Source organism: Numenius arquata, chromosome W (assembly GCF_964106895.1).
Source record: "Numenius arquata chromosome W, bNumArq3.hap1.1, whole genome shotgun sequence".
Classification (NCBI taxonomy): domain Eukaryota; kingdom Metazoa; phylum Chordata; class Aves; order Charadriiformes; family Scolopacidae; genus Numenius; species Numenius arquata.
Genome location: NC_133615.1, coordinates 31,851,127 through 31,923,215, shown reverse-complemented (window position 1 = coordinate 31,923,215; position 72,089 = coordinate 31,851,127).

The window sequence follows — 72,089 nt, the reverse complement described above, 5'->3', positions numbered from 1 at the left end:
CGGCACTTGGCATTGTTTACCTGGATCTTAGTAAAGCCTTTGACACCCTTTCCCACAGCATTATTCTGGAGCAACTGGCTGCTCATGGCTTGGATGGGCATACTCTTTGCTGGGTAAAAAACTGGCTGGATGGCCGGGCGCAAAGAGTTGTGGTGAATGGAGTTAAATCCAGTTGGTGGTCGGTCACAAGTGGTATTCCCCAGGGCTCAGTATTGGGGCTGGTTCTGTTTAATATCTTAATCGATAATCTGGATGAGGGTATTGAGTGCACCCTCAGTAAGTTTGTAGATGACACCAAATTGGGCAGGAGTGTTGATCTGCTTGAGGGAAGGAAGGCTCTACAGAGGGATCTGGGCAGGCTGGATCAATGGGCCGAGGCCAACTATATGAGATTTCAGCAAGGCCAAGTGCCGGCTCTTGCACTTGGGTCACAACAACCCCATGCAACACTACAAGCTTGGGGAAAAAAAAGATCAGAGGGATGGAACACCTCTCCTATAAGGAAAGGCTGAGATGTTTGGGCTTATTCAGCCTGGAGAAGAGAAGGCTCTGGGGAGATCTTATTGCAGCCTTTCAGTACTTAAAGGGGGCTTATAAGAAAGATGGGGACTGTTACGATTGGACAAGGGGTAATGGTTTTAAACTAAAAGAGGGTAGATTTAGACTAGATATAAGGAAGAAATTTTTTTACAATGAAGGTGGTGAGACACTGGAACAGGTTACCAGAGAGGTGGTAGATGCCCCATCCCTGGAAACATTCAAGGTCAGGTTGGACGGGACTCTGAGCAACCTGATCTAGTTGAAGATGTCCCTGCTCATCGCATGGGGGGGTTGGACTAGATGACCTTTAAAGGTCCCTTCCAACCCAAACTATTCTATGGTTCTATACGTGGCTGGAAAGCTGCTCGGAGGAAAAGGATGTGGTTGTGTTGGTTGACAGCTGGCTGAACATGAGCCAGCAGTGTGCCCAGATGGCCAAGAAGGCTAACAGCATCCTGGCTTCTATCAGAAGCTTATGGAGCAGATCATCTTGAGTGTTATCACCCAATACCAACCCCTGAGGAATGCCACTCATCACTGGTCGCCACTTGGACATTGAGCCATCGACTGCAACTCTTTGAGTGTGGCCATCCAGCCAATTCCTTATCCACTGAGTGGTCCACCCGTCAAATCCATGTCTCTCCAATTTAGAGACAAAGATGTTGTGCAGGACAGTGTCAAATGCTTTGCACAAGTCCAGGTACATGATGTCAGTTGCTCTTCCCTTATCCACCAATGCTGTAACACCATCGTAGAAGGCCACCAAATTTGTCAGACATGATTTGCCCTTGGTGAAGCCATGTTGGCTGTCACCAATCACCTCCTTATTCTCCATATGCCTTAGTAGAGTTTCCAGGAGGATCTGCTCCATGATCTTCTGAAGGCTGAGGGGAAACATAACCCTGAATACCACTGGACAAAAGCTGTTTATTGAAATTTATCTATATGGCTAGTTAAAATGGAAGCTTTCTGCAATCTTTCTCTAAAAAGCTGAATCATATTTTTTTTAGCTTGCTCGATCTGGAAGTCTCTCTTTGTAAATTGTGCTTTGGCCTTTATATGCTTGGCCTTTAAAGTTACTTAGAGAACAGAAATCATGGTCTTATACTTTCTGATTAAAAACTTGGTATTTAAATTCAGTAATTCAACTTGATACACTACATATTTTGTTTCAGTTTTCTATTACTGTGGGGGGAAAAATGAAAAGGAGACTACAATGTACAGTTATGTTTACTAAACAGTGATAAAATAGTAAGAATTTGTTTTGGAAACACATTACAGAAGATGATATTCAACTTCTGACTTATCAGAGAAACAGAATTAGTTGACTCAAGAATACTTTCAGATGGAGCAAGCACGGCAGCAAAAATACGGTCACCTAAGAAAAAATTTTGTAAACAAAAGAATAAAGAATAAAATACTAGTGCCTACTACATTTTTAATCTTAATAAAAGCTTCTGCCTGGTTAACATGTTACTCAGTGAAATCTTTAAAATATATGATTTGATGATGATGTTGGCCTATATAGAAAAATAATGTTATGAGTCTGTAAGGAAAAACTATCCACCTCTTCAGATGTTATAACCAGTATTACTCATCGTATTCTTAATGTTTTCAAAAAACATTTGCAACATAATTGCAGATTTGGGTTACAAATGTTTTTGAAACTCTAAGCCATAGCCACAGTGACAGGACAAGGGGCAATGGGCACAAGCTGGAACACAGGAAATTCCATCTCAACATGAGGAAAAATTTCTTTACTTTGAGGGTGTACATCAGCTTTTGAGAGTCAATTCTTCTGTTGATGTTCAAGATCAAGAGAGGAACATTTAATATTGGCAACATTCTTAGGTATTTTTGTGAAGGACAAGGATTCAGGAGATTCCAACCTGAAAGAAAAAAAAAAAAAAGGCTTGTAATATTTTATATAGTCAGTAGTAGGATACCCTCCTCTACTAAGGCTGGCTTGTGAGCCCTCAACAAATAAACCTAACAAAGATAAAAATTGAAGCATCACAAAACCAGCCTAAAAATAATAGCTGACTCGAACAAGGAATAAGATAGGGAAAAAACCTCACAAGAATTGCTATGAAAAATTACTCTCAGCAGCATCTGATATAATTAAATTTAACTTTCTTTCTAAAAACTAAACAGTAATTACATAAAATTAACTTGTCAGTTCACCCTAGTACAGTAAAGAAAGTGAAATCAAACATCAAATCCTTCTCTAAGGATGCTAAACTACTCCTGTTCCTTACATATTTAAAAGGCCAGTGGGAGCTCCTTGGTCTCTCCCTCCCCTCCTCTCTCCAGGAACAAATAGTAAACTGGCAAAAGTAAAAAAAAGTGCAGCAGAACTTCAGACATATTGAACTCATCTTGTCAGTAGTGGCATGACTTGAATGAAAAGGCAAACAAGTTTAAATAAAACACTGTGGCTTTACATGTCTGTAGCTACTAACTTTATGGGATTTTGTTTTGTGGCAAACTTAAAAGCTCTTGGTGCTGTCACCAGATCATCCTTTGTAATGAGGCATGTCTCATTTTTTGCTTTACTTCAGAAAATAAACTTTGGGAGATAAATCCCTCAAAACTGCACCAGGGAGGAAGCTTAAAGCATTTGACTTGTATTTGCAATTGGGAGAGCACAGGGCAAACACACACACTTATTTTCCTACTTCTAAAATTTCTACCCAGACTACCAAAAGGAAACTGTCAAAATATCTTAACAATTCCATTATAAATGCTTTCATTAGGACCAACTAATGTTTATTTTTAATATGAGTCTAGCAATGATATGAAAAAGAAGAAACATTCCAGTAACTGACAGTGTAACACATATGTAAAACACCTCCTGAGAGACTGGCATTTCTGACTGCTGAAACTTAAACCACGGTTTTAGAAGAAAATAGTTTAAAGTTTTCTTATTTGAATTGGCAAACTGCTTTGTTTAACAAAAACGGGTTTTTTACCTGCAGTAAAAGTTTGGTGGGGGTTCAATGTTTCAGCTTGCCTGTTTCATAGATTCATAGATTCATAGATTCATAGATTGGTCCAGGCCGGAAGGGACCTCCAAAGGTCATCTAGTCCGACCTCCCCGCAGTCAGCAGGGACACCTCCTACTAGACCAGGTTGCCCAGGGCCTCGTCGAGCTTCACCTTGAATATCTCAAGGGAAGGGGCCTCAACCACCTCCCTGGGCAACCTGTTCCAGTGTTCCACCACCCTCACGGTAAAGAATTTTTTCCTAATATCCAATCTAAATCTCCCCTTCTCCAGCTTAAAACCATTGCCCCTCGTCCTGTCGCTGCAGGCCTTTGTAAACAGACCCTCCCCAGCCTTCCTGTAGCCCCCCTCAGGTACTGGAAGGCCGCTATGAGGTCTCCCCGGAGCCTCCTTTTCTCCAAGCTAAACAACCCCAGCTCCCTCAGCCTGTCCTCATAGGAGAGGTGCTCCAGCCCCCTGATCATTTTGGTGGCCCTCCTCTGGACCCGCTCCATCAGGTCCATGTCCTTTCTATATTGAGGGCTCCAGACCTGCACACAGTACTCCAGGTGAGGTCTCACCAGAGCAAAGTGGCAGAATCACCTCTCTGGATCTGCTGGCAACACTTCTTTTGATGCAGCCCAGGATGTGATTGGCCTTTTGGGCTGCGAGAGCACATTGCCTGCTCATGTCCAGCTTCTCGTCAATCAGCACCCCCAAGTCCCTTTCCTCAGGGCTGCTTTCTAATACCTCATCCCCCAGTCTGTATTTATACTGAGGATTGTTTCTTCCCAGGTGCAGAATCCTGCACTTGCTTTTGTTGAACCTCATGAGGTTCATCTGGGCCCACCTCTCCAGCCTGTCCAGGTCCCTCTGAATGACATCCCATCCCTGTGGTGTATTGACAACACCACACAGCTTGGTGTCATCTGCAAACTTGCTGATGGTGCTCTCAATCCCTCTGTCTATGTCTTTGATAAAAATGTTAAACAGTACTGGTCCCAGGACGGACCCTTGAGGGACACCACTAGTCACTGCTCTCCATCTGGACTTAAAGCCATTGAGTACCACCCTCTGGGTGCGACCATTCAGCCAATTCCTTATCCACCGAACCGTCCACCCATCAAATCCGTATCCCTCCAATTTGGCAAGTAGAATGTTGTGAGGAATGGGTTTATAGGAATGGGCTACTATATTATCCTTTATTTCTGTATTTAATAAACATGTCTATTGAGAAAATGTAAGAATATTCACCAAAAATTTCTTTTTCCCCTCTGAAATAATCTGGTCCTGCTACATGCAAAGATTCTGGGTTTGTTATTATCAAATATCTCCAAACATGCAAGCTTCAAAATAGCTCAAAATAATCAGGTTTATTTTTATTATTATTATTATTCTCAGCAACTCATATGTCCATTATGAATTTTATGTTTCAGATTTAGAGTTTTTTTTAATTGTTCCAGAATTATCTGGGATTAAAATAAGATACTCTGTTAAATAACATTATGGACATATTCAATTTCCTCTTTTGAAGCCTCCACACCAGAGAACCATAAAAATACTACATATTAGTGCATACAGAAGACAATCTAAAAAGATCACTGAAAGCCAGCAAATGCTATATTTATGAGGTAACTGTAGTAAAGAAATGCCTAGACTTGTTCATCTGGATGAAAATAAAACCAAAAAGCCAGACAAACCATAAGTCCCTTCAAGATATATTTTTGGGCACCAAGTTGGCTCCCAAAGTTATTTCCATCCCATCTTTTAAAGGTGAAAACTAAAACCTGCCTACTTTCCAATACTGTAATATCTACATGGTGTTGCTAGCTCTTCATACTTTGATTCATTATAGCTAAAGTTTCCATGCCTTCTGAGAATCTAGCAACTGTTTATTGATATCTTCCCTATTTTAAATCTGGCAATTCAACAGATAGTTGTTAGGACAATGAGCTTCTGGTTTCTGAAGTCCAAGTTGTCCTGACATAAAATCACTGGTTTTGCTTGCTGTAGACATGTAAGGTACTGTAGCATAGCTGAGCTGTTGCCAAAGATATGGAATTAAAAGGCTTGGCATCTATCACATACTTGACACCTAAAGAGCACAGAAGCTCTAAAATTCCTTTTCCCTGTAGGTACACTCTTAGTCTACACTAACTGATTTCTCACACTTCTAAAATGCATTGCAACACTCTATTGTGATCATTTCATCCATACAGCTCCAGCTAATGACAGAAGAACCTATCCTTTAAATGCCATTTCAATGGGCTAAAGCTCCTGCTCCAAAATGCCATTAAAACAATATAATACTTGAAAAGAACTATGCTGCACTGGGTTGAACTCTCTACTGTGTCTTCAGTGCTTTGTTCTGAGTTCAAGTTCTCATTGAAACTACCTGTGAATCAACTTTCCAAAACAAAGATGTTTTTGACAGCTAGTTTCACATTACTATCTTTTTTTTTAGTGTTCCTTACTGAATTTTGCTATATTTGCATATTAAAATATTAGTGAGGTGTTCAGCATTCACAATTCTAAATAATAAGGTGACAATGTAAAAGACTTGAGATTTGAACTGTATGGATTTGCTTTACTAAAAATTAACAACCCTGCTTCACATTTTTAAAACAGGCTGTCATCTAAAAGATGACTTCTGCCATTCTGTTTTTCTTAATATATATATAGAGGTTTTTTTTTAATAGTAACCTCTAAATATTAATTTTGAGGCATTTTGGCCTCTTCATGGAATAGGCTGAGAGGGACAAAACAACATACACTTTTTTTAAACAGCAGAAATCACATCAAATTGCTTACAAATAAAGAGGAGTTTTTGTCTTTTTTAAAACTTATATTATTTAAGAGCACTTGTCACAGTGGAAAGCCTGGTAAAGTTGTTCTGGAAAGAGTAATAAGAAATGATAGACATGTTATATGGCAGGGAGAAAAACTGAAACCTTGATCATCTTTGTAGCCCTCCACTGGATTCTCTCCAGCAGTTCCCTGTCCTTCTTGAACTGGGGGGCCCAGAACTGGACACAGTACTCCAAATGCGGCCTCACCAGGGCAGAGTAGAGGGGGAGGATGACCTCCCTTGACCTGCTGGCCACACTTCTTTTCATGCACCCCAGGATGCCATTGGCCTTCTTGGTCACAAGGGCACATTGCTGGCTCATGGTCCACCAGGACTCCCAGGTCTCTCTCTACAGAGCTGCTCTCCAGCAGGTCAGCCCCTAACCTGTACCGGTGGATGGGGTTATTCCTCCCTCGGTGCAGGACCCTACACTTGCCCTTGTTGAACTTCATTAGGTTCCTCTCTGCCCAACTCTCTAGCCTGTCATCATAGAATCATAGAATGGTTCAGGTTGGAAGGGACCTTAAAGATCATCGAGTTCCAACCCCCCCTGCCATGACCAGGGACACCTCCCACTAGACCAGGTTGCTCAAAGCCCCATCCGGCTTGGCCTTGAACACATCCAGGGATGGGGTATCCACAACTTCTCTGGGCAACCTTTTCCAGTGCCTCATCACCCTCACAGTAAAGAATTTCTTCCTGATATCTAATCTAAATCTCCCCACTTTCAATTTAAAACCATTACCACTCGTCCTATCGCTACACTCCCTGATAAAGAGTCCCTCCCCATCTCTCCTGTAGGCCTCCTTTAGGTACTGGAAGGCCACTATAGGGTCCCCCCGGAGCCTTCTCTTCTCCAGGCTGAACAACCCACACTTTCTCAGCCTGTCTTCATAGGAGAACTGCTTCACCCCTCTGATCATCTTCATGGCCCTCTGCTGGACTCGTTCCAACAGGTCCATGTCCTTCTTGTGGTGTGGACTCCAAAGCTGGACACAGTACTCCAGGTGGGGTCTCAAGAGAGCGGAGTAGAGGGGCAGAATAACCTCCCTCGACCTGCTGGCCACGCTTTTTTTGATGCAGCCCAGGATGTGGTTGGTTTTCTGGGCTGCCAGCGCACATTGCCGGCTCACGTTGAGCTTCTCATCCACCAACACCCCCAAGTCCTTCTCCTCAGGGCTGCTCTCAATCCTGTCCAGGTCTTGCTGAATGGCAGCACAGCCTTCTGGTGTGTCAGCCACTCCTCCCAGTTTTGTGTCATCAGCAAACTTGCTGAGGGAACAATCTGTCCCCTCCAGATCGTTGATGAATATATTGAACAAGACCGGACCCAGTACTGACCCCTGGGGAACACCGCTAGTTACAGGCCTCCAACTAGACTGCACTGCTGATCACAACCCTCTGAGCTCTGCCATTCAGCCAGTTTTCAATCCACCTCACTGTCCACTCATCTAACCCACACTTCCTAAGCTTACCTATGAGGATGTTATGGGAGATAGTTATAGCTCAGCTTCTTCTCACTTGTTAACCCAGTTTTCAGGCTTAGAGGTAATAGGATAAAAGTTATTTCCCCACCAAGGAAAGATTTTCTTTTGCACAAGAAGTAAGCCAATGGGCTTTATGAAGTGAATAGAACTGAGTATGTCAAAACGATACCTAAGAGATTGAGCAATTTCCCTACACTGCATGCTTCACAACACAAGAACTAGACTGCATATTAAAACTCTGGATGTGAATATCATATGCTCTCCGTGGTCCATGCCCTCACTTAACACAGGTTAACATTCCTGATTTGAGAAAGCAGCTGTGAAAGTAGTTCAAAGGTACCTAACAAACAAGCCATCAAGAACTGGGAAAGCATCTGGTTCCATTTCATCATTGATCTTCTCGAATAGAAACAGATAGTACTGAAGAGGCACCAAGCTCTCTTGCAGCATGACCAAGATGCTCAAGGATTCCCATAGGATTACTGAGATGCAGCTTTCCCTTCCAGACAAGGAAAGCTTTTCCTTTCTGACAATAAAATTATTCAACTAGAACTTCATGACTAGAAACAACTTTCAAGTCTGTACACAGAACTTTCTCAGACAGTAAGCAGTTAGGTTAGGATTTGTGTCTTGACTCTACAACTTGGATTTACTACACAAATGCAGAAAGAGACATTTTATTGAACAGAAAAGCAAGGGCTCTACAAGGAATTGTTTATTCACTATTCCTGACAGGACAAGAATTCATGATATCAACAGAAATATTTCATAACAGGGGATACTAACTTAGGTGTTCTAGAAAAAGTTCAGGTAACGGTAATATTTTATGAGAACATGAAAATACTCTCTCGTCTTTAAAAAGCAAAACTACTAAATAGCTCCAAAAATGAAGTTACTTCTTACTCCTGTTGATTACTAGACTATATCAATGGTTTACTTTTATTTTTTCTAGCAGATTAGAAACACTGCTTGCATATTTAGACTTACAAAACCAAACAAGTATTTGCATGTTGAATAACCCTTTGGAAACCAGACAAACTAAACATGACACAGTGATACTCCTTTAATTTGTTTTGATCAGTCATCATAGCAAGCTTTTAAAAAACAGTATTCTTTGATAAAAGTTGAAACACTAAGTAATGAAACAAAAAAATCACCTGCATACCCCTCAAAGAGACATATTCTTTGACCCAGTGCTCCAGACTAAAGCCTTGGAATTTTTGCACAAGAATGCTGCACAAAGGAAGCCCAGACAAAACAGACACTTGTTAGGTTGTATAACCTCAATCTCAGGTGTTCCCCCTTCCAATACCCAGCAGAGATAGCACTACCATGCACCAAAAGAAAAGGCTCTCAGAGGAAGAAATCCAAATCCTTTACCCTGTCCCTAAAAGCAAATACACCTACGTAGGGATGAGAGTGCAATAGCAGCTCATTGATACAACTATGTATCACTTAATACTAGGTTCCAGGTTACTTGCAAAATGTGCAGTTTTCTAAAATGAAAAACAAAATGATCTAAAGCTGCAATTTAGTCACATATCATAGAATCATATATCAATACTTATTGCTCTTAAAAGACAGATAAAGGTGATGGCAATTTCTTTACTTGGACTGTCAGAGTTATAGAAAGCTTCTTTATCTTGGGGAGTAACTTGTTGCCTGCAGACAATCTTACAGAAAGCTCTTCATCCGTATCCAGCAAAACGGGTTTTCTAAACAAACACAAGCTTCATCAAACTACAACTGCTTACAAAAACAAGTTGTAGCACGCAGTATAGGCTGAATTGAGCTAGGCTATTCCAATTAAAGTGGGATTTAATTGCCAGACTGTGGAGGAATGGCTGAGTGAAAAAGGGCATGACTTGATTACAATGAGCAACCCAGTCTTTGATAGGGATGAGAGCCCGGAGGAGGCTGTGAACTGTCCTTGAGAAACAGAAGTATGAAGAAGTAGCTACATGATAAGTGAGTGATAAGTGGTACTGCCTCTGGGAGATAGAGAAACATCTGCTGCGCGTGGACAAGAGGTCTGCACTAATTGTGTGAGCGCTCTAGGCGCGTGAACAGAGACTGTAAGCCAATCGTATAATTGTTGCTAGCGCGTGCTCTGCTTGTCTGTCTTTATATACTCTGTGTGAACTTGAATAAAGGGAGAACGACCATACTCATATTGAGACTCATCGTTACTCCGGGTCCGTCTCCCACTCCGACATCTGGTAGCAGAGGATGCACAGAGATCCATAGCTCAGCGGGACTGAGTTCTCCGAGTCTGCGGTAAGCAGCTAGAGGAGGGGAGTGGGAAACCACGGCTGGGAGAAGTGCTGCTCGGGCGCAAAGACGGGAGCAGACAACAGTGCGAGGTGGCCTCTCGCCTCCCAGGCGCAGTGATGCAAGTAGAAGCTGCGGCCACGCTACTCGCTGGAATCCTCTCTAAGAGAGGGAGCAAAATACCGGCGAAACTGTTGATAAGTTCCATGCTACTCACTGGAATCCTCTCTAAGAGAGATAATGAAGTACCGGCGAAACTGTTGATAAAGTTAATTAAATTAGGACAGCGATGGGGTCATTTTTCTGAGACACCTATGCTGTTTTCTGTTTCGGAATGGCAAGAATTTGGAGGGACGATGTGGCAAAAAACAATCGAGGGGGATGAAAAAGAGGAGAAAGAGATAAAAGCCGTCCGTGGGTTGTGGCATACTGTGCTAGAGACTTTAAAAGCGATGAAAGCGGAGCGGGAAGTAGCCTGTGCAGCTGCTCAAATGTTAGGTCCAGGAGCGGCCGCCTTAAAACCTGAAAGTAAGCCTGGACCTATTGCACGGTTCTTTGGGCTGCCCGCGGTAAAGGGAATGACCGGGACTGTGTGTAAAACTGTTGCTGAAATTCGAGCTAATGAGGACTCTGACCCTCCTGAGAAAAGTAAAGACTTGCCGCTGAACCCCTTGCAAAACTCGGGAAAAGCGGAAGTGACCGATGCGAAACCAGAACAGAAAAGTAATGCAAATGCGGAAGCGTCTCCTCAGAAAACTCCGATAGGGGAGGGGCCTGAAACGTCTACTGATCTCATCGATTTGGGAGGAGCAGCGTGTCGCCCTCCGCCCACAGCACCGCCTCCAGCAACTCCGCCTGCCTTGTATCCACCGCTACCCCCCTCCAGTGACTCGTCTGCTCCGCCAACTCCACCCCCAGACAAGAGTCGTAAACTGTCCACAGACAAAATGCTACAGACAGTTTTAAGGCGGCTCGACGAGTTAGATTTACGTGTGGCGAGGAAGGATGATAACATGCCTCCATGGCTAGTGAATCCCTCAACACCTCCGAGAACTGCACGCTGGAATGGCATTATTAGAGACGCTATATTAGAAGGACAGTGGGGAACAGCCGCTAGTTTGGGCGGAACTCCACCTCTCGCGTGTCCCGTTGTACATGTAAACAATACTGGCAAATGGGAGCCACATGATTGGAAAATTTTACAACAAGCTCGCACCACCATCTCAACTTATGGAGTAAAATCTGAGGCTACCCGACAAATTGTCAGCTGGATTTTTTCTGCTGATCTGATGTGTCCATATGATTGTCGTAACCTAATGAGACTGTTGCTTACTCCAACACAATATTTGTTGTGGGAGTCCTCCTGGCAACAACGAGCTATGAATGAAGCAGCTCGAAGACAAGGGGAGGGAGACCCCCTCCGTGGAGTCACGGCAGAGATGTTCGCAGGGCACGGAAAATTTAGTGACTTGGAAGTACAATTGACGTTTCCAGCAAACCTATTACAGCGATCGGCGCAACTTGCCCTAGAGGCATTTCTCAGCCTCCCAGGATCTACTGTTCCGTCATTTGGTACCATGATGCAAGGAACTACAGAAAAATATAGTAACTTTGTTGACCGACTGTGGGAAGCAATCATGAATCACCCTGATTTAGATGACAGCGGCAAACAACAGATGTTCAAAGTACTAGCTTTTGATAATGACAATAAGACCACCAAGCAAATTCTAGCCAGTCTACCAAAAGGAGCAGGCGTTGAAGAAATGTTATTGAGAGTAGAAAGGACTGAAGCTCAAAAACAAAGCACCACGGTCCATCATAGACTCCAAGATTCGACCACAAAAAACCAAGCTTGCAACTCAATTGCGCACACTGACTGATGTCCAAACCCTGCTTGGAGACATTCAATGGGTGCGGAACTGTGTTGGCATTTCCAATACCGACATTGCACCCTTAACAGAATTATTGAGAAGCAATCATCCAGCCGACGGCGTTACTCTGACAGTGATGCAGCAAGCAGCACTACAACAAATTGCACAAAAACTGCAATCGACGTGGTCATCTCGACGCATTTTAATGTTGCCAGTGTCTCTGATAATATGTAATGGGAAAGATTCACCATATTCAGTCATTTGTCAATGGCAAAACAAAAAGGGGGAACTTGCTACTCCCTTCTCCTTCTTTGGTGATGCCACTGACAAATGCGAAGGGAAGGTAACAAAAGAGAATGTGTTCAATGTCTTAGAATGGGTATTCTTAAGTGTACAACCAAAAACGAGCATTCAAACGCGAACTGAAGCAGTAGGTGAATTGATACAAAAAGGAAGATCACGAATCATAGAAATCAGTGGTAAAGAACCAGAGGATATTAGCATACCTGTTAACGCTGTAGATTTAGAATGGTGGCTGCGCAATGACGCTGCCATGCAAGAAGCCTTGTTAGGCTACAGTGGGAGAGTGCATTCACAACAGCCACAAGGGAAATTATGGCAAGTTCTAAAAAGAAATCAGTGGCTAGAAAGACCCAAGGTACGGAGAGACCCATTGTCAGATGGTATCACTGTGTATACAGATGCAGGCAAACGCTTGGGGCGTGCAGACTGTGTTTGGCAGGAAAAGGGTCAATGGTGTCAGCATATCATAGAGGGACAACCTCGAGATTCCCTTCAAACATTGGAACTAATCACAGTAGTTTGGGCCTTGAACAATTGGCTAAGCACTCCCTTGAATGTAGTAACAGACTCATTATATGTGGCTGGAACAGTGCCACGCCTGGAAGACGCTCTACTTAGAGAGACAGCTAATCCTAGGCTGGGGATTTTATTTATTCGGTTGCGATCTATACTTGACCAAAGAACAGCTGCCTGTTGTGTTATCCATATTCGTAGTCATCAGCTAGACCTTGGATTAGGCCAGGGCAATCAACTTGCTGACAGCCTGGTTAGTCCAGTGTGTCATGTGCCTCCTATGGATAAATTTCAACAAGCTAGGCAGAGTCATGAGAATTTTCACCAAAATGCAAAAGGGCTAAAAAGGCAATTTAATTTAACAGAAAATGAGGCTCGAGGCATTATCCAAGCCTGCCCGAAATGTGGGAGCCGTGGCCCAGGAATAGGGTTAGGAGTGAACCCAAAAGGATTAAAAGCGTTAGAGTTGTGGCAGATGGATGTCACACATATCCCAGCGTTTGGTCGCTTGAAGTATGTACATGTGACCATTGATACATTTTCAAAAATGATCTGGGCAACCGCATTGCCCGGAGAAAAGGCACATCATGTATGTGAACGCTTGCTTGCTTTGCTGTATTAGGAGCGCCTGAATGCATTAAAACTGATAATGGGCCTGCTTATGTTAGTCAAAAGGTTAGAAAGTTCTTGCTAAGATGGGGAGTCGATCACACGACAGGGATCCCACATTCGCCTACGGGACAAGGATTAGTGGAACGCACTCATCAAGTATTGAAGGACTATCTGGGTAAACAAAAGGGAGTAGAGACAGATGCTCAGCAAAGGCTACATTGTGTGCTCTTTACATTGAACTTTCTCTGTCTCATGGGTGATCGAGAGGAACCGCCAGTGATGATTCACCATCAAAACCTTAAGTTCAATAGTACAACAATACTCCCGCAACTCAAAGTGATGTATAAAGATCCAGTCTCTGGAATTTGGTTGGGGCCTGTTCCTGTTATATTTAATGGTCGAGGTTATATGTGTGTCTCCACAGATTGCGGTCCAGTGTGGGTGCCTAGTCGAGCTGTAAAACCTGCTCTGACTCGACATGATCCGCCTGACAACCAAGATGTTCAAGATCCTGACCCTGGGGATATTGATTCCGGCGGTAATGACCCTCCACAAGATTGAACCTAGGGAAAACATGTGGGTCACCTGGGCGAATAAGACAGGACAACAAGCCTTTTGTCTATCGCTTGCCTCTGCTACAGAGCCTTTTCGGACATGTTTGATAGGAGTACCTGGTTTTAAGGTAGAAGACTTTAGCAAGTATAGTAAGCAGAACTGCACTAATTCCCAGAGTGTTAGTAATTGTAGTGCCACGCTCCTTAATAGCCTGAATGTTACGCTGCCTTGGGACCCTCAAGAATTAGAGCTGTTAGGATCAATGAGAATTGGAAATGTCTCCCAGAACTGGACTCAAACCTGCATATTTTTTGGAGGACCTGCCTTTACTGGCGTAAATTATTATCGAACATTTAATTGGATGGGATGGACAAACGTCACTCCGAAAGCAAACTACTATGACTATAGACATAAAGGTGCATTTTGTGGCACAAATGACACATCAAAACAAGGACTGGGAGCCCTTGGGGTTGGAACAAAAGGGGAACAGCAAATTTGGAACAATGGCACCCCAAAAGCCTTGCCGCCAAACGTGTTTTTGATATGTGGTGACAGGGCATGGCAGGGAATTCCGAAAAATGCGATAGGTGGTCCATGTTATCTTGGCAAATTAACGTTGTTGGCCCCAAATCAAAACTGGTGGAAAAATGTGACCAAGGGAGAAAATGCCGCACGTACAAAACGGGCGGTCACGGGTCTCCCACCAAATTGCAATGATGAAGTTACCTTACTCAATCCCACTGAGAGAGTGTTTTTATCCATGTTTGTACCTGGGGCAGCAGCAGGCAGAGCTTTGAAGGAGATAGGACGGTTAGCTTGTTGGGCTGAAAAACAAGCTAAAGTCACCACTGAGGTCATAGAAACTCTGTTAGGAGATCAAAATAGCTTACGCCACGCAATTTTGCAGAATAGAGCGGCAATTGACTTTTTGCTATTAGCTCAAGGTCATGGTTGCGAGGATTTTGAAGGCATGTGCTGTATGAATTTGTCCGATCACAGCGAATCAATTCATAAACAGTTGCAGTGGTTAAAAGAGCATGCAAACAAAATTCGTCAAAACCATGGGTTTTTAGATGGGTGGCTGACTAACTTGTTTGGGAATATGCCACAATGGTTAGTAGGCTTGCTTATTGAAGGCTTGCGTATTATAATAACTCTTGTGATTATAGGTCTATGCTTATGTTTAGTGCTTAGTTGTATTAAGAGAGCTATGTTAAAAGTAGTAAACCAAGCCTGGATTGCTCAAAAACAAAAAGGGGGAATTGTGGAGGAATGGCTGAGTGAAAAAGGGCATGACTTGATTACAATGAGCAACCCAGTCTTTGATAGGGATGAGAGCCCGGAGGAGGCTGTGAACTGTCCTTGAGAAACAGAAGTATGAAGAAGTAGCTACATGATAAGTAAGTGATAAGTGGTACTGCCTCTGGGAGATAGAGAAACATCTGCTGCGCGTGGACAAGAGGTCTGCACTAATTGTGTGAGCGCTCTAGGCGTGTGAACAGAGACTGTAAGCCAATCGTATAATTGTTGCTAGCGCGTGCTCTGCTTGTCTGTCTTTATATACTCTGTGTGAACTTGAATAAAGGGAGAATGACCATACTCATATTGAGACTCATCGTTACTCCGGGTCCGTCTCCCACTCCGACACCAGACAGCAAAATACAGTGAATTTGTAGTGCTGAAAATGTGTATGTAGCTAGATAATCTTAACTACACACACCCTTACATCTGAACTTGTACTGTATTTAAGAAGAATGCAACCACCAGCCAAAACTACAAAAGAAGAAACCGCCAAATTATTTAAAACAAAAATCACTGTTTAGAAATAAATATATGCTCTGGGAGACCAGTGTGGTATACTTGAAATGAGAATTATTGCTGCCCCCCCAAACATTAAAATCTTTAAATATTAAATTTCACATTAGCTGCTTGACAGTTGCCCAAGACAGTTTTTTCCTCCCCGGAGCAGTATTTGTTAGGCTTCACTGGGGGAGGGGGTGGGTGGGAAGAACTTTTTAATAGATTATGGTTTGCAGTAAAAACACAGACACACAAATAAACTATCAGTGACCATAAAAAGAGTAAAGGCCTTTAAGTATTTAACTTTATGCAAGTCCACACTTACATTAGATACTTATAATTAAGGTAGATCTATATGTATTTTTACTTGCAAACAGTTTTCTGTTTTGAATATTTCACTTTTATTGAAAGAATGCATTTAATTTTGAAATGATTCTAGAATGTGATTTTTATACCTTAAATGCCTTCTACACTGGAAACTAATACCATTCAAGTGTCAAACATCACAACTGCAGATGACTGAAGGCAAACTAAACACTAAGTATTGAGGACAAGACACACTGTATTAAAGATTTTATAAACCTGCTTACTCGACACAACTGTGATGGAAGAAAGTACTTCTCCAAGGCACAGGCCTCCTAAAAGGTCATTTTGGCCAAAGCTAGAAGCTGTTTCTCAAAACATATCTGCAAAGAAAAGGATGGAAAAAACCACTTTTATTAACCTAATTTTATATAACAGGTTTCACCATACATTTTAATTCATTTTTCAACATTCTAAAGCAAAATACAAGCTGCTGATCTAATTAAGAAAAAAATAAATAGAAGGAATACAACCTACAAGAGAAGTTTGGGGCTAGGGGGAGGGAACTGGTGGTGGTGGTGACTTTATCTGAACCCCCAAAGCAGATTTCCATCCTGGGACCTGTTACCCTTTGAATACGACAACTCCCTGCCACAGAGCCATACATATAAGGCACCCAAAAAATTGTAAGTTACATTCCTCATCTAAAGAGGAATGCTTTCCTGAACTGAATCCTTTATGGTAACCAGTTGAATAAATACTGAAACTAGAGTGGATTAAACAAAGAAAAGATTCTAAATTCTTTTATCCTGTTAAGTTACTTTAGGAACAGCTTGAACTCACCCTCAAGGAATAACCAACAAGGGGTAAACAGCATTTAAAAAAAAAACCCAAACCAGAACATGCACTGTATCCTTATTATCTAACACAGTGGTAATGCTTAGAACTGTCTGGTACATATGATGGGAAAATTTTTTTTCATGAAGATTCAAAAGCAATATGAAAACCAATGAAAAGCATGCTTCTGCTGTGACGCATTCCCCCCAGAAGTCTTACAAAAATTATACTACTGAATAATATAAACATAAGTGTCAGGTTGCATCTAGAGTAACAGACCACACATTATGGAAGAACTTACAAGAAAAGATTGCCAAATTTCTGATCTGCTACTGATTTGCAGAAGAATGTTATGCATTTGTTCCTAGTTGTAATCTAACCTTCATGCATATTCAAAATCTAGAATATATGTGCATAGTAACAATAACCTTGCATGGTGCTTCTTTACACACTTTAATAATATGCGTCCTAATGAAGATAATTTCAGGAAGCTAGCAAATTCTGCATAATTTGACTATACAGAAATATACCCAGATTTCAAAAAGTACAAACTTGTTATAAATTACAGCTCACACTGGTCCTTGACCACCATATAATAAACAAGGTACTAATCATTTTATATTGCTTAATACTTTGAATGCAATATTTCCTTCGCACATTTATGTTTTACTAATGTTCCCCTTTTAACGTATGAAGGGTTGTTGCTTTGTAGTTCACATTTATATGGCTTTTCTAGAACACAGAATACCATACTGAATGTCTATTATGCAGAAATAACCCTGAAGGCTGTATCATAGCAGTATGCAGAAGAAAACATACCAATTTTTTTATCAACTGCGATGAGTTGCGTGTCTCGAATTTGGTCCTGTGCCAGCTGCAATGTGGAAGTGCTCACTGACCTGCAGTGCAAGACTTGAAGTTAAGAAATGATTCATGCAATGAGAAAGTATAGGCAGACAAATCTTACATAAACAAGTTACTTGAACAATATCCATCTTGTAAAAAAAAAAGAAGTAGTAGAGATGAGGGCAGAAAAATGCTTTTTCTCCCCAATTAGTTCTGTCTGCTGAGTTTTTGGCAGACTCCCACTTAGCAGTTCACAACAAGCTGCACTTTATGACAGCCTACAGGCTCTCTGTCACAGAGAGACTGCCAGTGGCAAGGACGGTACTGCTCTATATGAATGTACAGTGGCTGGTTTGTCAAGAACAGACAGAAAAATAAAAGATTGATGCAAGCATCCTTAAAATGATGGCATCAGAGGAAAAAAAAATCCTAAAACTATTTGTAATGGTAAAGCTCTAGTTCTACACTTTAACAATTGAATATTAACAAATTTAAAAAAACCCCACAAACCAAAACAAACAAAGCAAACCCTAAGATGATAATTTAAACAAAATTTTTCTGTCTTTGAGTGAGCAAAGCCCCCAACTATTTTGCTTCATTTCTAAATTAGTATGGGTCAGCTTATTAGCGTCCAAGAAATATCATTAATCTTCTTGCATAATTACTAAACTTGTAAAGGACAGATGGAAACATGGAACCCAATCCCACGTTACTGAATCGAGAAGTAAAATTTGCCCTTAATTTGCATTATGTCACTAATGTCTGGATTGGGCCCTTTGAGTGCAAATCATCTTTTGGCAAAAAAAAACCCCACAACAACAAGTGAAACAAGCCAAAAAGCCCAATTCTCTAAACTAATAGTGTGCTTCATGCTTAATTAAGGTCATTTTAAACAAATGAGGCACAAAAGTGCAAGAATATACACAGCTAAACAGTAAGAGGGACTAAGCCACTTTTGTTTCAACTCTTCTTCAGAAGATTACCTAATTTGGGAAGCCAGACATACTTGCAGAAGCAAATGAACTTTGAGATTTTGCCTATGGGATGCTTACAACCATACTAGTAATTTAACACTATTGGTAACAGGAAACCATCCATAAGTGCATTCAAAAAGCACCACAGTTTTTAAAGTAGAATTCCAAGTCTTTAAAAAATCTGCAATACTATATAAACTAACCCGTCCCCAAATAAACTATAACTGTTAAATAGTCAGTCATGCAAATGGTGTATCAGGACCAGATAATTTGCACACACTCATTCAAAACCTGTAGAATTAAAGCAGTGTATCTTATATAGTCTTCTACTAAGCCATGAGAACATGAAAGACATAACTGGAGGGACAGTCCTTGTAACACATGCATCTACCTGTGTCTTCTAATTTTAAATCCCTCTCCAATTTTTGTGGATTCTGGTGAGAATGCATTTGAAGATATTGATTCAGAAAACGAACGGTTACAGGTTGTTAGTGCGGTACAGGTTGTTAGTGCGGATGTAATACAGCCTGGGAAAGAACAAAAGCTCGGAGCCCCAGCATTCCAAGATAAAGAAATGGCCTTGTGTATAAGATAGCGGGAGCAGCTGCATGCTAAGGAGGTGCTGAGGAGGAACCTAACTGTCTGGGAAAGGTGTCCATCTGGTCAGGACAGGGGAGGAGATTTTTGATAATGAGTTCTTAGAAATAATTAGAATAGTAACGCCTTTAATTATAATAACCTGCCCACCTTAATGAATATGTATGCTTTTCACCATAAATGGACGCTTGCTTCACAAACCGGTGTGCAAGTTTGGTGGAGAAATCCCCCTTGCACCCAGCGCTGCAATAAACATACCTGCTTTATAACTCTCTGCGAGTTGTAGGGTTTGTTTCCACGTGTCAATATGAACTTGATCATTTGGAAACATAATAACTCATAATTCTAATTAATATCAGATTGTCTGCACTGAATTCAACACATTAACTAAACAAGCACTCAGTTTTCAAACAATATTAGCATGGTAAAGTTTTTAGGAGGTATAACCTACACTAGAAAGGAATTTGAAATTAGTGATTATAAAGCAAGACACAAGAATCTCATAAAACTAACAAAGTTCAATTCAGTAATCTTTCAAAGGTAGATTCACACAAATCTATACTTTAACACAGATTACTACAAAAAATCTCTACACAATGAAAAACAAACTCAAAACACAAAGTTCATAGAATCACCCAGCTTTGCAACACGGACAGACACGTCTATTCCTATTTGAAATGACAAAATTTGTCTGCAAGAGCACTTTGAAGAACAAAATGAAGTTTTCAGGGAAGAAAGGGAGCACAAGAATTTCACAAATATCTAGATGATAACTACTCTACTACTTCAAAATCTCTGTCCCAGATACATTTTTTGTTCTTTATATGCTAGTCTGTCACACAAATACAGAGGTGTCTTTATGCTCCCACAAGCATGGTAACTTGGCATGAATCTATAGCAGCTCCTTTGGCTACAAAGAGACCAACACTCAAAATGTCATTTGGTTTGCAATTATGAAAGTAGTATTTTCCCAAAGTCTGGGACTCCCGAGGGCTGGCCTTCCTAAGCTTACCTATGAGGATGCTGTGGGAGACTGTGTCAAAAGCCCTGCTGAAGTCAAGAATAACAGGGAACTGCTGGAGAGGGTACAGCAGAGGGCAACGAAGACAATTAGGGGGCTGGAGCATCTCTCTGATGAGGAAAGGCTGAGGGACTTGGGTCTATTTAGTCTGGAGAAGAGAAGACTGAGAGGGGATCTGATCAACACCTATAAATACTTAAAGGGTGGGTGTCAAGAGGATGGGGCCGGTCTTTTTTCAGTGGTTCCCAGTGACAGGACAAGAGGTAACGGGCACAAACTTGAATATAGGAAGTTCCATCTAAACATGAGGAGGAACTTCTTTACTTTGTGGGTGGCAGAGCCCTGGAATAGGCTGCCCAGAGAGGTGGTGGAGTCTCTGTCTCTGGAGACATTCCAAACCATCTTGGACATGTTCCTGTACAACTTGCTCTAGGTGAACCTGCTTTGGCAGGGGGGTTGGACTAGATGATCTCCAGAGGTCCCTTTCAACCCCATATCATTCTGTGATTCTGTGATTCTGTGATTCTGTGATATCTTCAAAGCTAAATACTAAGTTCATCTGCCTTTAAAAATATTAAATTAGTTAAATTTCCAAGTAGCAAATACATTTTTAAGGTAGAAAACAGTTGAATTTCAGTTATTTTAGGTTCTACTTTAATTAAAACCATGGATAAGGAAATGCCATTGACATGTCCACAGACAGCCAAGCTATCAGCTGAACCACAGCTCTATGCAAACACAGCTGTAGTCCTTCCAGAACTACCGTAGGACCAGAGTGCTATAGCTACTCCTGGCACCCCAGTTAAGTCCCCAGGACAAAAGTCAGCTCTGTTAACACACGGCTTGAGTTGCTCACCATCAGTTTCCCTCATTAAAACAGCTTTCACGGGGTCAAGAAGGAATGAGGAAGGTTACCCTGTCCTTCTTGAACTGGGGAGCCCAGAACTGGACACAGTACGACAGATGCGGCCTCACCAGGGCAGAGGAGAGGGGGAGGATGACCTCCCTCCACCTGCTGGCCACCCTCTTCTTGATGCACCCCAGGATGCCATTGGCCTTCTTGGCCATAAGGGCACATTGCTGGCTCATGGTCATCCTATTGTCCACCAGGACTCCCAGGTCTTTCTCCTCAGAGCTGCTCTCCAGCAGGTCAGCCCCCAACCTGTACTGGTGCAGGGGGTTATTCCTCCCTAGGTGCAGGACCCTACGCTTGCCCTTGTTGAAGTTCATCAGGTTCCTCTCTGTCCAACTCTCCAGCCTGTTCATGTCTCGCTGTATGGCAGCACAGCCTTCTGGTGTGTCAGCCACCCCTCCCAGTTTTGTATCATCAGCAAACTTGCTGAGGGTACACTCTATCCCTTCATCCAGGTCATTGATGAATATATTGAAGAGGACTGGACCCAGTACTGACCCCTGGGGAACACCACTTGTTACGGACCTCCAACTAGATTCTGTGCCCCTAATCACGACCCTCTGAGCTCTGTCTTTCAGCCAGTTTTCAGTCCACCTCACTGTCCATTCATCTAACCCATACTTCCTAAGCTTACCTATGAGGATGCTGTGGGAGACTGTGTCAAAAGCCCTGCTGAAGTCAAGGTAGACAACATCTACCGCTCTCCCCTCATCTATCCATCCAGTCATGACATTGTAGAAGGCTATCAGGTTAGTCAGACGTGATTTCCCCTTGGTGAATACAAGTTGACTACTTCTGACAGCTTTCTTTTCCTCCATATGCTTTGAGATGACTCCCAGAATGAGCCGTTCCATCATCTTTCCAGGGATGGAAGTGAGGCTGACCGGCCTGTAGTTTCCTGGGTCTTCCTTCCTGCCCTTTTTGAAGACTGGAGTGACATTGGCCTTCCTCCAGTCCTCGGGCACCTCGCCTGTTCTCCATGACCTTTCAAAGATGATGGAGAGTGGCCCAGCAATAACTTCTGCCAGCTCCCTCAGCACTCATGGGTGCATCCCATCAGGACCCATGGACTTGCGGATATCCAGTTTGCTTAACTGTTCTCTAACTTGATCTTCCTCAACCAAGGGGAAGTCGTCCTTCACCCAGACTTTCTCTGTTACCTCCAAAGTCTGGGACTCCCGAGGGCTGGCCTGAGCAGTAAAGACTGAAGCAAAGAAAGCATTCAGCAACTCCGCCTTCTCTGCATCCTCTGTCACCATCACGTCTCATTCAACAGTGGGCCCACATTTTTTCTAGTTTCCCTTTTGCCTCCAATATAGTTGAAAAAACCCTTCTTCTTGACTTTGACATCCCTTGTCAGGTTTAATTCCAAGGAGGCCTTGGCTTTCCTTGTTTCATCCCTGCGTACTCTAACAGCATTCTTGTAATCTTCCCAAGTGGTTAGTCCCTTCTTCCACGTACTGTAAACTTCCTTCTTCCATTTGAGCTTTTTCAGAAGCTCCCTGCTCAACCACGCAGGTCTCCTGCCTCTCTTGCCTGATTTTTTGCTCTTAGGGATGTACTGATCCTGAGCTTGGAGAAAGCGATATTTGAATATCGTCCAGCTCTCTTGAGCCCCCCTACCTTCCAGAGCCCTAACCCATGGGATTTCTCCAAGCAGTTAATACCAGCAACTCTGAAATATCATGTGATCTGAAATATTACTTTTTAAATGTTAACAGAAAATCTTACTTGGATCCCAGAGAACTTCTTTAATTTTCAAGAGGTTTTCACTGCAAGTTTGTCCTTAATGTCAGGCACTTAACTGAGGAGATAACCAGGAAACAGACCTCTTTCACACAATCCTCTCTTTTCAAACTCCCACAATGACAAGTATCATTTCATCACTCAAATTTCCCCTTAGAAATCATATAAATTTGACAACACTCACTTTACCTTCAAATTGAATGAATATGCAATCTAAATCACTTAAGTGACAACTCCATTTAAACCTTGACCTTTAGGTAGGTTTTGTGATAGATAAACTTGCAGAAGTATAAAACATACTTTTTACCGTTCCACTCTCATACAGTTCTCCTCCTTTCTTCTACTACTGACCTGTGGAAAGGTAATATGCTTTCTTCTTTTCTCCTTGTAAGCAATATGGGTCCACATTATCCTATTTTGCCTTTTTTTGACTGCTTATGCCTTTTTTATTCCTGTCAAAACATCTTGGGATGAGCCCCAATGGAATTTCCATTTCTTACTCTGTTCCAAGACAAATTGAGCTCCGATTTAAAATACTGTACATAGAATACTGTAAATAATAATAAATGGACCAGCAATATAATTCTAAAGTTCAGAAACTATACAGAAAGTTTTATATGTAATAGCTAGCAACAATAAACCTTGCTATCTTCTAGGCTCATTAATGTCCAATTCAAAACACAGATCCTTGCTATCTAATAAACAAAGTGTGACAAGACTCCAAGCTGGCCAAAGCTCCATTGTGGATGTGCCCAAACATTTTTCTTATAGCGAGCTCCCTAGTGATGAACAAACAAGCTTTTAAATGTAAAAGCCTGGGTTTATTAGAATAGTTAGCCTTTAAAAAAAACAAACAACAAACCCTCAAAATTACTTAGTGCTATGGTTTGAGAGAGCCCATAACAATCTATTGTCGTTAGACAATTATTCTATCACCCGATGACCCCTCCCCACCTGGAAAGGGGAGTCGGGGAACACAAAGAAACACAAGGGTTGAAGTATAAATAGATTTAATAGACTAAGAATAAATAATTAACAATAATACTAAAGAACCAGTATTAATCCCGATACTGATATAAGATATACAGAAATTATACTCAGCCATCTATATCAGCAGGAAGCTGTGCACTCCCAGCAGTGGATAGCAAGTATCAGACACTGCGAGCGCAATGGCTTCAGGAGGAAGGGAAGGCCTCAGGGCTCTGGCACCGGGGCAAGGAGTTGTCCGGACCGCTGCCATCAGGGAGAGAGCCAGCTACGCAGCAAACTTTTCTAATTTATATTGGATGTGACGTTCATGGTATGAAATACTCCTGTTGGCCAGCCTGGGTCAAATGCCCAGGCCTTGCTCCTCCTTGTCCCTGCCCCTGGCAAGGCTCGAAAACACTAACCTTGAATCCCACAGAGCCTGGCTGGCTATAAAATAAATATTTTCACAAATTCAGACACTAGAGTCTTCTAAAAGTGTAATTTTCCCCAGCATTAGAAGAAAAGTTAGTCCTGTGTCTCTCAACCCAGGACATTCCACCCCTTATTTCATACTATATATGTGTCACACTTCAGTGTACTATTATATTTATCTTCTAATATACATATATATAGAGAGAGACATATATAATCCTCTGAAGTTATGAGCTATTCCTCTAAAAGGTCCATTAAATTTCTTTAGTCCAAAACTGTGAGTTCCATCTATCATAATAGTCTTTTAGGGTAGGAACAAGTGATATGGCATTCACTCAGTTGTCGGATCAGGACCAGGCCTCAATATAGGAACGCAGATGGTTAGAGTTGGGCGCATCCATATAAGATGTTGTGCTCACAGCCAGCATGTTCCCTGTCGCTGGACACCATTCGACAGAACTGACTCTGGGTCCGTTACCATTACGTTATCCTGAAAAACAATTATTGAACACTGTTAGTATTAGGCAACAATTGACACCGTATCATTTAAATTAAGGATTCTCACCCAAAATCAGATCTCCTAAAGGTACACATCGAACCTCTCCATTCTCCTGCATCACCCACCAAGTATGCCCTGGTCCTTCAGCAAAAGCAACCCCACGAGTGGGTTTGCCTTTACCTGAGGCCGGGGTAACCCAGACTGTTTTTCCCAACATATTCTTTACATGCACCACAGGGACTTTATCCCCTTCTACAGTAGGTAAAAGCTCTGAGTGAGCAGGACCAGCTCAGCTGACAGTTCCCCTGGTGTTGACTAACCAGGTGGCTTTTGCTAAATGTTCATCCCACTTTTTAAATGTTCCAGCACTCATCGCTTTCAGTGTAGTCTTCAGTAGTCCATTGCATCGTTCTACTTTCCCAGCAGCTGGTGCGTGGTAGGGGATGTGATATATCCACTCGATACCATGCTCTTTAGCCCAGGCATCTATGAGATTATTTCGGAAATGAGTCCCATTATCTGACTCAATCCTCTCTGGAGTACCATGTCGCCACAGGACTTGTCTTTCAAGGCCTAAAATAGTGTTACGAGCAGTGGCATGAGACACTGCATATGTTTCCAGCCAGCCGGTGGTTGCTTCCACCATAGTGAGAACATAGTGTTTTCCCTGGCGAGTTCGTGGAAGAGAGATATAGTCAATTTGCCAAACCTCCCCAAATTTATATTTCAGCCACCGTTCTCCATACCACAAAGGCTTTGATCGTTTGGCTTGCTTAATTTCAGCACATGTTTCACATTGATGGATGACCTGTGCAATAGTGTCCATAGTCAAATCCACCCCTCGGTCACGAGCCCATCTATATGTTGCATCTCTTCCTTGATGGCCTGAAGTGTCATGGGCCCACCGAGCTAAAAACAATTCACTTTTACGTTGCCAGTCCAAGTCTACTTGGGACACTTTAATCTTAGCAGCTTGATCCACTTGATGATTGTTTTGTTGTTCCTCAGTGGCCCGACTCTTAGGTATATGGGCATCTACATGTCGTACCTTCACAGACAGCTTTTCTAATCGGACAGCAATATCTTGCCACAAGTCAGCAGCCCAGATGGGTTTACCTCTGCGCTGCCAGTTGCTCTTCTTCCACTGCTTTAACCACCCCCATAATGCATGCGCCGCCATCCATGAGTCAGTATAAAGATAAAGTACCGGCCACTTTTCTCTCTCAGCAATATCTAAAGCCAACTGGATGGCTTTCACTTCTGCAAACTGACTCGACTCACCCACTCCCTCAGTCGCTTCTGCGACTCGTCGAATAGGACTCCACACAGCAGCTTTCCACCTTCGCTGGTTTCCTACAATATGACAAGATCCATCAGTGAACAGCACGTATCGCCTCTCGTTTTCCAATAACTGATTATATGGTGGTGCCTCCTCAGCCCGCACCACTCTCTCCTCTGGGGATCCTCCAAAATCTGTGCCTTGTGGCCAATCCATGATTACCTCCAGAATTCCTGGACGATTGGGGTTCCCTATTCGAGCTCGCTGAGTAATTAGTGCTACCCACTTACTCCACGTTGCATCAGTTGCGTGATGTGTGGAAGGAGTTTTCCCTTTAAACATCCAGTTCAACACTGGCAACCGAGGTGCCAGGAGAAGCTGTGCTTCAGTACCAATTACCTCCGAGGCAGCTCGAACCCCTTCATATGCCGCTAATATCTCTTTCTCAGTGGTAGTATAGCGATCCTCTGATCCTCTATATGCTCGACTCCAAAACCCTAGGGGTCGGCCTCGAGTCTCTCCAGGTGCTCTTTGCCAGAGACTCCAGGTAGGGCCATTCTCCCCGGCTGCGGTGTACAGCACATTTTTTACATCTTGTCCGGTTCGGACTGGGCCAAGGGCTACTGCATGAACAATCTCCCGTTTAATTTGCTCAAAGGCTGACTGCTGCTCAGGGCCCCATTTAAAATAATTTTTCTTTCTAGTCACTTCATAAAGAGGGCTCACAATCTGACTGTAACCAGGAATATGCATTCTCCAGAAACCCACAACGCCTAAGAAGGTTTGTGTTTCCTTTTTGTTAGTAGGTGGTGACATAGCTGTTATTTTGTTAATCACATCCATTGGGATCTGGCGACGCCCATCTTGCCACTTAATTCCTAAAAACTGAATTTCCTGTGCAGGTCCCTTAACCTTACCTCGTTTGATGGCAAAACCAGCTTCCAGGAGGATTTGAATTACCTTCTCTCCCTTCTCAAAAACTTCTTCTGCTGTATCACCCCATACAATGATGTCGTCAATGTATTGCAGGTGTTCTGGAGCTCCACCCTTCTCCAGTGCAGTCTGGATCAGTCCATGGCAAATAGCAGGGCTGTGTTTCCACCCCTGGGGCAATCGATTCCAGGTATACTGGACACCCCTCCAGGTGAAAGCAAACTGTGGCCTGCACTCTGCTGCTAAAGGAATAGAGAAAAAAGCATTAGCAATGTCAATTGTAGCATACCATTTAGCCTCTTTTGACTCCAGTTCATAGTGAAGTTCTAACATATCTGGGACAGCAGCACTCAATGGTGGTGTGACTTCATTCAAGCCACGATAGTCTACTGTCAGTCTCCATTCCCCATTAGGCTTTTGCACTGGCCATATGGGACTATTAAAGGGTGAGTGAGTCTTACTGATAACCCCTTGGCTTTCCAACTGACGAATCAATTGCTGAATAGGGAGCAAAGAATCTCAGTTAGTGCGATATTGTCGCCTATGCACCGTTGTAGTAGCAATGGGCACATTTTGTTCCTCGACTCTGAGCAACCCTACAATAGAAGGGTCCTCTGACAGGCCAGGCAATGTAGACAGTTGCACAACTTTCTCCGTCTCCACCGCCGCTACACCAAATGCCCACCGGTAGCCTCTCGGGTCCTTAAAATACCCTTTCCTGAGGTAATCTATGCCAAGAATGCATGGTGCATCCGGGCCAGTCACAATGGGGAACTTTTCCCATTTATTTCCAGTTAGGCTCACTTCAGCCTCCAGTACAGTCAGGTCTTGAGATCCTCCTGTCACTCCAGCAATAGTGACAGGTTCTTCCCCTATGTGATTTGATGGCATTAGGGTGCACTGTGCACCTGTGTCCACCAGGGCCCTATACTTTTGTGGTTCTGGTGTGCCAGGCCATCGAATCCACACAGTCCAATAAACTCGATTGTCCCTCTCCTCCCCCTGGCTGGAGGCAGGGCAACCCTAGTTTAGATGAGAGGGTGCACCGCTTCCATCTGTGACAGTTGCGTGTCGTAAATCAGGCTCCGAGGCCCATCTCTGCCTTCTAGGGGACTTTTCTCTGGAAACTGGAGCAACACTTCTCCTGGAAGAACCCCTCCTGGGAGGTGTCTTACTCTGCAACTCACGTACACGTGTCTGTAAAGCTGAAGTAGGTTTTCCATCCCAATTCCTCATGTTTTCTCCCTGACTACGCAGGGTAGACCACAGGATGTGTCGTGGTGTGCTTTGCTTCTCTCGACCAGGCTTAGTAGGGAAGGGTTTGTCCCCACCTAAGATATTGGCCTTGCCAAATGATTTCTTCAACACTGAGACACTGGCCTGTGGGGCAGAAAGAAGATTATTTGCATAATGCTGCATTCGAGCATCCATATCACCCACTGTTGGTGCCTCATCATCTCTCCAGCAAAATAATGCCAATACATTAGCATATGCTGCTGGTGCACTCAGTACCCATTTGTGCCAAACGGGTCCAGTAATTTTGAGTGCATCTGGATCTAATGATGTCTGCAGGTCGTCCAAGTCACTGAAAATCATCTCTTGCACAGCTATTTCCCTCAGATTCTTAACACCTCTCTCAATAGTTGTCCACTTGGATGGCTGGTACATGATATCATCCCTATAGGGATACCTGCTTCTCACACTTAACAGGAGTCGCCTCCAGAGGGTGAGGGATTGTGGTGGTCTTCCAAAAGCTCTGTCAATACCTGATTCTCTAGCTAATGGTGCTAGCCGCTTGGCTTCTCTACCATCTAAGTCCAAACTATCAGCCCCAGTGTCCCAGCATCGGAGCAGCCAAGGAATCACTTGCTCGCCTTCCTGGCGGCCGTAATCCTTACGAATGTCTCGCAGCTCACTTAGGGTTAATGATCGAATAGTTTCCTGTGTTACTGTATTGCCTGATGTCCCTGGTTGACCATTGTCATCTGATGCTATGGCACGCTTCCTCTTATGTACAGGGTTGACTGACACTGGCACTGATTGAGTCTGTAGATCAGCTGCATCATTCATTACTAAGGTCGAAGTAGATTCAGTACTTGGTGCAGCTGCAGGTCTTGTCATGAGAGCCAGCATGGTCTGGATAAGATCAGGGTCTGTCGGGAGGGCTGGCGAGGTCTGCACGGGTGCGATGTCTGTCGGGGGGGCCAGTGGGGTCTGGACAGGCACAGTAGTTGTCACGGGGACTGGCGGTGTCTGCGCGGGAGGAACATCTGCTGCAGGAGTCTGCGGGGGCTGTACAGGAGCACTGACTGTGGGGGAGGCTGGCAGATTCTCTGAAGGAGCAGTGTCTGTCAGGGGGGCCAGTGGGATCTCTATCAGACACTTCCTGCTACCGTAAATCCAGCCCATAAAAAAGAACAAGCCCGCAAAAATTAACAATATAAGCACAATGACCAAAACATTCCAAGGGTATTTCAAACTCTCAAAAACTGTTGCTATTGATGCTACCGGAACATACAAATCCTTAAAAGATATCCCCCCCCTCACTAAGTGGCCCGTAATATAACCCAAGGTGTAATTATGCACGGTGCCCAAAAAGGATCCTTCCCCATTCTGAGGTGATTCTAATCGCGGCGATTTGCGAGATGCAATTACATAAGTGACACAAAACGGAACAATTACAGAAGACCCAATAACATAGCAAAACACCACTGCACAAAATAACAAGGCAATGCTTTTAACTCCACATTTAGAAATGATAAGCTTCCCTAAACCAGTGAGAAATGGCAACAACCTCTGGCACCACTCCCATAGCTGCCCACATACAGCTGCACAGAGATACCAGAGAACTCCGCTTACCGTACATTGAAACCACTCCAATAGATCCATAATGACTGTTTTACAAATCCGATCAAATCTGTTTACAACTTCAACCCTTCAGAAGTCTCAAATTAAAGCCTCTGATTCTCCCAGCACTATTTAAATAACATGCAAACTATCAGATTAAGTATCAAGGTCATTAAAATACCACACCGCATGCCAAATTTTGTTAAAATATCACGTTGGGCGCCAAATTTGTTATGGTTTGAGAGAGCCCATAACAATCTATTGTCGTTAGACAATTATTCTATCACCCGATGACCCCTCCCCACCTGGAAAGGGGAGTCGGGGAACACAAAGAAACACAAAGGTTGAAGTATAAATAGATTTAATAGACTAAGAATAAATAATTAACAATAATACTAAAGAACCAGTATTAATCCCGATACTGATATAAGATATACAGAAATTATACTCAGCCATCTATATCAGCAGGAAGCTGTGCACTCCCAGCAGTGGATAGCAAGTATCAGACACTGCGAGCGCAATGGCTTCAGGAGGAAGGGAAGGCCTCAGGGCTCCGGCACCGGGGCAAGGAGTTGTCCGGACCGCTGCCATCAGGGAGAGAGCCAGCTACGCAGCAAACTTTTCTAATTTATATTGGATGTGACGTTCATGGTATGAAATACTCCTGTTGGCCAGCCTGGGTCAAATGCCCAGGCCTTGCTCCTCCTTGTCCCTGCCCCTGGCAAGGCTCGAAAACACTAACCTTGAATCCCACAGAGCCTGGCTGGCTATAAAATAAATATTTTCACAAATTCAGACACTAGAGTCTTCTAAAAGTGTAATTTTCCCCAGCATTAGAAGAAAAGTTAGTCCTGTGTCTCTCAACCCAGGACACTTAGACAAAAGTAAAATTGAGGTTTATAAACAAAAGACACCCATGTCCTTTATGATCTTGCAGATACTTTCCCACAGTATCCCACACTAATATATGTGGCTAATCAACTCTGTAGCTTCTTGGATAATCAAGCCTTCACAAAGTCTTCTCGTCCCTAAAAAAGTTTTTCTTTCTGCCATCAAGGAGGCTTGGCTGTACGACTGGCGAAGACACCACGCTTAGCACAGCAGGGACTCAGACAGCTAAGTTCTCCTCTAGCTGAAGTCTGTCTTTCTGTGCCTCTTCCTTTAGATGCATTTGGCATCACATGCCTAAAGTATACTCCATCTCCCAAATCTCCTAGTCACCCTCTTAATGGAAGATACATTTTTTGTTCTTTATATGCTAGTCTGTCACACAAATACAGAGGTGTCTTTATGCTCCCACAAGCATGGTAACTTGGCATGAATCTATAGCAGCTCCTTTGGCTACAAAGAGACCAACACTCAAAATGTCATTTGGTTTGCAATTATGAAAGTGGTATTTTCTCCCCACCCTGCAGCACTGTGTTGGGCATTTAAACTCCTTAAACTTGATCTGTATGAACCTGTATCAATCATCATTTTACACTATTATCATTTAATCATTTCTATCATTTATTGTAGTTTCATTATACTCATTTCTACAGTTCACTTAAAATACAGCTTCGTATACAATTTTGTCTTTAACATCAGTCCGATCATGGTCCAACTTCAGCATGAACTTTGCTTTAAGATCTGCAATAAAACAATACACTTTAATGACATCTCTGGGTTTCAGTATTAGGAATTTAAAAAAGGTTAAGGTCACTTTTTCCTCCGCAGGGCACTGTGATTCTGTGATTGCATCCAGACCGGGTTATGGCTACAACTTGTTATTTTAGAGTCTCACAGTAAATCTAAATTTCTTTTATACTGAGTAGAGAGACAAGAGTAGAAACTTGGCAAAGATTACACTACAAGGTCGTCTTGTTAAATATTTGTAAAAATACTCTTACACTATCTCAGTAACACAGAATGAATTAATGATGATTGCTAGTGAAAATGTGAATTTGTAGTTCAAAAATTTCTATAGGTTCCGCCTATCTTGGAAAAACAAATGCTGTGATCATCTAAACACATATGTGTCTTCCATAAGAAGCATGTACTCCCCTTCCAGCAAAGTCACAAATGAGTTCTGCATCTCTGCTACACAAACAGAGGGGTCCATTGAGAAGCCATTTTATGTTCTCCAGTCCTCGCTTTTACACATTTTACACATTTTTACACATTTACACCAGTTTCAGGTCTCTCGACCATCTTATCCCACTCTGGCATGAGGACGTAGCAGAGTTCCTTGTTTCAGGGGACATTCTTATGTCTCCCCTTCCTACATTAGAGGCCCCAGCTTTGTTGATGCCATTAACCAGTTCTGTTGAACAGTAAAAAAACTGGACAGCAAAAGTCTTTTGTGACATCTGGATGAAGGAAATTAAGGCATCTGACAAACATTTATCTTGGTAATTTTGGATATCTGTATTCACTCTCTAAAACTGAACAAATTTGGTCTTCTCAAATATCTGCTAAATAACCTATGCTTAATCCATATATGTTTGTTTAACTGCATAAGTGGAAAAATACAATGAAGTCTTACAGAAGAGAATGCCTGCTACAGAGCTTCTGGAAATGTCACGAAGAATCCCCCCCAAGCCTAGTGGAAGGTGAAAAACAGCCATATTTACAATGCATGAATTTGCCTTCCATAAAAGAGCAACACTGTTACTGGCATGTTACAAGTGTTCACATCTGCATGTTGTGTATTGACCTGATGTAATTTAGTAGCTGAGATTTTTTTTTAATTCATTGCACGAAAAAAGGCTTCTTGACCTCTTTATGCAACACATCTGACTTTGATCTATTAGCACCCCCTTTTGGTCAACTGTTGGAGATATGTTAAAGAAAACCAGATATTCAGATAATTCACAGATAAGCAGATCACAACATAGAGATGAAACAGTCTTGAAGAAAATCTCATGTGCCTCATGAAAAATGAAGGCTCTCATTAAGAAGTAAGTCTAAATGGAGTTTTAAGTATTCTGATACTGAATGACCAGTAAGTGTGCATATACATATATGCAGAAGCTTTACTGAACACTTCAATACATTGAACAAACAATCATTCTTAGAAACCAATTTTTTTTTTAATATTTTGACATTTATCAGGAGTAATATAAGCTTCACACTGTACAGCCACCATAAAAACATTGAAATTCTGATCAAAAAGAACATGGAAAACTGCCAGCTCAGAACTTCCACAGCCTCCAACCTAGTCACACACTGCAATTAAGTAGACTTAATTATCATAAACCAAATTATCATAACGTTCTTTCATATAAAATACAGACATGAATGACTGCCTGTTATATCATATCAGATACACTACAGATCATGGTATTCAGTCCCAATATAATGCATTTTTATACAGACAGCTTGTAAAGTTGAAGTTGTGAGAGATGAATTTAAATACAGTGGCATAAATCTACTACCAAGGAAATATTACTATTGTAATTAAAGTGACAACAACTTATTAGTCAATGGTATTTTATTTTTACCAGGATACATTTACTATTCTTACAACATCCCAACATAAACAAAGTATGGAATATAATGCCAAACACTGCCTGTGGAGACCATGTAGTTCTATTTTGTAGGATAAACTGCATGAGAAACTTTTCGGTTTGGAGGAGAAGCAAGATGCCCATCTATACTTAAATTCTCAGACAATACTGAGACATCATAAGCTAGCTTGGGTTCAAGTCAGCACCCCAGCAAGCGAGGGCTGCACATCCTGGAACAGTTCTGAGCAAGGCCCAGGCTGATACCAGACTGTTTCTTGATCCACTTGGACACAAACTCAGTCATTATTTGCAACTAAACTTCTGAACAAAGTCATACCAGTGCTTCTAGACCCCCATATGCACGTGACTCAAAGTATACCAGTGGCCTTTCCCAGATAGCACTGAACAGACTAGAAACCCTTTCAACAGAGTGGCTTAACACATTAAGAATAAAATGACACGAAATTACGTAAATATTTTTGTAGTAGAAATCATAAAACTCATTATGAAAGGAGATCTGGTGTATTACTTTTACAGCAATAGAATATATAATTTATAAGATGCTGCTGTCAGGTGACAGAGGAGCTCTGAACTACTGCAGTTGCTGCTCAGCAATTTCATTACATGCTACTCTCCAAACCAGAAGACCTAATATTAGAAATTAACCTCAAATCACAATCTGATAATGGCAGATTCCCCATTGTTATGGTTTGAGAAACCCAAAACAATTTATTGTAATTTAGACAATTATTCTATCACCTGATGACCCTTCCCCACCTGGGAAGGGGAAGCGTGAAAAAACAAGGAAACCCTGAGGGGTGAAATGTAAACAGATTTAATAGAATAATACTAAATAATTAACATTAATAACACTAAAGAACCAATATTGATCCTGATACCAATATAAAATATACAAAGATTATACTCAGCCGATTATATCATCAGGAAGCTGCGCACTACCTCCAGTGGACAGCAAATATCGGACACTGCGAGCGCTACAGCTTCGGGAGGAAGGGAAGGCCTCAGGGGTCCGGCACCGGGGCAAGAAGTTCTCAGGATCACAGCCATCATAGAAGACAGAGCTTCACAGCAAACTTTCTAATTTATATTGAATGTGATGTTCATGATACGAAATAATCCCATTGGCCAGCTTGAGTCAAGCGCCCAGGTCTCGCTCCTCCTCATCCCTGCACCTGGCTAACTCGAAAACACTGAGACCTTGAAACACGCATACCATAGCTGGCTATAACGTAAATATTTTCACAAATTCAGACACTAGAGTCTTCTAAAAATGCAGTTTTTCCCAAGCATTAGAAGATAAATTAGTCCTGTGTCGCTCAAATCAGGGCACCCATGGACCAGTGGAAACCTCTTGTAAGCAAGTCAGCCGAAAGGCAAATAATACTAGAAATGCTGCACAGCCCATATCAACTGAATTTTATGTTATCTAGTTATAATGTCTAATAAAGATAAAAAAAGAAGAGGAAAAAGTCACGTAGGGAGTAAAGACAAAATACACAGGCGACATATTTGCTCTGTCCGTGCTTTCTAAATGTCAAATTTCTCCCCACACATATACATTCAGCCATTCATATAACTAGTCAATAACTAAAAGCTTTGCTTTCTTTATAGTAAGAACAACAAAGGTCAAAGAGTTTAATTCCAAAACTGTGAGGAATGAAACCAATGTTCCACAATCCACCTCTGTTTTAGGTAAGTCTATGCATTTTGAACAAGAGCCTTTGAATTATGTAAAATTAAACAAAACCAAAAAAGACTAAAGATTCCTCTGTGCTTGCAAACTATTTTATGGCATAGTACAGTCCTTTCCTCTTGATTTAGCCTTTCTATTTGACTGAGTTTTATTTCACCCTTGCTTTGTCAACTTTGCCTTGTCTCAGCCACTCTACTCTTCAATTTCCTTCCTGACATCAAGCTTTTGTCCTCAACTCCTCTTTGAACTGTTGCCGTTCCACAGTTATCAGGTACCTATTTCCAACTCCTCTATTTCACACACCTCTGAGTGGAACAACCCCCATGATATTCCAATAATTCTTTGGCTACTGAGTTACACGCAGAGAAAATACATCAATGGTGCCATCTTACATGCAAGAATATATTTTGAGGGGTTTTTGACTAGATGATCTCCAAAGGTCCCTTCCAACCCCATATCATTCTGCGATTCTGCGATTCTGCAATTCTGCGATTCTGTGATTGGTTTATAATCAAAACAGAGCTCCTAAAAGTACCACAGTATGTCAGACACTTGCTTATCTTAGTGAACCAAGAACGTAAATCCATTTTAGATAATGAAACTAAGAAATATGTTAAAAAAACAGCTGCAAGAAGACATATCAAAGCTTTGATTTCTTTGAATGAAGTGCGCTGCTTTGTCTGCAAAACATAACAGGAAAGAATGGGGCCAGCTTTTGTGCCCAACCAGGAGGGGCTCCAGGCACTTGGGGCACCAGGGCTTGGAGGCCACCATGCTCTCCACACCTTGCTAGCCAGCCACCCTGCTAGGAGGGCGGAGAGGACACTGGGCCTGGAGGCCTGCACCATCCCTTCCAGGGGCTCAAACCCTGCCATCGAGGAGATGGCATCTTGCCCAAAGCTGCCAGAAAACTTTTCTGGGCCGAATGCGTGGCTGGGGTGGGCACCAGGGGAAAGGGGCATCTGAGCCCCAAACGCGTGCATGACTCCTCTGAGGGACTCAGGGCATCAAGCCTAACCTTCTTCAGAACTGGCAATGGGGGACCAGCAGTTCCCCACACTTTCCCTTCTCCCCTTCCCCAGCCCTCTCTCCATTGCACCCTATCCCCCTCCCTGCCTGCCCCTCCTGCTCCCTCTTTTCACCCTCATCTTCGCATTTCCTGCCTGAGCGGAGGAGGTTTGGCCCTGCGATGCCACCATCTCCCAGCAGCTGTGGAAAGCGTCATGGCGGTGGCACTCAGAGGCACTTTGTCACAGGAAGCAGCGTTGCCATGGCCCGCCTGTCGCCAGCCAGGTAACAGGCACCGCAGGTGCTCCGCCGGCCAGCTAGCCGGCATGGCCACAGTGAGGGGCCTGCCGCGCTCCCGAGGAGGCTGACCTGGGCCTAGGGCTTCACTGTGGCCGCCTCGGGTGCTGGGCCGGGGTGCCGTGCAGGGCCCCGCCATGAGCAGGGGGCGGCTGAGCTGCCAGCGGGTGCCTGGCTGAGGCCTTCTTCCTGGGCTGTGCATGTCTGTCTGTATCTGTCCTTGCTGTCTTCCTTGCTGTGACCGCCTGCTCGGAGTCTTTGCAGGGCCCGGAGACCGGGAGCTAGTCGAAACGGCAGAGGAGCCCCGGCATGATGGGCAGCGTTTGCTCCGTGGCTAGGGAGCTGGAGAAGGCGATGGCTCCTTCCAATGCCACTACGGTCTTCCCAGAGTTTTACTCCCCTTTGCCCTCTTCTTCACCCTGTAGCTTTTCCTTCCCCTCCCCAAGTTCTGTTACTTTTTTCAGGGGATACATAGCCGCTCTTTCTGCTCTTGTACTCCTGGAAATAACGCTGGAAATCGCTTTATAATTTTTGGTGGTGCTTTGTTGTTTGTTTTTTCAGTGCAGAGACCTGTGTTGAAAGTCCAATACATGACCCAACCTGTAACTGAAGATGTGTGCATGTGTTCTCTTCTGTGCATGTTGCAGGACTTACGTTTTTATAAGACTCCCTTCTGGTCATGAGAAAAAAATATAGTTCAATGGTGTTTACTATGATTTGGAGGGTTTGCTTTTCCATGCTACTTAAATCTTTAAACATAAAAATGCATAAAAGATAGTTTCAGGATTTTTTTTTTTACTCTGTGGGAGTCTTATACATATCTATATAAAAAAAAATGCACACGGGAAGCTATACATACACACATATACAAAGAAAGAAGGACTATGGCTGTACTATTTTTTCCCCAGTTTTTATGCTCTATCCCATCGTTTGCTGTTGCTTCCTCCCTCTTAAAATGGCACCTGTTTTACAGTGCTGAAAATTAATCCTCAGTCTCATAAAGATGCTTTGGAATCTGTGAATATGAAATTAGGTATTCCCCTATGCTAATGCAGAAACTTACTGTTCATGTTTGATTGCTTGTTTCTGCCCTTCTTTTAGTCCTCTGCGGTGTTGAAACAACTGTTGCCTGTGCCAGCTGATTCAGGTTAAAAATAATGTTTTTGTTTGTTTTAAAGTTTTACCACTCTATGTTTTAAGTAATTATTCCAGAACAAATAGTAGGATGTAGTAGGGGTGGGAATGAACATAGAATCATACAATCATCTAGGTTGGAAAAGACCCTTGGGATCATCGAGTCCAACCATCAAACAGCATGGAGATGTGCTGTAGAGGCTCTTAAGTTGGCATTTTTTTCAGGAAATTTCTTATTTTAAATAGTGCCCCAGATTCCTTCCCTGCCACAGAGAGAGACTGAAGTACTAGTGTCCCTTAATATTTTCAGTAAGAGGGAAATTGGAGATATTTTCCTGAGGGGGACTGGAACTTATGCTTCACATTCCTTAGGAGAATGGCCTGATCATAAATCCTCAGGTTTCTTGGAGAAGAAGCAGGGAAGAGCACTATGAGTCTCTCTTATTTAAAGTTCTACACCTTTGCAATCATTGCATATTGGAAGAGTGAGAATAAAATTTTCCTTGGAATAAGGAAAAGATGTTTCAGAATAAGATAATAGTTTTGGCAGTACGAAGGAATAGTTAAGGGCGTCATTCGTTGCATACTTTTTTGTAAAATAATGTTTTCTTGATGAAGTAGGCAATGAAACATCTCTTTTCAGTTAGTTTTATATTAAAAATATTGTATATATACTAAATACTTGGAAGGGAGAATCAAGATACATAATTTCAGAAAAGGATTCATGGCTCTAAATGTTATATTCAGGATGCCTTTCAGCAGCTCATAGTGAAGTTATAGAATTAGATAGAGGTGCAAGAGAGAAAGTGTATCTCTTGCTTCCAATATCATAAATTTCAGTAGACAGGTAGATGCCTCAAAGCTTGGCAGTATCTAAGTCCCTTTTCTAGCTTCACTATCTAACATCTCATTTTGTAAAAAGGGGATAAAGGAACTTCCCTACCTCACAGAATTGTGAATGATCTTATAATACAAACCACTTAGGCTTGTTTTCCAGTTATAATGATCAGCAACTATCCAAAAGCCTACTTCTTTGAGAAGCCGATGGTTTGCAGCATGTCTTGCAACTGGATATACGGATCCTGTGATGCTGGCTTCATTTCAGGAAAGCATTTTGACAGACTGTACTGTACCTGTATGCTAGATATGAGTATTAAAGTAAACACAGGCATTAGAATTACTAACAATAAAAGATAACATTGTTCTTAGGAGATAACTGAAGAAGATGCTGGAATTGTCGACTGTGAGGACATGTGAATGATTCTTCTGTCACTTCAGCACTATGCTTTTGTTTACTCAGATTAAGAATAAGGTTTGGTCTAGTTTGGTACAACTTTGTTAAGTTACAGTTTTATGTTGTTTGCCTAAATTATGTTATGAGAGTAATACAGCTTATTGTTTGACCACTGTAGGATTAAAGTTTGAACCTTCAAGCAATAGTTTTATTTGTAGTGGGTTTTTTTGCATGTGAAACTTCTGATAGTTCTCCAGTTTTCAGAACTTCAATTACAGACTAATATAGCTGCCATCTGATTTTGAAAAGTTCCCAAGATCACTTTCCAATAGTCACAAGAGACTCTATACTGATTTTCATGAGTTATACTTGATTCTTACAAATATTATGACTTCTTCTAATGCAAAGATTAAATTTATCAGTGCACATTTAAGCACTTCAGAAATATGCATGCCCAAGTTGCTTGATGATTCTGAACTGGTGATTGGTAACACAAACAAGTGTTCAGGCCTAAATTAAGAGAACATGCAGCAATGTTTCTGACTAGGGAAGTGATTGTCCCCCTGTACTTGGCACTGGTGAGGCCACACCTCAAATACCGTATTCAGTTTTGGCCCCCTCACTGCAGGAAAGACATTGAGGTGCTGGAGCATGTCCAGAGAAAGGCAACGAAGCTGATGAGAGGTCTGGAGAACAAGTCTTATGAGGAGTGGCTGAGGGAGCTGGGGTTGTTTAGCCTAGAGAAAAGGAGGCTGAGGGGAGACCTTATCGCTGTCTACAACTATCTGAAAGGAGGTTGTAGCGAGGTTGGGGTTGGTCTCTTCTCCCAAGTCACAGGTGATAGGACAAGAGGAAATGGCCTCAAGTTGCCCCAGGGGAGGTTTAGGATGGATATTAGGAAAAATTTCTTCACCAGAAGGGTTATCAAACATTGTAACAGTCTGCCCAGGGAAGTGGTTGAATCACCATCCCTGGAGGTATTTAAAAGACATGTAGACGTTGAGCTTATGAACATAGTTTAGTGGTGGACTTCGCAGTGTTAGGTTAGTGGTTGGACTTGATGGTCTTAAAGGTCTTTTCCAACCTAAACGATTCTATGATTCTGTTCTATGATTTTAAGTTCTGTGTGCTTAGTTTAAAACACTGAAGCAGCGGTTACCAAGACCATCATTCTTCCGTCTAGTGGTGAACCTAATAGACCATCAGCAGATGGCTTGAGCTAATACAGAAAGTAGAAGTGCCTCTTGCTTAGATAGCAGTTTTGAAGTTTTCATGATGTAAAATCTGTCAAGGTTTCAGGAGTTTGAAATTATGTTGAACGTGAGGACTGGAGGAAAGCCAACGTCATCCCAGTCTGGGATGGGGGGTCTGAGGGGAGATCTGATCAATGCTTATAAATACTTAAAGGGAGGGCGTCAAGAGGATGGGGCCAGTCGTTTTTCAGTGGTGCCCAGGGATAGGACAAGAGGAAATGAGTACAAACTTGAATATAGGAAGTTCCATCTAAACATGAGGAGGAACTTCTTTACTTTGTGGGTGGCAGAGCACTGGAACAGGCTGCCCAAGGAGGTGGTGGAGTCTCCTTCTCTGGAGACATTCAAAACCTGCCTGGACACGTTCCTGTGCAACCTGCTCTAGGTGGACCTGCTCTGGCAGGGGGGGTTGGACTAGATGATCTCCAGAGGTCCCTTCCAACCTCATATCATTCTGTGATTCTGTGCTCTTTTGAGCTTCACCTTTCCGGGAAGAAAGATGCACCTTGTTTGTCTGTCTTACCTAATTACTTCAAATTTTACGTCTTAGTTATCTTCAGCCAAATTTTGATTAAAGGGTATAATTTAAATAATACAGTTACATTTCTTAGCAAGTGTCATGTGAACAGGAGGAAAGCAGAGGAGAGACTCTTAAATATCTTCATCTTGGGAAAGATTACGGTGTCTACTTGCATTAGAAAATGCCAGGTGGAGCTGGGAAAAGAGAACTTCAAACGAATTTCTACTGAACTGGGAATAAGCTGTTTGTTCCAAAACCACTTAATAGTTCAGGGAGTCCATTTATTTCAGAAGGTATTGCAGTCAGATACTAATTTCTGTATTTTGTGTGTGCAGGTGTAATACCTGGCCACACAGTCCCTACATTTCATGATAATGAATTGTTCTTGTCACTTTTCAGTGATAGATGATGGTTCTTCAAAATGTATTACCTGCTTCTTGTAATTCAGCCATCAGATACAGAGATAATCATTAAATCCTTCTCTATGAAGGATTTGCGGAATATAAGAAAGGTTTTTAGCCGTAATGATGGTGAGACACTTGTCTCCTGGTTGCTCCGATGCTGGGATAATGGAGCTGGTTGCATGGAATTAGACGGTGCAGAAGCTAAGCAGTTAGGAAACCTGTCCAAAGAGGCCGGTATAGATAAAGCTCTTGGGGAAAAGTCACAGACTCTCAGTCTCTGGAGACGACTCTTATCAGCTGTAAAGGACAGATACCCCTTTAAGGATGATATTGAATGCTGCCCAAGTAAATGGACCAACGTAGAGAAAGGTATTAAGTACCTGAGAGAATTGGCTGTGAAAGAGGTGATTTATGGTGACTGGGATAAAACTGTAAATCCTGATGAGATGCCATGCAGACAACCTATGTTGCGGAAGTTTTCACGGAGTGCACCACCAATGTATTCCCACACTTTGTCGGTACTGACTTGGGCAGGAGTTGATGATGATTCATTAACTGTAAGTGAAGTGGCTAGCAGAATGTGACAGTATGATGACAGTCTCTCTCGTCCCCTAACTGTAGCAGCTGTAGAAAAATTGACTGATAAAACTGAGAAAATGATTGAGAAATATGAGAAACTGTTTGATAAACTGTTTGATAAACTGTCTAGGATGGAGGAAAGATCCTATTCTTCCCCTCCATGGACCAATGTTGCAGCTGTCAGGAGAAGACACCCTCCTATGAGACCGACTCAGAGGAGACAGAACACACTATGAAATATCCTGTGGTTTTGCCTCTGTGACTATGGAGAGGACATGAGTAAGTGGGATAAAAAACCTACCTCGGCCCTACAGGGGCCCTACAGTAAGTGAGTTGCAAGGTAAAGCAGATAGAAGACAGAATCATTCCAGGAGGACTGCTGCTCCAGTTCGTAGGGGGCGGTTCTCCGGTCCACGTAGAAACTCATCTGCCAATTATAGACGTTAGAGGTGCCCTGCCTCCAGCCAGGAGGAGGAGAGGGATAACCGAGTTTATTGGACTGTGTGGATTCGATGGCCTGGCACATTAGAGCCACAAAAGTATAGAGCCCTGGTGGACACAGGTGCACAGTGTACCTTATTGCCATCGAATCATAGAGGGACAGAATCTGTCACTATTTCTGGTGTGACTGGTGGGTCTCAAGAACTGACTGTACTGGAGGCTGAAGTGAGCCTAACTGGGAATGAATGGGAGAAGCACCCCATTATCACTGGCCCAGATGCTCCGTGCATCCTCGGCATAGACTTTCTCAAGAGAGGGTATTTCAAAGACCCAAAAGGGTATCGATGGGCTTTTGGTGTAGCAGCTGTAGAGACTGAGGACATTACACAGCTGTCTACCTTACCTGGCCTTTCAGATGACCCTTCTGTTGTGGGATTGCTGAGGGTTAAAGAACAGCAGGTGCCAACTGCTACTGCCACAGTGCATCGGCGACAGTATCGCATGAACCGAGACTCCCTGATTCCCATTCAGAACCTGATTCGTCGGCTGGAGACCCAAGGAGTGATCAGCAAGACTCGCTCACCCTTTAACAGTCCGATATGGCCAGTGCGAAAGTCTGACGGGGACTGGCGTCTAACAGTAGACTACCGTGGCCTGAATGAAGTCACACCCCCACTGAGTGCTGCTGTGCCAGACATGCTAGGACTGCAATATGAACTGGAGTCAAAGGCAGCCAAGTGGTATGCTACAATTGACATTGCTAATGCCTTTTTCTCTATTCCTTTAGCAGCAGAGTGCAGGCCACAGTTTGCTTTCACCTGGAGGGGTGTCCGGTATACCTGGAATCGACTGCCCCAGGGGTGGAAACACAGCCCTACTATTTGCCATGGACTGATCCAGACTGCACTGGAGAAGGGTGGAGCTCCAGAACACCTGCAATACATTGATGACATCATTGTGTGGGGTAACACAGCAGAAGACGTTTTCGAGAAAGGTAAGAAAGTAATCGAGATTCTTCTGAAAGCAGGTTTTGCTGTGAAAAGAGGTAAGGTCAAGGGACCTGCACGAGAGATCCAGTTCTTAGGAATTAAATGGCAAGATGGTCGTCGCCAGATCCCAATGGATGTCATTAACAAAATAACATCTATGTCCCCACCTACTAACAAAAAGGAAACACAAGCCTTCTTAGGCGTTGTGGGTTTCTGGAGAATGCATATTCCAGGTTATAGTCAGATTGTGAAACCTCTCTATGAAGTGACTCGAAAGAAAAATGAGTTTACGTGGGGTCCTGAGCAACGACAAGCTTTTGAGCAAATTAAACAAGAGATTGTGCATGCGGTAGCACTTGGACCAGTCCAAACAGGACAGGACATTAAAAATGTGCTCTATACTGCAGCTGGAGATAATGGCCCTACCTGGAGCCTCTGGCAGAAAGCACCAGGGGAAACTCGAGGTCGACCCCTAGGATTTTGGAGTCGGGGATACAGAGGATCTGAAGCCAACTATACTCCAACTGAGAAAGAAATATTGGCAGCATATGAAGGAGTTAGAGCTGCTTCAGAGGTAATTGGTACTGAAGTACAGCTCCTCCTGGCGCCCCGATTGCCAGTGTTGGGCTGGATGTTCAAAGGTAAAGTTCCTTCTACTCATCATGCCACCGATGCTACCTGGAGTAAGTGGGTTGCCTTAATCACACAGCGAGCTCGAATAGGAAACCCAAATCGTCCAGGAATTGTAGAAGTGATCACAATCTGGCCCGAAGGCAGAGACTTCACAATGCCACTAGACAAGGTGGTAACACGTGCTGAGGAAGCCCCACCATATAATGAACTCTCAGATAATGAGAAACAGTATGTTTTGTTCACTGATGGATCTTGTCGTATTGTAGGAAAACATCGAAAGTGGAAAGCTGCTGTATGGAGTCCCACACGACGAGTTGCAGAAGCAACTGAAGGAGAAGGTGAATCAAGTCAATTTGCAGAGGTAAAAGCTCTCCAGCTGGCCCTAGACATTGCTGAACGAGAAAAGTGGCCAATGCTCTATCTCTATACTGACTCATGGATGGTGGCAAATGCTCTGTGGGGATGGTTAAAACAGTGGAAGCAGAGCAACTGGCAGCGCAAGGGTAAACCCATCTGGGCTGCTGAATTGTGGCAAAATATTGCTGAACGGCTAGAGAAACTAGTCGTAAAGGTACGTCATGTAAGATGCTCATGTACCCATGAGTCGAGCCACTGAGGAACATCGAAACAATCAGCGAGTGGACCAGGCTGCTAAGATTTTCCAGACAGATTTGGTTAATCTGGTCAAAACCACGACAATCAGCGACAGAAGACCAGCTTGCAGCCAGAATTATGAATGAAAAGTTTAAGCCTTCATGAAAGTACAGACTTAGAATGATTCTTTTGTGGTCATCTCAAAAAAACCCATAGAGAATTATTTTGGGGAATACAGCATTTAACACTTTATTTTCTAAGACTGTGTATATGCACACAAATCGATTAGTTTAACCGAAGACACAATCACATCTTGGGGTGTTCAAGAGAATGAGGAAATACAAGCAAGCTTTCCCCTGCAGAAAAAGAAGGGGAAGCCATTTCTGTGGGAAAATAAAGGACTTCAAAATACAGAAGAAACCTGTTTCAATTGTTATCTTGTTCTTTCATCAATAATACAGAAAATGTTTATTAAAATTTCAAAAAGTTTCTTTTTCCTCAAAATAACTAGCTTACTCTTTTGTGCTACTGTTGGGGTTTTTTTACTTCAAAATAGTATTGGCTTTTTTCTTGCATGTTCTTAAAATCTGGTTTAGTAGACTTCCCAGATCTAGATCTGGGTAGACCAGTGCGCTACGCAAAGATGCACAAAGCTCTGGTTATGTCTGGTTAATAGAAGCACTATTTAGCCAGTTAGTGCTAGCCAGTATGACATTTTTGTCAAATTTGGAATAAGTAGCATGTTGCCGCAGTCATATTATTTATTATTTTATCCAGCTATAGTGCATATCTGCTACTTACTCTCATATGCTGTGCAAGATAATGTATGTGTGGTGTTGTCAGGTTCAGACACATCAGAAGTTTTCATTTTCTTTAATAAAAAAAAGTAGTTAACTTCATTTAACTTCATCAAAATTAGTTCCAATGGCTAACTACATCTGCAGACACTACCTGGAATAAAACCTCAAGATAAGACCAGGGGAAAAAATTCTTTGAGGTCTTGCTGTCTTGCCCTTGCTGTATAAGTGGTGTTTATACATAGTTTCATTTTGGTTATTCATAGGGGAAAAAGACCTTTTAAAACATATCTTTAAGTTTAATTTTACAGTTTTATCTTGAATATCTATTTGGTTTTTAATGTGTATTAGAGAAGTACAGTGAATCAGACTCTTTTACAACACAATAGTACAGCTGTAAACTGAAATGTAAAATAAAGCTCCAGGGAGTTTCTTGGTCATAAGATTGTTGTTATGTGAAGGTTTGGAGCACACTGAAGGTGAAAGATGTGGAGAGACAAATAGACGTAGCAAGTGGAGAAAAAGATGAAAAACACTGCAGTTTGTACACTTAATGAGGATTAGATTAAAAACAGGACTTCAGGCAGCAGTGAGCGTTCATCTGATCTTGCAGGTAACCTGAAGCAGTAGTTTGGGAGAAGTAGATGTTCCATATATCTAAGTGTATAATTAATTTAAAACCCATTCCCCTTGACTCCGCCCACACTGTTCAAATAATGATTGTGTGGATAAGAGAGGGTCTAGCAGCCAAATCTTGCATATTCACTGTGATTGAAAGCATCATCAGTGGTTATTTTTTATTTTCAGGTGTCTTTTGATGATGATCTGGTATCTGGCTCTCGTGGCTGAAGGCCCTCTTGCCCCATCAGTTTCACATGCTTTAAGGGAGAGAGGAGATTTCTGACAAGTAGGATGACTTGAGTCCTTTTGCAGTACTTTATGTAGGATCTCAAAGTTGCTAATCCATCACTACTTGCTTCTGTCTCATAAGAGCTGATGGGCCAACAGCATACTGTCTTATTCGTGACTAGTGTGTTGTTCATGGATATGCACCTTTATTACTAGGTCAGAGTTGCTCCAGTGAACCAGAACGGTGGTTTTGATTTCCTGCTTTTCACTTCCCTGTTTGGTATGATGGGATGTAGGATGTAGGAGTGCTCTCCCTTTCCTTTAAAATGGAAAGAGGAAGCTTTGGAAAGGCCCCGTGGAAGAAAGAAAATTTTGGATGCAATGAAGCATTAGAGGTTTAGGATGTTGCTGTCAAAGTGAAGAATTCTGTCACAGATTAGAAGAATGAAAATGTGAAAACTACCATGTATCATGTAGTTTAGCCTTCTAATGCACAACTTGTCTCCTAGTGAGCTAAGATCAAGATTATTCTTGTTCTTAAATTTGTATGGGATTCCCATAATGTTTCTTAAAGTTCAGGTAGTTTCAGTATTGGTCCATGTGAGGAAGAAGATGGGTAGAAAGATGTGAAAGTAAGAGAGGAAAAGAGGTTGGGAGAGTCAAAGTTTGAGAATGGGGGCAAGGGAGGGATGTGTTGTTCTGGAAATGGCTGTTTTTCTAATGTGATTGCAGAAAAGTAAATAGAGCAGGAGGTGATGACAGCAAAATGTTCCTGATGAGGCTTCTTAAGTTGCTGCTTGTTGTTGGGCATATAACTTGGAGTCACTTCTTTTAATTACATTTGGTTCCTTCACTTTTGGAATTAGAAACTCAAAGGGGGAGGAATGACAGCCTTTTTAACAAGAGAAAGTTTAACAGAGAAAAGAAGACAGATGTTTAAGGTATGTTTATATTGAAAGATAACTAGTAAATAAGTGTGCTTGCTTCTGCACTAGAACAGCTGAAAGCTTTTCTTACCACCTATGTGGCAACTAGTCATTGTGGGCTCAAAACTGAAGTCTGGCATATCTTTAAAAAATGCATTACTACATACTAGAATAACTTTTTTTCCCTAAATTGACTGATTTGAGAACCTAATAATCTTCTCTCTACTTTGAAGATTTGAAGAGGAGTGGAGATATTAAAAAAAAATCCACCAACCAAAACAAACAAAAAAAAAACCCTGGGAGAGTAGAGGTGAAGTTTGTTGTTTTAGGATACTAATGCCAGAAGGACATAATATTTTACTTCAGGGACTAAACAGTTTTAATAGGTTCTAACGCTGCATTTGAAACTTACAGGTTTTTTTGTTTTCAAAACAAACCAGAATAAAACCCCAAAGGGCTTTCATGTTGGTGTTTCCTAATACCAAGTGTTTGGTATCTCTAAGTTTGAGAGAAATGTATTTGTCAAATTAAGAAATTGATAGAAAGATTATGAAATGCCATATGGATAAATGAAGAAGGAAATTTGAATGCCAGCTGTCAATAGATACAATTTCAAACCTATGCTAACAAAATAGTAAAAATTGCTTTAGTGGTGGTGGTTTAATATATACTGTTTAGCATATTTAACTCATACTGGGAAAATACTACTTTTTGGGTTACAAAAATGACCTTGATGTTGCCTTAATGTAGGTTTGAGTATTATGATACAATTAACCGTGTTATTCCACTATACATCTCAGCTTGATGCAATATTTATATATGATCAGAAAAGCCCAGAAGACAGTTGGGTCAGGTTGTATTTCTGACTGATAGAAACTGTCATATTCAAAGCTGTTTTTCACAAAAACAGGCAGTATCAAAATGCACAAGTGAGATTCAGAAGAAGTTAAGTTCCAAAACCCAATGTAACTTGAGAATTTAATTGATACCATCTACCTCAATAACATGCTGCTTTGGCCTTTCACTCACAACTAGACACGAGCAACATCAGTATCTGGTGGGTTTTTTTGGGGGAGGAAATGAATACAGATCAAATCAGCAGTAGGAATTATTAGACCTGTGTATAGCTCTCAGTGTATTAGACCAATGTAATAGGTCTCCCATGTGGCACTGTGGGAAATCTTGCCTGTTAAGCACATGTTGCTGAATGGTGAGGATGGAAACACTCATTACATTAATATGGTTGGTATTTTTAACTTTTAGATACATTCTCAATTTTGAATGTTGCTATTGCTGACATCTTTGCATAACATTCTGTGGACAAATCATCTACTTAGTATGGTAATAATTTACAATAATCCTCAAACTTCTGTTTCTGTAATTTATTTTTTTTAAAGGAGTCTGTGAACTTTAAGCATGCTTGAAAACAGTGTTAGGCATAAGGTAAGTCACTGCTCAGTTCTGTCTGGGAGTAGCACACAGTCTTGTTCATAGTTATTATGTTTTATAAAATTCTTTGTGATGCAGGGAAATATCTGTTGTTAAACTTGTGCATTTTTGGTTCTTTAAAAATGAACCATGTCTGTTTCCCTTTTATTTAAAAAAAAAAATAAATTAATTGTTGCTAGCAACAGGGCCTGAAAATAAACTTTTAGTATTCTGAGAAAAACAAGAAATTAAAGATATCCTGCTCCCCCAGCAGCTGTTGAGTTTTCTGCTGTTGACCACATTGTTGTAGATTAAATTGTCTGTTATAAGAGATTGAAATGCTGAGAGGCATAGTTAGCAGGGAAGCTTGAACCTACTCAGAAATAGTTTTAAAAAACCTCCAAGTTTTTTTTAAAAAATCTTCTTTTATACTAACAGTTTCAGTAAATTTGTATAATCCTTAAGACCTTATGTTTTATACATTTTAGTCATGTACATGTTTTCATTCTCATGACAATATAGTGGATTTTGATATGCTTTTTAATTTTTTGGTAAGAATTTGATTCTGAGTGTGTTACAAAGTATACCTCCAAACTGTCTTAAGATCATATCCTTTACTGTTTCTAATGATATTGTTAGACTAGCAGGAGGCAAGCTGAACAGTTAACATTATCTTCTTTATAATGCATATTTCCGAAGAAATGAATAGCGTACTTCTGTCTGAGTTTCAAACTGCAGTTGTTCTCTCCTGGCCAGTAAAACAGTATTTTTAGCTACCGTTTTGTTAACAAGCCACTTTCTAGCTGCAGTAATTTGTGTCTGTCTTAATCTTCCCTTGACCTGTGACTGATGTTGAAGAAGAAAAAAACTTTTGACTCAACTAGACAGACTATAGGCAGCTCCAGAATGCGTGTGGGCAAACACTTCTTGCAGCTGCTTATTCTTGGAGTGTTAACATGGCAGATTTCATGAAAACCTTCTATTAATTATTTTTTAAAAACTGAATTTAATGTATTTTATATAAAATATTTGAAGACCTATCTTTTATGAATGTGTACTCAATATGTATATACTTCTGATGTTGTCATTTCCTATCAATCTAACAAAGTAATGTCAATCAAATATGGTAGCTGATGAGGTTATTTTTATTCTCTAAGGTGAGTTCTCCAAAGGTGCTTGTAAGGTGTATTTACAATAATACCTGTAAATGGAAAGAAAATGAAGGTAATTATGGAACAACAGAGCAGTCAAGCTTTCTTTTAAAAGAGACTTCATTTAAGTATCTTGGCAGCTTCATTATATTACTCTTGTAACACACAATGATTTATCCATCATCAGTTTAAAAAGTTGTTGTCTCTATACTGCAGATGCTTATACAGTACTCTCTAGAAGAAATTATTCTTTTTTCTAAACTAGTGCCATGTAATTGTTGCTTGCACTTGCGTGTAGAATAGCATTTAAAGTTTTGATGTGATAATTTTTTAAAAACTTCAGTTGGAGAGACATAGGTTGCTTACATTGCAACCAACTATTTGTTTTAATCTCAAGACAGATGTGTGTTGTAGAAACTAATTAAACACACTGATCCCCACAAGAAAACCCTGTGTGGTTAGTATCTTTTTAAAAACACATAAGATTTAAAATTGGTCATTATAGAGAGACTACATAAAAATCAAGTCCTATGCTTTGGGCATCGATTTTGGGCCCTATCCCTGGGCACCACTGAAAAAAGACCGGCCCCATCCTCTTGACAACCACCCTTTAAGTATTTATAGGTGTTGATCAGATCCCCCCTCAGTCTTCTCTTCTCCAGACTAAAAAGACCCAAGTCCCTCAGCCTTTCCTCATCAGAGAGATGCTCCAGCCCCCTAATCATCCTTGTAGCAGCCCTCTGCTGTACCCTCTCCAGCAGTTCCCTGTTATTCTTGAACTGGGGAGCCCAGAACTGGACACAGTACGCCAGATGCGGCCTCACCAGGGCAGAGGAGAGGGGGAGGATGACCTTCCTCCACCTGCTGGCCACCCTCTTCTTGATGCACCTCAGGATGCCATTGGCCTTCTTGGCCACAAGGGCACATTGCTGGCTCATGGTTATCCACCAGGACTCCCAGGTCTTTCTCCTCAGAGCTGCTCTCCAGCAGGTCAGCCCCCAACCTGTACTGGTGCAGGGGGTTATTCCTCCCTAGGTACAGTACCCTCCCAGTTTTGTATCATCAGCAAACTTGGTGAGGGTACACTATGTCCCCTCATCCAGGTCATTGATGAATATATTGAAGAGGACTGGACCCAGTACTGACCCCTGGGGAACACCACTTGTTACGGACCTCCAACTAGATTCTGTGCCCCTAATCACGACCCTCTGAGCTCTGTCTTTCAGCCAGTTTTCAGTCCACCTCACTGTCCATTCATCTAACCCATACTTCCTAAGCTTACCTATGAGGATGCTGTGGGAGACTGTGTCAAAAGCCCTGCTGAAGTCAAGGTAGACAACATCTACCGCTCTCCCCTCATCTATCCATCCAGTCATGCCATTGTAGAAGGCTATCAGGTTAGTCAGACGTGATTTCCCCTTGGTGAATACAAGTTGACTACTTCTGACAGCTTTCTTTTCCTCCATATGCTTTGAGATGACTCCCAGAATGAGCCGTTCCATCATCTTTCCAGGGATGGAAGTGAGGCTGACCGGCCTGTAGTTTCCCAGGTCCTCCTTCTTGCCCTTCTTGAAGACTGGGATGACATTGGCTTTCAGCTGTTCTAGTGCAGAAGCAAGCACACTTATTTACTAGTTATCTTTCAATATAAACATACCTTAAACATCTGTCTTCTTTTCTCTGTTAAACTTTCTCTTGTTAAAAAGGCTGTCATTCCTCCCCCTTTGAGTTTCTAATTCCAAAAGTGAAGGAACCAAATGTAATTAAAAGAAGTGACTCCAAGTTATATGCCCAACAACAAGCAGCAACTTAAGAAGCCTCATCAGGAACATTTTGCTGTCATCACCTCCTGCTCTATTTACTTTTCTGCAATCACATTAGAAAAACAGCCATTTCCAGAACAACACATCCCTCCCTTGCCCCCATTCTCAAACTTTGACTCTCCCAACCTCTTTTCCTCTCTTACTTTCACATCTTTCTACCCATCTTCTTCCTCACATGGACCAATACTGAAACTACCTGAACTTTAAGAAACATTATGGGAATCCCATACAAATTTAAGAACAAGAATAATCTTGATCTTAGCTCACTAGGAGACAAGTTGTGCATTAGAAGGCTAAACTACATGATACATGGTAGTTTTCACATTTTCATTCTTCTAATCTGTGACAGAATTCTTCACTTTGACAGCAACATCCTAAACCTCTAATGCTTCATTGCATCCAAAATTTTCTTTCTTCCACGGGGCCTTTCCAAAGCTTCCTCTTTCCATTTTAAAGGAAAGGGAGAGCACTCCTACATCCTACATCCCATCATACCAAACAGGGAAGTGAAAAGCAGGAAATCAAAACCACCGTTCTGGTTCACTGGAGCAACTCTGACCTAGTAATAAAGGTGCATATCCATGAACAACACACTAGTCACGAATAAGACAGTATGCTGTTGGCCCATCAGCTCTTATGAGACAGAAGCAAGTAGTGATGGATTAGCAACTTTGAGATCCTACATAAAGTACTGCAAAAGGACTCAAGTCATCCTACTTGTCAGAAATCTCCTCTCTCCCTTAAAGCATGTGAAACTGATGGGGCAAGAGGGCCTTCAGCCACGAGAGCCAGATACCAGATCATCATCAAAAGACACCTGAAAATAAAAAATAACCACTGATGATGCTTTCAATCACAGTGAATATGCAAGATTTGGCTGCTAGACCCTCTCTTATCCACACAATCATTATTTGAACAGTGTGGGCGGAGTCAAGGGGAATGGGTTTTAAATTAATTATACACTTAGATATATGGAACATCTACTTCTCCCAAACTACTGCTTCAGGTTACCTGCAAGATCAGATGAACGCTCACTGCTGCCTGAAGTCCTGTTTTTAATCTAATCCTCATTAAGTGTACAAACTGCAGTGTTTTTCATCTTTTTCTCCACTTGCTACGTCTATTTGTCTCTCCACATCTTTCACCTTCAGTGTGCTCCAAACCTTCACATAACAACAATCTTATGACCAAGAAACTCCCTGGAGCTTTATTTTACATTTCAGTTTACAGCTGTACTATTGTGTTGTAAAAGAGTCTGATTCACTGTACTTCTCTAATACACATTAAAAACCAAATAGATATTCAAGATAAAACTGTAAAATTAAACTTAAAGATATGTTTTAAAAGGTCTTTTTCCCCTATGAATAACCAAAATGAAACTATGTATAAACACCACTTATACAGCAAGGGCAAGACAGCAAGACCTCAAAGAATTTTTTCCCCTGGTCTTATCTTGAGGTTTTATTCCAGGTAGTGTCTGCAGATGTAGTTAGCCATTGGAACTAATTTTGATGAAGTTAAATGAAGTTAACTACTTTTTTTTATTAAAGAAAATGAAAACTTCTGATGTGTCTGAACCTGACAACACCACACATACATTATCTTGCACAGCATATGAGAGTAAGTAGCAGATATGCACTATAGCTGGATAAAATAATAAATAATATGACTGCGGCAACATGCTACTTATTCCAAATTTGACAAAAATGTCATACTGGCTAGCACTAACTGGCTAAATAGTGCTTCTATTAACCAGACATAACCAGAGCTTTGTGCATCTTTGCGTAGCGCACTGGTCTACCCAGATCTAGATCTGGGAAGTCTACTAAACCAGATTTTAAGAACATGCAAGAAAAAAGCCAATACTATTTTGAAGTAAAAAAACCCCAACAGTAGCACAAAAGAGTAAGCTAGTTATTTTGAGGAAAAAGAAACTTTTTGAAATTTTAATAAACATTTTCTGTATTATTGATGAAAGAACAAGATAACAATTGAAACAGGTTTCTTCTGTATTTTGAAGTCCTTTATTTTCCCACAGAAATGGCTTCCCCTTCTTTTTCTGCAGGGGAAAGCTTGCTTGTATTTCCTCATTCTCTTGAACACCCCAAGATGTGATTGTGTCTTCGGTTAAACTAATCGATTTGTGTGCATATACACAGTCTTAGAAAATAAAGTGTTAAATGCTGTATTCCCCAAAATAATTCTCTATGGGTTTTTTTGAGATGACCACAAAAGAATCATTCTAAGTCTGTACTTTCATGAAGGCTTAAACTTTTCATTCATAATTCTGGCTGCAAGCTGGTCTTCTGTCGCTGATTGTCGTGGTTTTGACCAGATTAACCAAATCTGTCTGGAAAATCTTAGCAGCCTGGTCCACTCGCTGATTGTTTCGATGTTCCTCAGTGGCTCGACTCATGGGTACATGAGCATCTTACATGACGTACCTTTACGACTAGTTTCTCTAGCCGTTCAGCAATATTTTGCCACAATTCAGCAGCCCAGATGGGTTTACCCTTGCGCTGCCAGTTGCTCTGCTTCCACTGTTTTAACCATCCCCACAGAGCATTTGCCACCATCCATGAGTCAGTATAGAGATAGAGCATTGGCCACTTTTCTCGTTCAGCAATGTCTAGGGCCAGCTGGAGAGCTTTTACCTCTGCAAATTGACTTGATTCACCTTCTCCTTCAGTTGCTTCTGCAACTCGTCGTGTGGGACTCCATACAGCAGCTTTCCACTTTCGATGTTTTCCTACAATACGACAAGATCCATCAGTGAACAAAACATACTGTTTCTCATTATCTGAGAGTTCATTATATGGTGGGGCTTCCTCAGCACGTGTTACCACCTTGTCTAGTGGCATTGTGAAGTCTCTGCCTTCGGGCCAGATTGTGATCACTTCTACAATTCCTGGACGATTTGGGTTTCCTATTCGAGCTCGCTGTGTGATTAAGGCAACCCACTTACTCCAGGTAGCATCGGTGGCATGATGAGTAGAAGGAACTTTACCTTTGAACATCCAGCCCAACACTGGCAATCGGGGCGCCAGGAGGAGCTGTACTTCAGTACCAATTACCTCTGAAGCAGCTCTAACTCCTTCATATGCTGCCAATATTTCTTTCTCAGTTGGAGTATAGTTGGCTTCAGATCCTCTGTATCCCTGACTCCAAAATCCTAGGGGTCGACCTCGAGTTTCCCCTGGTGCTTTCTGCCAGAGGCTCCAGGTAGGGCCATTATCTCCAGCTGCAGTATAGAGCACATTTTTAATGTCCTGTCCTGTTTGGACTGGTCCAAGTGCTACCGCATGCACAATCTCTTGTTTAATTTGCTCAAAAGCTTGTCGTTGCTCAGGACCCCACGTAAACTCATTTTTCTTTCGAGTCACTTCATAGAGAGGTTTCACAATCTGACTATAACCTGGAATATGCATTCTCCAGAAACCCACAACGCCTAAGAAGGCTTGTGTTTCCTTTTTGTTAGTAGGTGGGGACATAGATGTTATTTTGTTAATGACATCCATTGGGATCTGGCGACGACCATCTTGCCATTTAATTCCTAAGAACTGGATCTCTCGTGCAGGTCCCTTGACCTTACCTCTTTTCACAGCAAAACCTGCTTTCAGAAGAATCTCGATTACTTTCTTACCTTTCTCGAAAACGTCTTCTGCTGTGTTACCCCACACAATGATGTCATCAATGTATTGCAGGTGTTCTGGAGCTCCACCCTTCTCCAGTGCAGTCTGGATCAGTCCATGGCAAATAGTAGGGCTGTGTTTCCACCCCTGGGGCAGTCGATTCCAGGTATACCGGACACCCCTCCAGGTGAAAGCAAACTGTGGCCTGCACTCTGCTGCTAAAGGAATAGAGAAAAAGGCATTAGCAATGTCAATTGTAGCATACCACTTGGCTGCCTTTGACTCCAGTTCATATTGCAGTCCTAGCATGTCTGGCACAGCAGCACTCAGTGGGGGTGTGACTTCATTCAGGCCACGGTAGTCTACTGTTAGACGCCAGTCCCCGTCAGACTTTCGCACTGGCCATATCGGACTGTTAAAGGGTGAGCGAGTCTTGCTGATCACTCCTTGGGTCTCCAGCCGACGAATCAGGTTCTGAATGGGAATCAGGGAGTCTCGGTTCATGCGATACTGTCGCCGATGCACTGTGGCAGTAGCAGTTGGCACCTGCTGTTCTTTAACCCTCAGCAATCCCACAACAGAAGGGTCATCTGAAAGGCCAGGTAAGGTAGACAGCTGTGTAATGTCCTCAGTCTCTACAGCTGCTACACCAAAAGCCCATCGATACCCTTTTGGGTCTTTGAAATACCCTCTCTTGAGAAAGTCTATGCCGAGGATGCACGGAGCATCTGGGCCAGTGATAATGGGGTGCTTCTCCCATTCATTCCCAGTTAGGCTCACTTCAGCCTCCAGTACAGTCAGTTCTTGAGACCCACCAGTCACACCAGAAATAGTGACAGATTCTGTCCCTCTATGATTCGATGGCAATAAGGTACACTGTGCACCTGTGTCCACCAGGGCTCTATACTTTTGTGGCTCTAATGTGCCAGGCCATCGAATCCACACAGTCCAATAAACTCGGTTATCCCTCTCCTCCTCCTGGCTGGAGGCAGGGCACCTCTAACGTCTATAATTGGCAGATGAGTTTCTACGTGGACCGGAGAACCGCCCCCTACGAACTGGAGCAGCAGTCCTCCTGGAATGATTCTGTCTTCTATCTGCTTTACCTTGCAACTCACTTACTGTAGGGCCCCTGTAGGGCCGAGGTAGGTTTTTTATCCCACTTACTCATGTCCTCTCCATAGTCACAGAGGCAAAACCACAGGATATTTCATAGTGTGTTCTGTCTCCTCTGAGTCGGTCTCATAGGAGGGTGTCTTCTCCTGACAGCTGCAACATTGGTCCATGGAGGGGAAGAATAGGATCTTTCCTCCATCCTAGACAGTTTATCAAACAGTTTATCAAACAGTTTCTCATATTTCTCAATCATTTTCTCAGTTTTATCAGTCAATTTTTCTACAGCTGCTACAGTTAGGGGACGAGAGAGACTGTCATCATACTGTCACATTCTGCTAGCCACTTCACTTACAGTTAATGAATCATCATCAACTCCTGCCCAAGTCAGTACCGACAAAGTGTGGGAATACATTGGTGGTGCACTCCGTGAAAACTTCCGCAACATAGGTTGTCTGCATGGCATCTCATCAGGATTTACAGTTTTATCCCAGTCACCATAAATCACCTCTTTCACAGCCAATTCTCTCAGGTACTTAATACCTTTCTCTACGTTGGTCCATTTACTTGGGCAGCATTCAATATCATCCTTAAAGGGGTATCTGTCCTTTACAGCTGATAAGAGTCGTCTCCAGAGACTGAGAGTCTGTGACTTTTCCCCAAGAGCTTTATCTATACCGGCCTCTTTGGACAGGTTTCCTAACTGCTTAGCTTCTGCACCGTCTAATTCCATGCAACCAGCTCCATTATCCCAGCATCGGAGCAACCAGGAGACAAGTGTCTCACCATCATTACGGCTAAAAACCTTTCTTATATTCCGCAAATCCTTCATAGAGAAGGATTTAATGATTATCTCTGTATCTGATGGCTGAATTACAAGAAGCAGGTAATACATTTTGAAGAACCATCATCTATCACTGAAAAGTGACAAGAACAATTCATTATCATGAAATGTAGGGACTGTGTGGCCAGGTATTACACCTGCACACACAAAATACAGAAATTAGTATCTGACTGCAATACCTTCTGAAATAAATGGACTCCCTGAACTATTAAGTGGTTTTGGAACAAACAGCTTATTCCCAGTTCAGTAGAAATTCGTTTGAAGTTCTCTTTTCCCAGCTCCACCTGGCATTTTCTAATGCAAGTAGACACCGTAATCTTTCCCAAGATGAAGATATTTAAGAGTCTCTCCTCTGCTTTCCTCCTGTTCACATGACACTTGCTAAGAAATGTAACTGTATTATTTAAATTATACCCTTTAATCAAAATTTGGCTGAAGATAACTAAGACGTAAAATTTGAAGTAATTAGGTAAGACAGACAAACAAGGTGCATCTTTCTTCCCGGAAAGGTGAAGCTCAAAAGAGCACAGAATCACAGAATGATATGAGGTTGGAAGGGACCTCTGGAGATCATCTAGTCCAACCCCCCCTGCCAGAGCAGGTCCACCTAGAGCAGGTTGCACAGGAACGTGTCCAGGCAGGTTTTGAATGTCTCCAGAGAAGGAGACTCCACCACCTCCTTGGGCAGCCTGTTCCAGTGCTCTGCCACCCACAAAGTAAAGAAGTTCCTCCTCATGTTTAGATGGAACTTCCTATATTCAAGTTTGTACTCATTTCCTCTTGTCCTATCCCTGGGCACCACTGAAAAACGACTGGCCCCATCCTCTTGACGCCCTCCCTTTAAGTATTTATAAGCATTGATCAGATCTCCCCTCAGACCCCCCATCCCAGACTGGGATGACGTTGGCTTTCCTCCAGTCCTCACGTTCAACATAATTTCAAACTCCTGAAACCTTGACAGATTTTACATCATGAAAACTTCAAAACTGCTATCTAAGCAAGAGGCACTTCTACTTTCTGTATTAGCTCAAGCCATCTGCTGATGGTCTATTAGGTTCACCACTAGACGGAAGAATGATGGTCTTGGTAACCGCTGCTTCAGTGTTTTAAACTAAGCACACAGAACTTAAAATCATAGAACAGAATCATAGAATCGTTTAGGTTGGAAAAGACCTTTAAGACCATCAAGTCCAACCACTAACCTAACACTGCGAAGTCCACCACTAAACTATGTTCATAAGCTCAACGTCTACATGTCTTTTAAATACCTCCAGGGATGGTGATTCAACCACTTCCCTGGGCAGACTGTTACAATGTTTGATAACCCTTCTGGTGAAGAAATTTTTCCTAATATCCATCCTAAACCTCCCCTGGGGCAACTTGAGGCCATTTCCTCTTGTCCTATCACCTGTGACTTGGGAGAAGAGACCAACCCCAACCTCGCTACAACCTCCTTTCAGATAGTTGTAGACAGCGATAAGGTCTCCCCTCAGCCTCCTTTTCTCTAGGCTAAACAACCCCAGCTCCCTCAGCCACTCCTCATAAGACTTGTTCTCCAGACCTCTCATCAGCTTCGTTGCCTTTCTCTGGACATGCTCCAGCACCTCAATGTCTTTCCTGCAGTGAGGGGGCCAAAACTGAATACGGTATTTGAGGTGTGGCCTCACCAGTGCCAAGTACAGGGGGACAATCACTTCCCTAGTCAGAAACATTGCTGCATGTTCTCTTAATTTAGGCCTGAACACTTGTTTGTGTTACCAATCACCAGTTCAGAATCATCAAGCAACTTGGGCATGCATATTTCTGAAGTGCTTAAATGTGCACTGATAAATTTAATCTTTGCATTAGAAGAAGTCATAATATTTGTAAGAATCAAGTATAACTCATGAAAATCAGTATAGAGTCTCTTGTGACTATTGGAAAGTGATCTTGGGAACTTTTCAAAATCAGATGGCAGCTATATTAGTCTGTAATTGAAGTTCTGAAAACTGGAGAACTATCAGAAGTTTCACATGCAAAAAAACCCACTACAAATAAAACTATTGCTTGAAGGTTCAAACTTTAATCCTACAGTGGTCAAACAATAAGCTGTATTACTCTCATAACATAATTTAGGCAAACAACATAAAACTGTAACTTAACAAAGTTGTACCAAACTAGACCAAACCTTATTCTTAATCTGAGTAAACAAAAGCATAGTGCTGAAGTGACAGAAGAATCATTCACATGTCCTCACAGTCGACAATTCCAGCATCTTCTTCAGTTATCTCCTAAGAACAATGTTATCTTTTATTGTTAGTAATTCTAATGCCTGTGTTTACTTTAATACTCATATCTAGCATACAGGTACAGTACAGTCTGTCAAAATGCTTTCCTGAAATGAAGCCAGCATCACAGGATCCGTATATCCAGTTGCAAGACATGCTGCAAACCATCGGCTTCTCAAAGAAGTAGGCTTTTGGATAGTTGCTGATCATTATAACTGGAAAACAAGCCTAAGTGGTTTGTATTATAAGATCATTCACAATTCTGTGAGGTAGGGAAGTTCCTTTATCCCCTTTTTACAAAATGAGATGTTAGATAGTGAAGCTAGAAAAGGGACTTAGATACTGCCAAGCTTTGAGGCATCTACCTGTCTACTGAAATTTATGATATTGGAAGCAAGAGATACACTTTCTCTCTTGCACCTCTATCTAATTCTATAACTTCACTATGAGCTGCTGAAAGGCATCCTGAATATAACATTTAGAGCCATGAATCCTTTTCTGAAATTATGTATCTTGATTCTCCCTTCCAAGTATTTAGTATATATACAATATTTTTAATATAAAACTAACTGAAAAGAGATGTTTCATTGCCTACTTCATCAAGAAAACATTATTTTACAAAAAAGTATGCAACGAATGACGCCCTTAACTATTCCTTCGTACTGCCAAAACTATTATCTTATTCTGAAACATCTTTTCCTTATTCCAAGGAAAATTTTATTCTCACTCTTCCAATATGCAATGATTGCAAAGGTGTAGAACTTTAAATAAGAGAGACTCATAGTGCTCTTCCCTGCTTCTTCTCCAAGAAACCTGAGGATTTATGATCAGGCCATTCTCCTAAGGAATGTGAAGCATAAGTTCCAGTCCCCCTCAGGAAAATATCTCCAATTTCCCTCTTACTGAAAATATTAAGGGACACTAGTACTTCAGTCTCTCTCTGTGGCAGGGAAGGAATCTGGGGCACTATTTAAAATAAGAAATTTCCTGAAAAAAATGCCAACTTAAGAGCCTCTACAGCACATCTCCATGCTGTTTGATGGTTGGACTCGATGATCCCAAGGGTCTTTTCCAACCTAGATGATTGTATGATTCTATGTTCATTCCCACCCCTACTACATCCTACTATTTGTTCTGGAATAATTACTTAAAACATAGAGTGGTAAAACTTTAAAACAAACAAAAACATTATTTTTAACCTGAATCAGCTGGCACAGGCAACAGTTGTTTCAACACCGCAGAGGACTAAAAGAAGGGCAGAAACAAGCAATCAAACATGAACAGTAAGTTTCTGCATTAGCATAGGGGAATACCTAATTTCATATTCACAGATTCCAAAGCATCTTTATGAGACTGAGGATTAATTTTCAGCACTGTAAAACAGGTGCCATTTTAAGAGGGAGGAAGCAACAGCAAACGATGGGATAGAGCATAAAAACTGGGGAAAAAATAGTACAGCCATAGTCCTTCTTTCTTTGTATATGTGTGTATGTATAGCTTCCCGTGTGCATTTTTTTTTATATAGATATGTATAAGACTCCCACAGAGTAAAAAAAAAAATCCTGAAACTATCTTTTATGCATTTTTATGTTTAAAGATTTAAGTAGCATGGAAAAGCAAACCCTCCAAATCATAGTAAACACCATTGAACTATATTTTTTTCTCATGACCAGAAGGGAGTCTTATAAAAACGTAAGTCCTGCAACATGCACAGAAGAGAACACATGCACACATCTTCAGTTACAGGTTGGGTCATGTATTGGACTTTCAACACAGGTCTCTGCACTGAAAAAACAAACAACAAAGCACCACCAAAAATTATAAAGCGATATCCCAGCATCGGAGCAACCAGGAGACAAGTGTCTCACCATCATTACGGCTAAAAACCTTTCTTATATTCCGCAAATCCTTCATAGAGAAGGATTTAATGATTATCTCTGTATCTGAGTCCTCCTCCCTTGCTGGCACAGGAGCCTCTCCCTTATCAGCTCTAGAAGAACCCTCCTCTGCATCTCCATCAGAAGAGTCCTCTCCCCTGCTGTCTGGCCTTACTTGCTGTTTGTCACTAGGGACAGAGGGCTGAGCTGACCTCCTCCTTTTCCTTCTGGTCACCGGAGCAACTTGTACCGGTGCGGATGGAGTCCGAGTACGGTCAGTGTCAGTGCATATCGCAAGTCTGCGCCAAGATTTAAAGAGAAACCACCCCTGCAGCCCGTTTAGCAATATCAACACTAAAATAATGATTTTAGGAATGCAGCTGTCATTCACGCTATCCAAAGGGGCTGCATCCTCTGTCTCTGATGATGACATATTCGCATAAGCAGTAAAGGGTGAAGTAAACATTCCCAAGGTAAAATTCGAAGTATAATTAGCAACAGAATTCAGTACAAAATGCCCGAGGAATCTAGGTAAAGAAACCAGCCATTCAATCACGATATGGATCAGGATCAAACACAATACCAGAATACCACGTTTGAACCACCGCATACAGACACAAAGAGCAAGTAAATTATACAACACATAAGGCAAATTATACAGTGCTGAATCAAGTAATCTGGACGAAATCCCCATCAAGATATGATACAATATTCTGTCTAAAAACATGATGTGAGCTGTCTGTTTTAATCCCTGAGAAAGCTGGAATTCAAACTATTTAGACAATCTACCAGAGCTCTAGTCGTACCACAGTCGAGCCCCACGTTGGGCGCCAATAAATCTGTCGTGGTTTTGACCAGATTAACCAATCAGAGCGACAGATGGCCCCTCCCCCCCCCAAGGAAAAGAGAGGAGAGGAAGAGATAAAAGAGATTTATGAGTTTAGGAAAAACTAAACTACTTTAATGAAAATATTAATAAATAATGAAATAATAAATAATTTAAAAAAAAAGGAAAAAAAATATAGAGTATATACAAAACCGTATCAAGCTCCCAGGGTGATGATCACATCACCAGCAGGCACAGGGGAAAGTCCCAGGCTGGACTCGGTGATGGACAGGAGCTGGATTCCGGATCTGGAGTCAGGATTGCTCGGATCGGGATCAAAGGCAGACGAACAGACAGGGTCCTCCTCAGATGTCGGCCATTGAAGGAAGAGAGATGACCCTTTGATCCCTCAGCTTTTATACTGAGCATGATGCAGATGGGATGGAATACCCTGTTGGTCAGTTTTGGGTCACCTGTCCTGTCCGCTCCTCCCTACAGGTGTGACCCCTCTACGCTTTTCCGCTTCCGACCCTCCAACGGGGCAAATAACAAATTTACCTGACCTTGGTTGTTATAGCAATAAGTATAAGCAAGGGCCTCTCTGCATACCATTCCTTGGTATTATCAGGTCTTATCACTATGAGAGCGAGCAGTTTCTGAACAATATGCCGTTAATTTCAGAGTTTAGTTAGTTAGAAGAGGCCCAGCTAAAAAGGAAAAATTACTGAACAGAAAATTAGTTCTGTTTTACCTCAAACCAGGACAGCTGATATACTGTGAAACACTCTCCCTCAAAACCGAAACACTTCATGTGCCAGTACTTATTTTTCTGTATGGTATGCTCACAGTTCCTATTATCTCACTCTATGAGAAAGCTTATTAGCTTAACTATGCAGAGTTAGTTATTTTCTCTTCACATATGTGAGCTGCACACATTGTGAGAATTGGAAGGGAAAATTTAATCTTTTTCTTTTTTCCTGTAAGAGTAAGGTTGTACAGCTTTACTCAATGGCCAAGCAGATAAATTCTGTTACAATTAATTTCATAGTCTTGAATAAACTGCAGCTAGCACTGACAAGCAGAATTTTAGAGATATTCCTTAATGTATTGTTGCTTTGAACTGTTTTGGTTTATTCTGGGTGGCGTAGAGCAACTGTGTAGGAAACAATAGCATCAGCCTCAAAGATCTCAACAGTCTAATGTGGCAAAGAAGTGGTAGAAAAGGGGTATAACATACAAGCAAATTGAGTATACTGGCTATAGCTACATGTATTCTCAGTTTCATTTTGTTTGTTGGTTGTATTGCTTTTACATACAGAAACCATAATTTTGTTTGGATAACTCAGATTCTGAGCCTTCAGACATCTAAGCATGACAGTGGCTTAACATGCACTGTTATTCACATTAATTAACTTTTATAGGATTGGAACTTACTTTTTAAAATACTAATTTGTAGTTTGAAAAGCATATTTTATCTTTGTAAGAACTTACTCGGTAAGTAGGGACTCTTTTGGCTCCATTCTGTCCAGAATAATTTCTTTGCTGATGAAATATCAGCTGCAGGTATGCTTACAGCGTTTTTTTGAATATTTACAGTAGGACAAAACTATTTCTCTTATATAGTCCTTTGCAAGCCTTACCATGCTTTAGGTGCTGGGATAAATTTAATGGAAGATTTTGTCCCAGATGTCAATTTCTGCATTAAAAGATGAGTTAGCATAAGAACATGATGGTTTGGAATTTTAGTATTTATATACATTCTCTATACGGCAGCCAGGTTGGTAAGGAAGCTAACTTCTAACTTCTAAGTTTGTTTGATTGCATATGAAATTTAAAGTGCAGTCAGAGTTGTTAATTCCCGACACACACACCACCACCCCCCCTTGGTATGGGGGAATAAAACATCTCAGCTCATAAGGGAGGAAAAAAATAAAACCAGGCAGTAGCAGCCCCATTGTAAGCTTCACATGCAATCAAATGGCCTTGCTGGGAAACTCCTCTTCCTGGCTGTGCTGCTGCCACTGGTGAACCACAATTAAAAAAAATAATCATTTTTTATACTCCCTGCTTTCAAACTAGACATTGATATGTGAACCAAAATCTTCTTTTTAACTATTGCCCAGGAGGCCACCAAAGAATCCCAGCTGACCCCCTGCCATCAGAGTGAGTGATGGTCAGCTGCTGGTGTTGCAGCTCACTTCCCCCAGGCTGCCACCCTGAGAGATCCCACCATCCACTGTCAGTGTGAGTGACATTAAACCACTGGGCTTTGAAAACACTTTTCAGGTCGGTCATCATGGAGAGATAGCTTCCTTCATAGACACCATCAGGGTGAGTGACATTAGGCCACTGGGGTTTAAAATATAGACCCTCAGGCTTGTTAAGCTGACACTTCTGAGAAAACTGCTTTTATTGTTTTATATCAGCAGGGACCTCTGTCTTTTTTTGCATTTACTTAGAAGCCAGCCTCCCCCTTCCCTGATTCCCACCCCAGACAATTATTAACGTCTGTGGGGTAATTTCTACTCTTTTTTTTTCTTTTTTTTTTGAAACTGGAGGTAAAGGAGATTTTAGTCTTTGAATTTTTATAGCCATCTGCTTTCTCATATGATTTTTGAAAGTTCCTGGGTGTGCCTGAGTATTTGTTAGTGGGAGAGTCTTAGAATAATAAAAGGAGAGCAATTCTTAGAGATTTTAGTCCTTTTAGTCGTCCATGTCAGATACTCCTTGATCGATAATACTAATGATAATCATTCTGCTCTTAGCTTTTCCTGAGGTTCATGGAGAACTAAGACTTCAGGAAATGTTTCTCTCCAGTCATGACAGAGTATAAGTCTGGCTAGTGCTTGTCTTCCAAATCAAAAAAAAATTTAAAAGGCTCCTCTCTAGCCAACCATCATAGGAATCTATACCTGATGTTTTGAATAGGTTTTAAACCTTAAATTCAAGTGATGAGATTTTAGGGGCTTTTGAACATAGTGGAATTTAGGATAAAAAACCCTCAACTGGTTAATATGGAACAAAAAATTTTAAAATTGTGATTGTGTAATATTGCTGAAAACGCTATATCTTAGAATAATATGTAGTGCATTACAAGTACCATTTTTCTGAACTCTCTTTCCCTTTCAGTAAAAATTAGGAAATGTTTCTCAATATATTACTGAAAAGTAGTGATTTTTTTCAAATATTTACATCTTAAGGTTTCTAATTCTTTATGAAAACAGCAAACATAGGTAAGCTAAAATAAATACATGCATTTGAGAATTTAGAAATATAGATTCTGAGAAAGATTACTTGGTTAATTGTTAATTTATTTAAAGGTTCAGAATAGGCCTATATTGAAACTAATATTTTTTGTCTGATTTGCAACTTTATTTTCTTTTTCTTTGCTCTGTGCCCTTTGAAGCTCTTTTCTCACTGATCTGACCTTCACTTGGATGCATAAACTCATTTGGAGTCAGATTTCATAAGATGTAATGTGCAGAGTACCATCACTTTAAGATAAATTGGAATGTTTTTTAATAGAGTTTTTAAATATTCTCTCTCTTCTTCTTCAGTTTACCTATTTTTTGAATGGCATCAACTACGAATGGATACTAAATGGCACCAGTTTCATTGAAGGAAGATATTTATAGATATTAGCAGGTAATTATTAAAATATGTTATATGTAATAAAAATTTATTTTGATGAAGCAACTGAGCTGTCCAATAAGATACATATGAAAAGAATTTGCTTTAGCCTTATGAGAAATGAAATATAGAACAGAAATATAGAAACAGTGCAACACTAGATCAGTCCAAGCTTCTTTCCTGTCAGCATGAAAGTAGCCCCTAATAGTCACCACTACCAGATACTTCTGAGGAGACTGCAGGCAAGGATGACATTGAGTCTTCCACACTGAAGTTCTCATCCTAAGTAAAATCCTTAAACATTAAGGTTTCTCCTACTCCTAAAAGTTCTTTTAAAGATGCAGTTTTTATGAGATTGATAATATTCTGTGGTGGCAAATACCACAAGCCAGTCATGTGTTGTGTGTGGGTTAAAATAATTGTCCTATTTTGAATTAGACTCACCTCACTTTCATATAAATGGGACTTCAAAGGCCAAGTGCTTGTTTCTGCCCCATAGTGTATTTAGTTTGCGTGGCAAGGTTTTGGTAGCAGGGGAGCTACGGGGGTGGCTTCTGTGAGAAGCTGCTAGAACCTTCTTCCTCTATGTCTGATAGAGCCAGTGCCAGACAGCTCCAAGATGGACCTGCTGCTGGCCAAGGCCAAGCCAATCAGCGACAGTGGTAGCGCCTCTGTCATAACATATTTAAGAAGGGGGGGAAAAACATGCTGTGCAACAACAAGAACAGCAGCTGGAGAGAGGAGTGAAAGTATGTGAGAGAAACAACTCTGCAGACACCAAGGTCAGTGAAGAAGGAGGGGGAGAAGGTGCTCTAGGTGCTGGTGCAGAGATTCCCCTGCGGCCTGTGGTAAAGACCATAGTGAGGCAGGCTGCACCCCGGCAGACCATGGAGGTTAATGGTGGAGCAGATATCCACCCTGCAGCCCATGGAGGACCCCACACTGGAGAAGGCAGATGCATGAAGGAGGCTGTGACCCCATGGGAAACCTGCGCTGAGGTCCTGGCAGGACCTATGGCCCCATGGAGAGAGAAGCCCACACTAGAGCAGGTTTGTTGGCAGGACCTGTGACCCTATGGGGGACCCACACTGGAGCAGTCTGTTCCTGAAGGATTGCACCCCATGGAAAGGACTCATGCTGGAGCAGTTTGTGAAGAACTGCAGCCCATAGAAGGACTCACGTTGGAGAAGTTTGTGAAGGACTGTGTCCTGTGGGTGGGACCCCGCACTGGAGCAGGGGAAGAGTGAGGAGTCCTTCCCCTGAGGAGGAAGGAGCGACAGAGACAATGTGTGATGAACTCATTGAGAGAGCTTTAAACTAGATTTGAAGGGGGACGGGGTTGGAACCAGGGTTACTAAAGTGGTGCCCAGGAGCAGTGTGCTAGTGGGTAAAGGTGCCAGTAAGGCCTTGCAGCCTGTTGCAGCAGTCGATGTGGGAGAGAAAGATACATGCAGCTGTGAAGACATAAGGAGTAGTGATAAGATGGTAACTGCAGAAATGTCTGCACATGGACAGGTGGGAATTAGTGCCTGCCCTCCCAGAAAAATAGTGGGACGATTAGCCCAGCTGAAGTGCATCTACATGAATGCACGCAGCATGGGCAACAAACAGGAGGAGCTGGAGGCCATTGTACAGCAAGAAAACTATGATCTAGTTGCCATCACAGAAACGTGGTGAGAGGACTCGCATAACTGGAATGCTGTGATTGATGGCTATCAACTCTTCAGAAGGGACAGGAAAGGAGAGAGAGGTGGTGGGGTGGCCCTTTATGTTAAGAGTAGTATTGTATGCCTAGAACTTGGCAATACACATGAAGACAGTGTTGAGTGCCTATGGATAAGAATCAAGGGGAAGACCAATAAGGCAGACCTGGTGGTGGGAGTTTGTTATAGACTCCCAAACCAGGATATAAAGACTGATGAAATATTCTATAAGCAGCTGTCAGAGACCTCACAATCACTCTCCCTTGTACTCATGGGGGACTTCAACTTCCCAGATATCTGCTGGAAATACAACACAGCAGAGAGGCAACAGTCCTGGAGGTTCTTGGAGTGCATGGAAGACAACTTCCTAACACAGCTGGTGAGGGAACCGACTAGGGAAAGTGCCATACTGGACCTGCTGATAGTTAATTCAGAAGGTCTTGTGGGGGATGTAAACGTTGGAGGTCGTCTTGGGCAGAGTGATCATGAAATGATACAATTTTCAATTCTTGCTGAAGCAAGGCGAGGGGCCAGCAAAACTTCCACGTTGGACTTCCGAAGGGCAGACTTTGGCCTCTTCAGGAGCATGGTTGAAAGTGTCCCTTGGGAGACAGTCCTGAAGGGCAAAGGTGCCCAGGAAGGCTGGTCGCACTTCAAGGAGGCACTCTTAAAAGCCCAGGAAAGATCCATACCTAAGTCCCAAAAAACAAGCAGGAAGGGAAGAAGACCAGCCTGGCTAAATAGAGAGCTTTGGCTGGAGCTCAGGAACAAAAAGAAGGTTTATGATCTTTGGAAAAGGGGCCTGGCAGGCAAGGAGAAATACCAGGAAGCAGTGAAGATATGCAGGGGGAAAATTAGAAGGGCCAAGGCTCAAGCTGAACTCATCTTGGCCACTACAGTTAAGAACAACAAAAAGGGTTTTTTTTCGGTATGTAAACAGAAAAAGGAAGATTAGGGATAATGTGGGCCCACTGATGAATGAGATGGGCACCCTAGTGGTGGAAGACACGGAGAAGGCAGAGTTGCTGAATGCCTTCTTTTCTTCAGTCTTCACTGCTAAGGCTGCCCCTCATGAACCTCTGGCCTTGGAGGCCAGGGGGAGGGTATGGAGAGAGGAAGTTTTTTCTTCAGTAGAAGAGGACCAGGTTCGGGACCACTTGGCCAAACTGGACATTCATAAGTCCATGGGCCCAGATGGGATGCACCCACGAGTGCTGAGAGAGCTAGCAGAAGTTATCGCTGGGCCACTCTCTATCATATTTGAAAAGTCATGGAGGACAGGAGAGGTGCCAGAAGACTGGAGGAAGGCCAACATCACACCAGTCTTCAAAAAGGGCAAGAAGGAGGACCCTGGGAACTACAGACCAGTTAGTCTCACCTCCGTCCCTGGGAAGGTAATGGAGAGACTCATTCTAGATGTCATCTCCAAACAAGTTGAAGAGCAGGGAGTTATTGGAAGTGGGCAACATGGATTTACCAAGGGTAAATCATGCTTGACCAATCTGATAGCTTTCTATGATGCCATAACTGGTTGGCTGGATGAGGGGAGGGCAGCAGAGGTCATCTACCTTGACTTCAGCAAGGCTTTTGACGCTGTCTCCCATAACATCCTCATTGGAAAACTAAGGAAGTGTGGGCTGGATGAGGGGACAGTGAGGTGGATTGAGAACTGGCTGTGTGACAGGACCCAAAGGGTAATGGTTAATAAAACAGGTTCAAGCTGGAGGCCTGTAACCAGCGGTGTCCCCCAGGGGTCAATACTTGGTCCAGTCCTGTTCAACATATTCATCAGTGACCTGGACGAGGGGACAGAGTGTATCCTCAGTAAGTTTGCTGATGATACCAAGTTGGGTGGGGTGGCTGACACCCCGGAGGGCCGTGCTGCCATCCAGAGAGACCTGGACAGGCTGGAGAGCTGGGCAAGGAAGAACCTCATGAGGTTCAACAGGGAAAAGTGTAAGGTGCTACACCTGGGCAAGAAGAATGTCAGGCACCAATACAGGTTAGGCGTGGACCTGCTGGAGCCAAGCTCTGAAGAGAAAGATCTGGGAGTCCTGGTAGACAGCAAAATGACAATGAGCAAGCAATGTGCTCTTGTGGCCAGGAAGGCCAACGGAATCCTGGGCTGCATAGGGAAGAGTGTGGCTAGTAGGTCGAGGGAAGTCATTCTCCCCCTCTACTCTGCACTGGTGAGGCCACAACTGGAATACTGCATCCAGTTCTGGGCTCCCCAATTCAAGAGGGATAGGAAACTACTGGAAAGAGTCCAGCGAAGGGCAACAAAGATGATTAGGGGATTGGAGCATCTCCCTTATGAGGAAAGGCTGAGAGAGCTGGGACTCTTTAGCCTGGAGAAGAGAAGGCTGAGGGGAGACCTTATCAATGCCTATAAGTATTTCAAGGGTGGGTTGAAGGAGGAGGGAGCCAGACTCTTTTCAGTGGTTCCCAGTGACAGGACGAGGGGCAACGGGCACAAGTTGGAAAATAGGAGGTTCCACTTGAATATGAGAAAGAATTTCTTCACGGTGAGGGTGACAGAGCCCTGGAACAGGCTGCCCAGGGAGGTTGTGGAGTCCCCTTCTTTGGAGATTTTCAAGACCCGCCTGGATGCAGTCCTGAGTAGCATTCTCTAAGCAATCCTGCTTCAGCAGGGGAGTTGGACTAGATGATCTATACGGTCCCTTCCAACTCTAAAAAAAATTCAGTGAAATTCAGTGAAATTCAGTGAACTGACCACAACCATCATTCCCTGTCCCCCTGCACTGCCTGGGGGGAAGGAGGTATAGAACTCAGGAGTGAAGTTGAGCCCAGGAAGAAAGGAGAGGTGGGGGGAAGGTGTTTTAAGATTTAGTTTTTATTTCCCATTACCCTACTCTGATTTTGATTGGTAATAAATTAAACTAATTTCCCTGAGCTGAGTCTGTTTTGCCCATGCTGGTCATTGTTGAGTGATCTCCCTGTCCTTGAGCCTTTTGTCATATTTTTCCTCCTCCTGTCCAGCTGAGAAAGGGTGTGATAGAGTGGCTTGGTGGGCATCTGGCATCCAGCGAGGATCAACCCACCACACAGAAGCAAGAACTGGATCCCAGGCTTCTGCAGTTCAGAACCACAGAAAAGGCAGAATCTAACTGCTGTGCTGTAAAATTTGCAAAAGGTTTTAAGGAGTGCTTTTGCTTTTTCTCTTGACTATAACAATCTGTATGCGATTTGCCATTGTGCTCCTGTTTTCTTGACCAGACTGACAAAAGTGCTACTTCTAGCTCTCTTTATGCTGTTTGCAGGAGTTCGTGTGTTGCTCCAAGCACACTGGTGTGCAGGCTGCCATGCTACCAGCATACCCCAACTGGCTCCTGTGTCTAGCATGTCCTGGGAAAGGGCAGTGTTTATTCATCTCTGTGCAGTTTTGGGATTCCCCTCCCATGGAAATCCCTAGGTCCACATCTGGTCAAAAGGCTGACTGTAGTATATCTTGTGTGAGGATTGATTCATCTGTCCCAGACTTAGCATTGCAAACTCCATCTGTTCAGAAATTAGAAGTCGGGCCCGAAATGTCATGAGTTTGTTAAAAAAAAAATTTAAGCAATAAAAACTTGGGTTGCCTCCAGACTTTTGGGCCCTTTTGGTTTACTCAGTTTGCATATTCAAATTATACTACAGAACCATGAGCATTATTTTGGATCTTTGTTGTAAAATGAAAATTAAGTTTTCTCTTAAGTGCATGGCTTGAGAGTCTAAGATTCACAAGAGCTGCTAAAAAGTCTGCAATATCTGTGACTGTCCGTATAGAAATGAAAGATGGATGTCCCTATAGCAACTGGAATCTGAAATCAAGAGATTGCAAAAAGGAAGGCAATATCCCAGTTGGGTTATGCTTGCTTTGGCTCTGAGTACTTTGGATAAGGAATTATAAGTTCTGTATCTGTCTGCCTTATACACTGGCATGCTGGATCTGGAAGAGGCCACACATGCATTTCTGCACTTTCTGTATTTGGATGGAAGTCATCAAAATCTTCTACTAAAATGCAACTTGCTGTATAGTACTTTAAATTTTGATTGTGGCCATCACTGTATTAACTGCACTAGGAATGATAGTTTTGGTGACACAATTAGATTCTACAAAAAGGATTGTGGTGCCAGGAAAATAATATGATTTCTGTAAAGCAGCTGTTGAAATTCTTAAAGATTAATGATTCTGTTTTCATGAAAGTAAATTACCAAAAAATATATAGACAGAATATTTTCTAAATAGAATATTTAGAAACTTTCCAGAAAAAAAATAAATATTTCTGACTCATTTATAGGAGAAGATATTGAAGAATGCCCTGGTTTTACTGAATACACTGGTGAAGGAACACTATGCCTTCCTCAAAATAACCCCCCAGTCTGGTTATGTGCTGTAGGAATACATTTTTTAATACAGATGCTTGGAAATGGCAGCTTTAGCTTGCCCACCACACCTTTCACATAATGTGCTGTTAGATTATAAATTAAGGCACCTGATTGCTTATTGACAGTTAATTTTCTCTTTTCTCTTCTTCTCTAAATGACTTTCTATAAACTCTTTTTTTACTGGTTAAATCACAGTGACACCAGTGATGTGCATAATTTTTCCACCTACTAAGATACTATAGCCTGTATAAAAGTAATCGCAAAAAAAGTTCTGAAAAAGGTCATCTAGTGATTTGTGTTTTTCAATATAATTTTGTTCTAAAGGCCTGAGCTCTACTTTGTCATTAGTAGTGTACACAGTTAATTTTGGGATTATCATTCTGATAGTCATGCAATTTCTATTGCATACCATAATTTGTCTTGATGATTTTAAAAGGTGCTATAAATTAGTTATTTCACTCCATTTCTTTTTTCTGTTTAAGGTAATATTGCATCATCTAATAATAACATTAGGACTACAAATGCCACAAGATTTCTAATTACAAGGAATAGTTATGTTCTTAATT